Genomic DNA, 72089 nt, shown 5'->3' with positions numbered 1-72089 from the left:
TTCTGTGGAGGGGAGGGGAAGGAGGAGTCAAGATTATTTGGGATTCTAAATTCTATTAAAAATAGACAGATGCTATTATTATTCCAATTTTACAGTTGAGGAAACTGAGGTAGGCAGTGATTGAATTGCACAGCATCACATAGCTACTGAGTGTCTGAGGTGAAATTTGTACTCTGGTCTTTTTTGACTCTGGCCAAGAGCTCTGTCCATTGTGCTATCCTGATGTACCAAGTGAATCTGGAAAAGAAGGAAATGAAGGAGCAGTAAAGAGAGGCAAAATGTTACAGTCAGGAAAAAGTAGAAAATCCAGACGGGCAGGCTGCAGAGGATAATAGGAGGAAGAAGGTGGTTTTCGGTGGACAGTGCCCAGAGTACAGACAGGATTATATGTCTAGAGTAGTCTGGCCAGCAGAAGCCCCAAGGCAGATTCATTCAAACAACCAGCTTTCAATTATTCAGGGACTGCAAATCCTGTTTGTGTATATATATATATATCTCCAGGCTTTTTGCTTTTCCTTATGCCAACTACTGCTTGCCTTGAGGCCATTTCCCTGCTCCTAGGTAACTCTCCCATAGGGAAGAAGAGTTTGGAAACAAAATTTGAGCAGCTTATCTTTATAGGCAGCTGGGAAAAGTTAGGGGTTCTTAGAGGAGGATGAAAATAGTGCTTAAAATGAGGGCTCAAGACAGTTATTCATCTGAATTCATTTGTCTATATAAACTAGGAGAATCAGGAGTTAGTTGTTCTTAGTTCTAGTGAGATCTTTCATAAAGATGGCATAGAGGGGGCAGCTGGGTAGCTCAGTGGATGGATAACTAGGCTTAGAGATGAGTCCTGGGTTCAAATTTGGTCTCAGACACTTTCCAGCTGGGTGACTCTGGGCAAGTCACTTAACCCCATTGCCTAGTCCTTACCAATCTTTTGCCTTGGAACCAATACATAGTATTGATTCTAAGGCAGAAGGTAAGGGTTAAAAAAAATGTCATAGAGACAGACCTGGAGACAGGAGGTCCTCAGTTCAAATATGGCCTCAGACATTTCTTAGTTGTGTGATCCTGGACAAGTCATTTATCCCTAACTGTCTGGTCCTTTCCTATCTTCTTCCCTGGAACCAATACACAATATTAATTCCAAGATAGAAGGTAGGGATGTAAAAAAAAAAAAAGATGGCATTAGTGGATAAAGCATTGGGCTTGGTGTCAAGATGAACCTGAGCTCAAATCCTGCCTCATAAATCTGCAGGTCTTCTGAATTTCTGTTCAAAGTTTTTCCTACCATATCATGCCAGATTGGTAGTTTTCCCACTTCAGAAGGGTAGAAAATTTTTGGAAAACACTCAGAGGAGATTCCTAGAGATAAATGGAGGTTGGAAATCAGGACCCAAATAGAAAGTTATCATTGTAGCTATAGGGTACGAGTAGGACTAAAAAAAATCTAAGCAAGACCTGTGACTGATTCTTACATGTGGAGACTGTATCATAGATGAGGATGGTGAGGTTGGAACTGGAGGACCTGAACTGATCCTATAATAAGCTAGATTAAGGTTAGGCAGATATAAGGAATTCCTATGAGTTATTAAGGATTGGAAAAGGACTTCGATCATTTCCCTTGAAACTTGGGACCAGAGAGAGACCCTCCCATCTAAATATTTCTAGTTATTAATGATTTAGAGCATTTTTCTCACATGCCTATTGATGGGTTTGATTGCTTCCTCTGAAAAATGCCTCTTCATATCCTTTGACCATTAATCAATTGGGGGATGGATATTATTTTGTATACAGTTGACTTAGTTCTCTATATATTTGAGAAATGAGAGAAATTTGCTGCAATTTCCCCCAATTTCCTGATTCTCTTCTTATTTTAATTACTTTGATTTTATGCGGCAAAAACTTTTTTTCCCAGTATCAAAATGTATTTTATTCCAGATCTCTTTCCAATCTGATTCAAAGGACAGTTCCCAGAACAATACAATGCAAAGGGAAACTGCAATAGAAAAATGTGCCTCTGGGGGATGAGGGGTGAACTGGGGGGCAAGCCACTCTAACATAGTATTAAAATATGTCCCAAGTATAATTCGTATGGTCTTAGACAGTACAGAACATTTCTATCAGTCTTCCTTAGACAATACTCTGAATAAAAATCCCTTAACAAGTACAAAAAAATCTGTCATTGGTTGGTTTACATTTTGTCAACAGTTGCAAGTTAACTGGATAATGAAGGAAATAATGCAGATGTTTGAACCCATTGTTATAATTAGGCTCACAGAATTAGACCCAAAAGATTTGTCAAATCAAAATTAAGAGTTGGGTGGCTCAGTGAATTGAGTGTCAGGCACAGAGATGGGAGGTCCTAGGTTCAAATCTGACCTCAGACACTTCCTAGATGTGTGACCCTGGGCAAGTCACTTAACCCCCACTGCCTAATCTTTGCTGCACTTCTGTTTTAGAATTGATACTAAAACAGAAGGTAAGGGTTTAAAAAAATGACAATAACAACAACAAAAAACTATAATGTTAAAATCAGAAGAGGAAAGAAAATGACTTGTGTATTCAAGCATTATGGATTCACAGAACGCAGCCTGAGAAAAGAAAAAGAAATAAATGGATAAGTATACTGGATTAGATATTATATGCAGCATGTTTTCCTGAACTTAACCACAAATTCCACCATAAAAACTAAGATATGGCTTATTAGGAGAAAAAAAAGGCATTATCCTGCTTCAATTCTGTAAACTCAAAGGCAGAAACGCAGAATGTTATATCTCTTCAGACTACGAATCTAAGACACTATATCTTTAAATCAGTTTAGGAAAAAAAACACCTTCAAACCAAAAATATAGCTCGAACTTTTCTTTACTTAAAAAATTCTCTTCCTTACCTTTAATCAGATTCGTGTTTAAGAAAATAACTCTTGATAATAAATATTGTGATATGTCAGAGCTCTCAGTAGAAGAAAAGTGTAAAAAGTTTCAAATTTTCTGTAATCAAAACCATCCATTTTTATCTCCTGTGAACCTTTCTGACTTTTTGGTCATGAATTTTCCCCTTTTCAATGGGTTTGACAGGTAATTTCTTCCATGCTCCACTAATCTGTTTTTGAAATCACTCTTCTTGTCTAAATCATGCACCCATTTTGAGTTTATCTTGGCAGATGGTATGAGATGTTTGTCTATGTGAGTTTCTTCCAGACTACTTTCCAACTTTCCCAGCAGTTTTTGTCAAATGGTGTGTTCTTGCCCCAGTAGTTGGGATCTTTGGGTTTATCAGACACTAGGTAACTGTGCTCATTTCTTTCTGTATATTATATTCCTAATCGGCTCCATTGATCAGCCCATCTGTATCTTATCAAGTATCGAATTATTTTTGATAATTATAGATTCATAGTTTGGGGTCTGTTTTATGAAGAAGCAATTTTCAAAGGAAGAATTTCAGTCAATGATCATATGAAAACATGCCCCAAGTTGCTAAATAATAAAATTGCAAAGAAAAAGAACTCTGAGTTTCCTCTCCCAATTATTCAGTTCAGTGGAGAGCACTGGCTCTGTAGTTAGAGAAACTGTGTTCAAAGCCTGCCTCTGATACTTATTACTACTGTGATGCTAGGCAAGGTAATTAATAATATCTTTTGCCTCAGTTTTATCATGAGTGATGACCTAAATGGCCTTTAAAGCACCTACTAGTTTTAGATCTCTGATTATAGCATAGGCTTCTGAAATTGGCAAAGATAAGAAAAGGTGGAAGTGGTCAATATTAGATAGGCTGCAGGGAGACAGAAACACTAATAAATATATTATTGGTGGAGCAGTGAATTGGGTCTGGAAAAGATATTTGGGATTATGCCCTGAAAGTAGCTTAAACCATTCATTCACTTTGACTCAGAGACCCCACTGTTGGGCAATTTGCATCTAAGGAGATCAAAGACAGGGAGAAATATCTTATATACTGGCCAATCGTGGTCCCGGAGAATACATGAGGAAATGTATTTCTTTCCTTTTGGGGGGAGAGACAGAGGGAGACAGAGAAATAGAGAAAGACAGAGACAGAGAAGTATATCTAGGGAGTGATTTTGCTTTGAGCCTTTCTTTAACTTATATATCATGTTCTTTATAATAAAATAATAAATTATGATAATATATTGATTTAATATTTTGGTGGATTTCTTCATTGGTATGAGCACTCCTCTCAATTGAATGGGTCAAATATATCATCACTTTTTAATATGTGCAACTCATCCATCTGGTAACGTATTTGAGTTCTACCTGACATTCTGGGAATTTCTCTCTAGGGATTTGGACTTTGAATGGATACCAGTGGAAAACACAAATTGTCCTTTATTATTCTCCATTCTCAATACATGCCTGACCTACACCGTTATTTAATCATATGTCTCTCTGATTATAGTCTTTATAACTCTTTCGTAAAGTTCTTTGTGATATTTTATAGCTTACTCATGTCTATCATACATCGCTTATCTGGTGCCTTTTGGGTAACCTAAGATTTTAATTCTTTGGAATTTCCATGATGCAGAACTACACATACACATGTATATGCATTCACACACATGTAGAATAACATTGATGTTAAATGCACACACATAATAACATTAGTGCTATAGCCACATCTATGTTACTGATATTTTAAAAATCAGCTTTTACTTCAGGCCCAGGCCTGATAAAAACAGTGCAAAATTCCTTAAATGCAACTCAATGCACCTCTTTTTATTCAATTCTGGACAAATTGCAATTCAAAATATCATCATGAAGATTGCTCAGTACCTTGAATTGCCTCTCTCCTCTGATTAGAAGCCTGGAAGGCAGAGCAAAAACTCCTTCTATCTCCCTTTATAGTGGACTCAGAATTTCCAGCCAACTCTTCATTTCTCACCAGCTGCTCTGCTTAGTTTTGACTCCGTGATTATCATACCTCTGTACCAAGTTCTCCCAGGAGGCTTCCTCTGTTAGTTTCTCATCTTCCTTATCCTGTATTGCCATATTTGTATTCCCAGTGCTTACTGCCATATTTGTATTCCCAGTGCTTACCACAGGGTCAAGCACAAAGAAAATATTTAAAGAATGATCTCTTAGTTGCCAAAATCAATGGTGTTTTCTCATCTCTTTTCAGTCTTTGTCACTGTTCATCACTCTCTTCTCCTTAATACTCTCCTCTCTCTAGTTTTTTAGGACAGCACTTTCTTCTAGTTCTCATTTTACTTATCTGACCTCTCCTTGGAATCCTTTGTGGGATCATCTTTTAGATCACTTGGTCATAGGTATTCCCTGGGGTTCAGACCTGCACCCTCTTTTCTTTTCCTTCTGGACACTTCACTTGGGGAGTTTCTATGACTTTAATTGCCATCTTTATACTGATAATTATCAAATTTACTTATCCTGCCCCAAATTCTCTGCTGATTTCTATGAGACTTAAAATAGTGAAGCCCATAAACTGTAGTGAGTTAAAATGGTGGAAGATATAAATTGTGATAGATATAAGAGAAGGTGAGTAAATTTGACTGCAGAAAATATGTTTCACTACAGTGTCTTGGTTTTTAAATCAAATATAAGGTGGTCGCCAGGGAAATATTCCCAATTATTCAAATACCCAAGTCAACTCTGGGTTTTATAGAGATTTTAATTAATACTAATGTGGAATTAAAGAAAAGGGAGAAAGAGAGAAAAATGAAAAAAGTATGAAGGGCCTTAAGCCAACATGGCCTAGACCTGAGTCTTAAGAGAGAGAGATCAGTCAGTCAGTCTTTTAACACTCACCACAAGGTCTGCCTAAGCAAGGATTCTAGTGACACCAGGTCAGCATCATCTCAGCTGCTTTCACCAGCTCCCTCCTCCATCTGAATGTTTCAGAATGACCTCCTCAATCTGAATGTTTCAGAATGATCTCTCCTTAATCTGAATGTTTCAGAATCACTTCTTCCTCAATCTGAATGTTTCAGAATGACTCCTCCTCAATCTGAATGTTTCAGAATGACTTCAGCTCTTCTGGTGAGCTCTTATTTTTAAGGGCAAAATCTCCTATGTCACCTCCCCTAAGTTCTTCCATCTACTAATCACTGTAGATGTTTTCCAAAAGACAGCCCATTTTGAATTCACAGCTGAGTAGATTAATCTCTTTAGTAAGTCAGAGAAAATGCTGCTGTGTTGACTAATTTCATTAAGAGAAAACCTCTGAGTAAGTTTTCACCTTTTAGGTCTAAGTAGTTTACAAGTTGCCCCACCTTTTAGGCACCTAGCATCCCATTGTATCAATTCCAAAAACAGCCATGGCTCAAAGAACTCCTTTCCTTTATAAGTATGGTTTTCAAGTACTTTCATTGTTTAGCAAGGAGTTTTCTGCCCTAAAGCATTCTTAAGTACGGGTGGAATAGAGGTCCTCCCTGTAGCAAGGAGTTTTCACATTCAAGTAGAGTTCTCACTATCTGGTAGGGAATTATTTCAAGTAGGGAATTGGAGGATTCCTCAATGTGGAGTAAAATTTTTAATATTCATAAGTCTGTGAAATTTTAAGGTTTACATTTCCAATTGAACACCTTTAAGTGCCTTTCAGATATCTCAAGATGCTCCATTTGGCATTCATAGTCCTTCATAACCTAGCCCCCTCCTACCTTTTTAGTCTTTTTACATCTTATTCCTTGTTATGTACTCTTTGATCCAGTCACAGTGGCCTTTTGACTCTTCCATGAACAAGATGCTTCATTTTGACTCTGGGCATCCTCCTTACGCTATCTCTCATACAGAATGTGTTCCCTCTCTGCTCTGCCTATTGGAATTCTTTGCCTCCTTTAAGTCCTCATTTAAATCCCATATTTTAGTAGATGCTTTCATCAACCTCTCTTAATTTTAGTGCTTTCTCTTTCCTAATTATTTCCTATTTATCCTGTATATAGCTTGCCTTGTACATATTTGTTTGCATGTTGTCTCTTCCATTAAACTGTGAGCTCCTTGAGGATAGAGAATGCCTTTTGTATTTTTTTTTGTATCCTTAGCACTTAGCACAATGTTTTGCATATGGTAGGCATTTAATAAATGTTTACTGATTGATTGATAAGGAATCCATCTTTGTAGCAGCCCACTCCTAACTAGGGGCAAGGGGAACAGTCAGTCTTGGGCATGCTCAGTAGTGCTCATGGCTGGGAAGGCCTATGACCCTTGACCCCAGCTTCTCCCAGGTTAGGCGGGAAAACAGGTTTCTTTGTTCTCACCTGGTTAAGAGAAACCACACCTATGCCTTGTCATTAACCAATGAGAATCATCCCTATGTACTGTGTATATTTGCATATCAAAAACTATATCTAGCCCAGCAGGCTCCGCCTTCTCTCTCTCTGCCCTCTGCTCTCTGCTCTCTTCTCTCTGCGCTCTGCGCTCCTTCTCTTTCAGGCTACCTGATGGCTGTCCTTGCAGGAGCTTGGCCTCTGGCCAAGCTCCATCTTTAATCTTTCTCTATTCACCTCTCTGACCTGCGTGGTATGGATCTCAGGACTGGAAAAGCCTACAGAATTGGTCCTTTGATCAGAGCTTAGCTGTGGCTCATTGACATTCCTCCTACCCTTTTGTCCTCCTAGCCACAGTATATATATACCATGCTTTTGCCTCAATAAACGACTTCTCTTTGCATACCATGTGAGAGCTGTCCGTACCTTCTTTCTCTCTCCCCCTTTCCTTCTCTCTCTCCCCCTTTCCCTCTCAGGGGTCGTAAGGGGCTGGTCCCCGGCATCTGGCAGCCCAACGTGGGGCCCGAGCGACCACCGGACAACTGAGGAAAAGTTCGGCACCGAAATCGAGACTACAGTAACGGGTAGGGATCGAATAGACGATCCTGAGGAAATCGAGACTACAGTAACGGGTAGGGATCGAACAGACGATCCTGAGGAAGGGTAAGTCGTCCCATTCATATCTCCCTCTCAAACCCCATTGTGTGAATGGTCGAATGTATGTGTGTTTTGATGGCAACAGAATAACAGTCCCCTTATATATACGAGTAATAGGGCGCCCCTTCGGGGAACCTGGCCGGGGCTTATACGGCACGCCTACGCTCAAATATAAGGGACCCCTCTTTGACCAAAGGGGAGAGGCCAATTTGTGGAGAGTTGATCTCGCGGTTCGACTGCCGTTGACCTGTTTCTGAGTGTTGACCTGGGATTACTGCGGTTCCGTCCCTGCGCGAGCACGGCGGCCAGGAAACCAGGGAAGCGAGACTTATGTGTGACTGAAAATGGGGAAGAAAAAAAAAATTGACCCAGGGAAACCCTCTCTAGGGGCGATTGAGAACTCGAAAAATCTCAGTCTGAAACAAACAGTTGCTAGAGCCTAGTGAATTTCAAAAGGAGCAACTGGGAAAAGAAAAAGCAGGAGTTAAAATTTCATCAGGAAAGCAAAGTCAAATTTACCGGCTCCTGAGACAAAAGGCTCCGAGAGCCAGGCTGCTATTCATAAGCAAAAGCGGGAAAGGCTAGCGAAGAAGCAAGGCAGAAACTGCTGCAGAATGCTAAGGAGTTCTTTCTTAAGCACTTCTTATTTCAAAAGTTCTGCAAGCTAATCTTTACAAGAAACTCCCTGTGCCTTTTCAGGAGAGGTCGGACTCAGATGCATTTGAAAGGCCTATCAGGAAGTGGTTGCTTTCAGGGCATTTAAAGGATCTTGCAATTACTTGGAAAAAGGGATAAGAAACAAAAATTTTTTTTTAATAAAACCGTAGGTCTCAGCAAAATTAAGGAATCAAGGCAATAATCCTGAATTAGGTTAAATTCGGAACAGCCTAAGTTGTAAAAAGATATTGCCATCCTGCAACCAAAGGCAAAAGATTTTTTTTTAAAAAAAAGCAAGCCTCCAAACTCATTTAGCATTTGAAAAAGGTCCTAGGAACTCTTTTGTTTGAGGTCTGGCCAGGTAAAGGCAGGCTTTACCTGGGTGCTGGGAATTTGAATTTTAATTTAGTTTTAATTTAGGTTGGATATAGGCAAAATTATAAAGGAATGTCTGCTTATATTTTTTGATAAAGGAAGTTAAAAAAGGATAATTAAATATCTTTCTCTGACTTTTGTTATATGCCACAAAATATCAGGACTAGAAATGTTTTATCTGTAAAGAAATTTTGGTATATATCTCAAGGTAGTTAAAGTGCACACAGAAAACTTTTAAGGTTTGGGCTTAGATCTGAAGCAGCTTGAAATGTTTTTTCTCTACCGGCCACGTGGCTTGAGCCACGTGGAAGATAGCATCAGAGCAACTGAGGTTGCAAGTTTTATCACTAAGGCTGTAATTGGCTAGAAGAAAAAATTTAATACTAAGATATAATAAGCATGAATTGGAATATGATTTAAAGGAATTTCTAAGGCTTTCTAATTTTAACTATGGAGGAATTATTAACACTTTTCTAAGCAGGACATAAAGCAACAGGATGAATCTTGAGCAGAGCTTATTCAAACAGCCTGTATGCAGTTCAGAAACTTTTTTACTGGGCATATTACTATACCTGTATCCAGAAAGCAAATGATTTATAACTAGAATAGCTTTTACTATGGAAAACTAAGACACATGCTCAGCAGAGTAAAAGCATGGTTAGAAGGATTTAATCTGTTTACCAGTGGTTAATTATTAAGGTTATCAGGAACTCTGTTACTCAGTACAGTGATTTATTAAGGATTTGAAAGAGATAATACTACCATGTATTGAAATTGCAGATATTGAAGCTGATCATGATATTGAAAAGAGACCTATGATAATAAGGCAAATTCAAAGGTTACTGGCATAATTTGATTTACTTCTGCAGTGAAGATTTGCAGAATTAGCAGATGGAAGTAATGATTTTATTCACAGTATTAAGATCTTTTCAGTTATGAAGCTAAGGGCAGTAGTTCAGAAATAACAACTTCTGTGCAATTGTTTGATAATTCTGTGCACATTTTTCTAGCATAGGACAATGCTATAATTTTAATAACTGCACAAGGTGGAAATTTTTCAAAAAGCAAAAATTGTGTGCAGGCAGACAAAGACTTAAGATCCCAGCACACATGGGTCAATTCATAAGTGATTTATAGAATGATATTTTTATGTTTATGGGTTTGAAAAAGCAAATATTTAAGCATCTATACATGCTGCTTTGCAAAGTCTATTGTACATCTATATCCTGAACAAGCAGGTGATATCGCTTATCAATGCAAACTGCTGTGGATTAATTTCACCCCTGATAGATATCCACTGTATATTTTGGAGCAAAGGTATATTTCAGCATGCTCCTGGCACAAAGGTTGAACTGTGAAAAGTGATGGGAGATACTTACTCTCCTGGTTTATGGGTTCAAGCTCAAATGAAGAAGTGAGCAAAGTGATTGCAGATTTTATAAATATCTGTGCACTACTGTCTATTCCAAACAGCTTGGAATGGCAGGGCTTTTAACAGCAATGCAAAGGCTAAATTGCATAGCTCATGGCTTACATGCAAGCTATGGTACAAAGAGCTCAAAGGAATTCATGAGCCCCAAGGTTCAAAAACTGAAGGTATATATGTTCTGTCACTTTCTAACTTTCTAAGACCCAATGAGGCTTTCATTTGGGGTCGAGGTTTTCTGTCTATTTTCTCAGATACATGGAGTCCATGGAAGATGATTAAGAGCATCTGATGGCAAGAAAATCTGCCCGGAAGAAGGACAGAAGGCAGAGGTGTCTGGCACAGGACACCAGAAATACAGCACATGGACTGTAAAGGCTGCCCTATAGGCAGGTTTAACACACTATGCACACACATGTAATTGTATGAGAAACAATGTACATGCAGAAGAGTATCATTGAGTCACTAAGATATTCTGTTCTAGGAATATCTGGGTATTTGGTAAAAGATCTGACTATTACATGCCTGAAAATTTTGAATGGTATTGGTACAATGTGTAACTTGAAATGATATTATTGGAATTGTTCCATGTTAGCCAAATTTGATCAAATATCAAAAGGGTATAATTGGGAATATTATGACAGTATAAGGAATGCTGTCCACTTGCAGCACAAATGGGTATTACTATCCAAAATGTAATGATGATTATGATCTTAAAGGGTACATTATATTTGCAAACAACATGTCTCTATTAGAATCAGACTTATCTAGAAGTCAATTTTGTTCAGCTGTGACTGTTCCACTTTCATAAGGAAAGAGGTGGATATGATATCACTAATCATCTATCTCTTCTACACCCCAGAAAGAATATAAGTTAAAGCTTTGTAACAATCAATATTGAATTTAATGATAAAGATCACATTGTGTGAGATGCCTGAAGTGGGTTAAAAATCATCAAGATATTAAGACTGTAAGGGACCCAAGGGGATGATAACGTTGGGTCGAGGTCTTGTTTGTATGTTCACAGATAATGAAAACATCTGGTCACCCACGTCATGCTTCATGCCAGCTGATACAGACCAGGAAGAGAAGCAGACGGAAGGTGATGGCATCAGCTACCTGCATGCCAGCCACAATCCAGACTCGCTGGAAGGACACTTCTTTGGTGACTAATATCACTCTAGAACAATGACATTACACTATTAGAGACATTGGCTATTAGGCCACTGATGGACACTTGTCATGCTGACATCCATTGAGATGGGGTACCCAGAGCAACATCAAGTATGCTAACTCAGAAGGACTAAATCACACTTGTGTCTGTACAAGACACCAGATACATCCCACATTCCAAAGACTTTGCGATGGGATTGAGATGAAATAGCTACAAATTGTCTAGCTACTAAAGTATACCTTGTATTTTGTATATGATACTGTCAAAGGGAATTTTGTATGCATTATGAATTGTATGCATTGTAAAGCTACCACTTGTATTGTAAGAAATGCTGTTATCAACAAGGGTATAGACCTTGGTAGGACTCTCCAAAGAGTAGGAGATAGAAAACTCTCATCCATAGGATAGATCTGATATTTCTGACATCAAAAATGAGGTGCTAAGCAGAAAATGCTGCACAGACAGGTTTAATGGACAGATGACACTGATGTTACTCTCAAGAAAGAATGAGAGATCAGGAAAAAGACACTAGGAAATCTTTAATCAGGAACCTGAGTTATTGTAAGAGATCATTGACATCCAGGCAAAGATTATGTTCCTGACATTACATTAAGGGCTGACTACCATAGCAGTAGTTGAGTGTTAATACCATTGTTAACCATTACTCCTGATACCCTGTTTTTGTGGGTAGTATCTTGATAGGAAAAATGTCTTGCTCTCCTCCAACAGTCCCAGAATTCAGACGGCCGCTGGATTCGGGATCTATTGGCTTCCCTTTCATATACTGGAAGACGTTCTGGTATATGGAAGTAAGACCTCATGAAAAACTGAGGGCTCTAGGTTTGACAATTTCTGTGGACGCGCAGTCATTGTCTCTCCTAGGTGGAAAAAATTATTATTGCACAAAAACATGGAGCAAGGGCAAAGTATAATCTAAGTTTTACTGTTTTGGAGTATGGATTGAAAACATGACACAATAGGTACAGATAAGCTTGCAGAAAAAGCACATTGAATATTATTCACTGACGATTAGGAATGAAAAAGCTATGTTCAATGCTGTACGTACAAGAAACTGTAGAAATTGTTTCTACATGGGAAACAACTTAAGCTTCTATTTACCCAAACATTGGTTTGGTGGAATGAATTTTGCAAATATTGGTAATGGTATAGGCTTGGTTATCATATTGATGGGTTTATTTATACAAGCAGAGACTTAAAATAAGGAAGACATAAGGAATATGCAGTTAGAACTTGAACTTTTACTTCATTATCACCATCATGGTTATTTAAGCTACAATTGAGAATGTAAAATGGATGGGAATATTGGTATTTGTTAAAAGTTGCACTGTGATTGATGTATTGATGTTCTTTCAAAGCCTGTAATGGTGCAAAATTATGTTCATATACAAGGCGAATTTTGATCTATTTAGATCAGGAATTAGAAATCATTGGGAACATAAGTTCTGATATTTCACATTGGCTCAGTTTCAAAGATACCACATAGACTGTGAGCCAAGAGCCAAGAGAATCTTGTATTAATTTTGGGATCAGGTTCCCAGGATCAATTTTCTAAGATCATTTGACATGTGATAACATGATCCTCCAGACATGTTTAGAGAGGATGTTTTTCTTTGAAGGGATCTCTCCCAACACACAAACAAAAAGAAAAGGGAGAGGAATCTTATAGAGATCAGTATTTATATTTTTAGAGGACACTTTTTAAAGTCACTCTTGATTGATCAACCTTGATTTTTTCTTTTACACTATTAAGGCCAGAACTTTGAGTATAAAGAAGGTACTGTTAATGCTCTGATCCAGAATTATGAAGGTGCAAAGATTTCTAGAATTACAGTCACCTAACAGTCGGTGAACATGAGAACATGACAGCAATTGTTAATTTTCAGATGACCATATTGGAGAGTGATGTCTGATTGCATGTAAGGGGAATCATAATGAATCTTTCATTATGGACCAGACAGCCTCAGCCACGGTTACATTTTCCATGTGAAATGGATGTTTGAGGTTGGGAAATGCAGAGACATGGCGTACTGACACCCTCAGTCGCTGGATATCCTGGCATCGAGCTACCAACCAGTTTCCTATGTGGCAGGCATCTGGCAGTGAGCACGGAAAGATCCCCAAGATGCAGTATCAGGACGAGAGAAAGGAAGGACTTATCCTTCATCTCCAGGGATAGTATTTTGCTACCTGTTGAAAAGGCTGACAACTTCTGATAGTCCAGACTGTGAATGGTGGCATGTTTGGTTATTGCACCTGTCATGTGAACCATAGAATTCTACCTCATTAGATCAGGATCAGTAGCGTGGAAATTATTTTCTTAACATTTTTATATCTACTAAGACTGTTGCATTGATCTTGAAATGCAGACAGGCAGATAGAAAGATCAGTTTGGGAATTTTTAAGATTGATCACTGAATCAGTTTATGCTGATGTTCATTCTTGATTGGGATATCTAAGTTATACAATCAGGATGGGTTTTTCATCTCTGTATCAGAATATGATTATGCACCAGAGTGTTTGTATTTGTTAATGCTGTAATGTTGCTACATTTTGATATTACACTATTCATTTGTGTGTAAAACAAAAAGGGGGAGATGTAGCAGCCCACTCCTAACTAGGGGCAAGGGGAACAGTCAGTCTTGGGCATGCTCAGTAGTGCTCATGGCTGGGAAGGCCTATGACCCTTGACCCCAGCTTCTCCCAGGTTAGGCGGGAAAACAGGTTTCTTTGTTCTCACCTGGTTAAGAGAAACCACACCTATGCCTTGTCATTAACCAATGAGAATCATCCCTATGTACTGTGTATATTTGCATATCAAAAACTATATCTAGCCCAGCAGGCTCCGCCTTCTCTCTCTCTGCCCTCTGCTCTCTGCTCTCTTCTCTCTGCGCTCTGCGCTCCTTCTCTTTCAGGCTACCTGATGGCTGTCCTTGCAGGAGCTTGGCCTCTGGCCAAGCTCCATCTTTAATCTTTCTCTATTCACCTCTCTGACCTGCGTGGTATGGATCTCAGGACTGGAAAAGCCTACAGAATTGGTCCTTTGATCAGAGCTTAGCTGTGGCTCATTGACATTCCTCCTACCCTTTTGTCCTCCTAGCCACAGTATATATATACCATGCTTTTGCCTCAATAAACGACTTCTCTTTGCATACCATGTGAGAGCTGTCCGTACCTTCTTTCTCTCTCCCCCTTTCCTTCTCTCTCTCCCCCTTTCCCTCTCAGGGGTCGTAAGGGGCTGGTCCCCGGCACATCTTTGATTTTGATGCTGTGCCAGTGGCAAATACCTTTGGTCAGCATATATCTCCTTATTTGATACTTCCCTTGATACTGATGATCAGAGGATTGTTAAACAAAGTTAGCTCTGTTGTCACATCTTTCAATATGAGTTCTATGACTTTTAATGAGTGCATGAGAAATATCTTGTTGGAGGTGAGATTTTAAAGCTGTGTTTTGTTTTACTGAATAAAATGTATTTTTTTAAAAAGTAAGCAAAAAAGCACAATGGGATCTTGTGTTGTCTTTACCAGTGATGGTGAACTTTTTGGGGACCCCGTGCCATCCCCCACCCCCAACTGCATGCCCTACCCCTGACTTCATGCAGTGCCCCACCCACCTCTGGCTGGGAGGTAGGGCTCTGCTGCTATGGTTGTACTCAGACCCTGGGGCCACTGAGGATAACTGCCCTCAGCCTCTGAGTCCAAAGAGGGAGGCTAGAATGACCCAGCTACTGCATTTGGGGTCAGGGCCAGGCTTCTAGCTATGCCCACAGAGAGGTCTCTGCATGCTATCTTTGTCACACATGCCATAGGTTTGCCATCACAGGTCTATACCATTAAGTAAATGTAAAGACATTCTCTGATGTAAACTAACATCATGCCACTCTGCCAGTTCCCTTCATTAGGGATGCCTTTGATACTTTAAAGATAATTTTTCCTGAAGGTTTTGCAGTGACAGCAAAATAAGCATTTGGGTCAGTATTAACAACTACTTTTGTGTGTGTGTGTGTGTGTGTGTGTGTGTGTGTGTGTGTGTTAGAAACTCCATGATTTTCCCAGGTATTTGCTATCTTTCCTTATTTTAGATATACTCCAGGCTTTTACATTCCTCAATGCCATTAAAATGATCAACACTTGACTGCTTCTGTATATAATAGGTCTTGCCTTTGCTTTTCTTATATTTGTTTCTTTTATGCAATTTCTATTTACTTATGCAGAACACCAGGGATTATGATGTTGGGATCAAATGTAGTGAATCTGCTGTCATTGTTGGAGAAGACTTTGTTGTCTGATTTTCTCCCTATTTCCCTTGGTTTCTTTCTTATCCCTGTTCATCCTTAAATGCCCTCAGGTGATCTGGCTTAATTGGGTCTCTCGACAAGCTTTTTTGTAAACTTGTTTCTTCTTTTACAGATTCTCACCATTTTATGAGGCTTTTCTGTTCATAGTTTTTACCACCCTCTGTGTAACATTTTGCAAACATTTATATTCTAAATTATTCTTTATCTTGACAACTATATTTCTCTGTTTGGCCAGGAAACAAAGTAGTTTCTGGTTGAGGCAGTTAGTAGACTTTCCAGTTTCCTTGTGACAATTTATTCATAATAGTTAAACCTTCAAAGTTATGTATGTTCTTTTAACTATTTACCAGTTTCCAGCATTGATACCTTATTATATAGTTCAGGTAAGCATTGACTCAGATGAAAACCATATGTAATTCTCACTTTTCTTTTCATTTAGAATTGATTTTGATCATGATGCTAACAAGTTGGTGGTCTCACCAAACATAGACAACTGAGATTGAAATAATGCCCACATTGGTAAGTAGTTGTTTCTTGTCTTAGAAAATGAGAAATTTCATTTTTTGATGTTATTTGGTACTTACTATGTTCAGTATCTATCCACTCTCTTTTTGAAAAAAGCATTCATGATCTCTAAGTGTGAAGTGAAACTTCTGAATTGTCTATAAGCTTTTAATCTCTCCTCTCTCATTTCTTACTCTTGAATTCTCTTTCTCATATATCTGTGTGTGCATATACATACACACACATCTATGTATGTGTGTATGTAGGAGTATATATACTTGAATTGAAGCTTTTGAATACTAAAATAATGCTGATTTTAAGTTGGGGAGACTTGCTGAGTTTTTCATAGTATTTCTTTTGTCTTCTCATCCTCTGTAAAAGATGTTGTTACAAACAAATCATGTTCTTTCTTTCTTTCTTTCTTTCTTTCTTTCTTTCTTTCTTTCTTTCTTTCTTTCTTTCTTTCTTTCTTTCTTTCTTTCTTTCTTTCTTTCTTTCTTTCTTTCTTTCTTTCTTTCTTTCTTTCTTTCTTTCTTTCTTTCTTTCTTTCTTTCTTTCTTTCTTTCTTTCTTTCTTTCTTTCTTTCTTTCTTTCTTTCTTTCTCCTTTTCCCTTACCTTCTGTCTTAGAATCAATACTATGTACTGTTTCTAAGACAGAAAAGTAGTAGATAAGTGATAAGGGCTAGGGCTAGGTAATGGGGGTTAAGTTACTTGTCCAAGGTCACACAGCTAGGAAGTATCTGATAGCAAATTTGAACCCAGGACCTCCCATCTCTAGGCCTGGCTCTCAATCCACTGAGCCAACTAGCTTGCCCCTATGATGGTCTTTCTTCAATTTGCCATAGTTTCAGCTAGATATGACTTGAAATTTGGCCTTAGACAGTAACTAACTATGTGATCTTGGAGAAGTCATTTAGTCTCTCTGACTCATTGTCCTTAGCTATAAAATGGGATAAAAAAACCTACCAGGGTTGTTTTTAGTATCAAATGAGATATTTGTAAAGTACTTTGTAAACCTTAATATGCTATGTAAACACTAGCTACTTATTATTTTTATTTATTTAAATTTTTATTTTTATTTTTTATTTTATTATTATTTACTACTGCTGCTACTAGCATAAAATGAGATTACTGAGTATTCTTGGAAGTAACATTTCTTATTGCCTTTAGTTGTACAATTAAACCTATGTCAATTATTCCAACATATACTTTATTTGCCTCTCTAAGATTAAAGCATGTCATCCTTCTATTTAGCTATCACTTCCTTTTATTATCTGGTTTCATTTATAGTGAGAAATTTCAAGATTGATATGACTTAGTTTGTCTAGTATATGTCCACTTATTTGTCACTAAGAAAAATTTTACACTAAATAGTACTAGCAGCTAAGTTGTCATTCATGGGCAGCCCACATGTGGTTTTTAGCACCCTCTTTCCTCTTTTCTGCTATTCTTCTACTATTATTACAAAGGTGAAAAAAGACTACATAGGCCTGAAGGATGGTTTCTACTTTTCTTTGATTCATGGGGTACCATAGCTGAAGAATTCTTCATTAAGCGACCAGCCTTTTGGTGATGAGCTTTCCATACTTAGCTATTATGGCCCTTAGAAAGCAGTCATAATGTGTTGCCAGAATTGTCACAAAGCCTTATTATCATGGTAGAACCTGAGCTTGCATTCTCCTTTGATGTTACTCCTAAGTCACAATGAGGCATTGGGATAGGACTTTTGTATAAAGGCAACAAGCATTGTTTCTGTTGAGAATATAGTAATGAGTGGATAATGTCAGTATAGTCAATAGGAATAAGAAACGCTGGGTTGTTATTTTAGGCAAAAAAGCAAATGTAGGCAGGAGCTAACATCCAGTGAGACATAGGTTAGCTCAGGCCAGTGACACAGAACCTGTTAGGACAGACCAGAAAGTTTCAGGCTGGTGACTGGCTTAAGGGTTAGTTGTTAACAGGGCAAGGCTCAATCAAATTAGGACTGGAACAGAGAGGTGCTGTCACTAGTACCCTGGATAGCTCTCAGTGAGCTGAGACTACTGAAAGCTTCTGGGTGAAGGTTAAGGTCTTTGTTCTGAATCCTAGACTTGGTTGGCTTTGGTGTCTACCCAGAATTCAGTTGAAATCAATTCAATAAAGTGTTTTTTTCAGCTTTGGAGCTGGAAACATCTTCATCTACTCTAAGAGCATTTGGTCTCGGAGAGAGATGGGATAGTCATAATTCCTGGCTTGATTAGAAGCTGCATTGTATAATCAGAAGATCCATTCTGCCAAATCTCTAATTTATTACTCTAAAAGCATCTTCCACTACTAATTTGCTAGGATTTTTAAGTGTACCATGGACTAGCAAGCTTCAGGAACCACATATTTTTTCATCAGTCATGCCAGCAGGCTCTTAAGCATCCATAGCTACAAGTCTACTTGTAGGCAGCAGATATTTTCAGGGTTCTGGGCTCTGGCCAAAGTTCTGGTACTAAAAAGTGAAATATAGGGAGGAAGAGTATTTGGAGGATGGACTCCATGATAATGAGGACAATGGGTGAAAACAAAGTCAAGTATGGAGGTAGAATTTACTGTGGTCACTTTAATTTAGATGTCCTCTGTAAGATTTAAAATGGTTGAGGTCTTAAACTGTAGTGATTAAAATAGTGGAATATATAAATTGTGATAGATATAAGAGAGGGTGAGTAAATTTGACTGCAGAAAATATGTTTCACTACAGTGTCTTGGTTTTTAAATCAAATATAAGGTGGTCGCCAGGGAAATATTCCCAATTATTCAAATACCCAAGTCAACTCTGGGTTTTATAGAGAATTTTAATTAATAATACAATGAGTAATCAAAGAAAGAGAGAGAGAGAGTAAGAAAGGAATAAGTATGAAGGGCCTCAAGCCAATATGGCCTAGACCTGAGTCTTAAGAGAGAAATCAGTCAGTTTTTTAACACTCACCACAAGATCTGTCTAAGCAAGGATTCTAGTGACACCAGGCCAGCATCATCTCAGCTGCTTTCACCAGCTCCCTCCTCCATCTGAATGTTTCAGAATCAGTCTTCCTCAAAATGAATCCTCCTCAATCTGAATGTTTCAGAATGACTTCAGCTCTTCTGGCGAGCTCTTATTTTTAAGGGCAAAATCTCCTATGTCACCTCCCCTAAGTTCTTCCATCTACCAATCACTGTAGATGTTTTCCAAAAGACAGCCCATTTTGAATTCACAGCTGAGTAGATTAATCTCTTTAGTAAGTCAGAAAAAATGCTGCTGTGTTGACTAATTTCATTAAGAGAAAACCTCTGAGTAAGTTTTCACCTTTTAGGTCTAAGTAGTTTACAAGTTGCCCCACCTTTTAGGCACCTAGCATCCCATTGTATCAATTCCAAAAACAGCCATGGCTCAAAGAACTCCTTTCCTTTATAAGTATGGTTTTCAAGTACCTTCATTGTTTAGCAAGGAGTTTTCTGCCCTAAAGCAGAATTGAGGTCCTCCCATAGCAAGGAGTTTTCTCCCCTAAAGCAGTCTTAAGTAGGGGTGGAGTAGGGATACTCCCATAGCAAGGAGTTTTCACATTCAAGTAGAGTTCTCACTATCTGGTAGGGAATTATTTCAAGTAGGGAATTGGAGGATTCTTCAATGTGGAGTAAAATTTTTAACATTCATAAGTCTGTGAAATTTTAAGGTTTACACCTCCATATAAACTTTGAAAGGAAGAAAAATTACATTCAGTTAGTAGAGTGTCCAAAGAAAATCCTACTAGGTAGAATGGAAGTCAAGTATTAGAAAGGAAACTAATATATTGCCCAGGGTAGTAAAGCTAGAGATCAGTGGGAATTAAGCAGAGAAGAGGAGAATCATCAAGAATAAGGAGAGGAGTGTAGAGATATGGTGCCTCTGATACCTGGGGTTAGGATTTAGGTTTTCTCATCAGGGAGTCAGTGTTGTTTGTTACAGAATTTGACATTTGTTCAATGAAGGGCAAATATTTGGCTTTTGTGATAACTACTAGAAGTAGGTAATATAGGCAGTACTAATTCATTATTTTGAAAAACAATTAAATACATAAACCAGTGTAGAGTTATAGGGGCAAGACAGAGGGGCTGCTTTAGTGGAGAGGATCACATAGAAAAACAAAATAAGGTAAAATTTGGTATCTAACATATTGGGGTGACCCTTATTGGGGTGTGATGATCTATGTCATAACCCCTTCCTTCTTTTTTTCTTTCACTGTTTTCCCTTCCCTCTTCCCCCAGATGTTGTTTACTATACAATTAACACAGAAAAGAAACAATTTTCATATAATACCCTTATTGGTGGTGGGAAAGGGTGAACTGTTGGTGGCAGATGAGTTTAAATGTATGTTTTAGATTAGGGCTTCTGCTTAGTTAGAGTTCTTGAAGGGTTGAGGGAGTCCAGTTGGACAGTATAGAACAATACAGTTTAGCAGTTGGGAAGAGGTCAGCTCGTCTAAGGGACAACAAAGGGACAAGCATAAAGGATCAGAAAGTGGAGAAGAATCATCAAAAATGCTAGGAAGACTTGAGTGATGATGTAGGCAGAGGAACAGACCAGAGATCGAATAGAAAAATTAGTGAGGAGTTAAAACTCAATAGTAAGGAGTTTAAGAAAGGGCAAAAGTGTATTCAATGTGGGATTGGAGAGTTTTCTTGTAAATACTAAACCCAAGTGAGGGTATAATCACCTCTCTCTCTCTCTCTCTCTCTCTCTCTCTCTCTCTCTCTCTCTCTCTCTCTCTCTCTCTCTCCCTCCTTCCCTCCCTCTATCTCTCCCTTATTCCCTCCCTCCCCCGCCCCCTTTCTCTCTCTCTGTGCATGCATGTATATTTTGGCATTTGGTAGGCATTTCTTCTGTAAGTATATATGTGCATGCAGCTCCCCTTCCCCCCCCTTCTTTTTTCTTGAAGCAGCACATAAAGCTGGGCTCCAATTATGTTTATTGACAGATGTAATAAGAGGCTCAGGATTCTATGTAGGAGTTGAGAGACTTCACTACACAGGCCTGTAGGTGCCATTGTAGTTGAATGGGGAGGCTTTCCAACATCCTTCTATGTTGTCTGAGGTCCAACGCTCAATGTGGTTGGGACCTTTGGCTTGGGACCGTACAATGACAGTCTCTTTGGAAGCCAGAGATGGATCCTCAGAGAAGAAGTTGAAAGGGCGAAGCAGAAAACCCACAGAGTTGCCAGGTGTGGCTGTGTTAGGAATGTCCTCAGAGTGTGGGATGTGGAGGAAGCCCACTGTCACCCAGGCTACTAGATCCTGTGGGAAGAAAGGAGTGGGAATCAATTAGGTGTATAGGGTTGGCTTTGAAGGGAGATCAGGAGAGTGGAATCTGGGAAAAGGACATTTTCTTGGTGAGGATAATTTCAGGAAAAATGCTACCAACACCCAAGGACTTACTATATTGATAACTAGGCTCAACCTTAAACTGAGGGTCAGTCCTTTAGTGACCTCTGGACCTTATCCAAATAGCAGAGCTAAGAGACATCTCTAACACATTTCTTCTTTATCCCAACTGTTTGTTTCAGTTTTTTGGCCTGATAATAAAATTGGAATTCCCAAAGTCCTTCAGAGAGATGTAGGGTTGTATATTTGGGACTGAAAGGAGCCTTGGAGTCCATTTGTATTTTTTTTTAAACAGATGAGGAAATTGAGGCCCATAAAGGCTAACTGACCTTCCCAAGTTCAAAAAACAAGCATCTAAGGAAGGATTTGAGTCAAACTCTTATCAATCCCAAACCAGAGTGCTTATTCTTCCTGTAGAGAGGCCAAATATACTGGTTGGCTGAACTACCTAGAAGGCTTCCCTGAGGAGAAGGCACTGTGTTCAAGTGAAGGGTTTGGGGATACTATATCAAAGTTAAAGTTAGGCCTCAAAGGCAGGACTTCTAAAGAATGGGGAGAGGGTCAGGCTAGGATGGAATTGGATTTGTACCTCATTCTCAATGTTCTCATTATTGCGTAGAAATTCTTCAAATACCACAGGTGGGTCCCAGGGATCATTCTGGTTGTAGATGCTGCTGCTGACCAGCTCAGACTCCCGGTATTTGGTCACTGCCAAAGGGTACCTGCAAGTCAGAGGGGAAGTCAGGAAAATTTGGATGTTGGAGTGACTTCTAAGCCCTTCCCAGTGAGGGAGGCTGCTGTCAGTGAGGTAGGTCCATGCCCTCTCTGAGGCTATTCACCTCCCACCTAATCCCACATCTTTTCCCTCATCTCTATGTAGATGCCTCCCTAATCTTTAACCCTACTTTCTTTTCCAACAACTACTTGATAGAAATCTCAACCTGGATATCTTTTTGTCAGTTCTACATGTCCCCCCCCCCAAAAGAGATCATCACAGTTCATACAGTCATCCAGTTCCCTCATTTAAAGGCACAATCTCCAAGGTTACATCAGATCTTACATAGTTCACACCATGGTGTTATCTTTGACTTCTCTTTTTCTTTCATTTTCCATTTCCAAGCAGTTGCCAAGTCCTAGCTATTCTATTCCAATAACATTCTTAAAATCTGTCCTTTTCTTCTTATTTGTACTGTGAAATTCCTACATTAGGCCTACATTTATCTTAATGGTGTAATTCTTGTCTTGTTATATTTCTTTCATCTAGTATATAGAATTTTCAGAACTCTTTGAAAGATGGAAGAGTCCAGATTTTGTTTTACTTTTCACTTTTTTGTCTTAGTTTAAAAAATACATCTACACCATGTGTGTAGAACTCTTTTTAAAAATTAAAAAGCAAAAACTCTCCCAAACAAGCCAAAACAACAAAACCAAAAATATTTCAATTGCTTTGTTGTTATTTTCTCTGACTTCTGTCTTTATTTACTCCAATTTGTGTTTTATAGTACTGCCAGACTCAAGTCAACAAGCACTTATTAAATGCTTATCATGGGTGAGTTGCTATGAAAAATGCTGCAGATACAAATACAAGCAAAAATAGAGTATCTCTGCCCTCAATGAGCTTATATTTTAATGGGGAAGTGAATACACAAAAATTTAAAAATATGTTCAAAGGTCTCTAAAATTGTGCATACCCCTTGATCCAGCAGTACTACTACTGGGCTGTATCCCAAAGAAATCAAAGACAGAGAAAAAGGACCCATTTGTACAAAAATATTTATTGCAGTGCTTTCTATGGTTGCAAAGAATTAGAAATTAAAGGATTGTCCATCAACTGGGGAATGATTGAAAAAGCTGTGATATATAATTGTAATGGAATTCTATTTTGCTATAAGAAATGATGAACAAGTTGATTTCAGAAAAACCTAGAAAGATTTATATTTCCTTCCTTCCTTCCTTCCTTCCTTCCTTCCTTCCTTCCTTCCTTCCTTCCTTCCTTCCTTCCTTCCTTCCTTCCTCCTTTCCTCCCTTCTTTCCTATTTCCCTCCCTCCCCTTCCCCTCTCTCTTCTTCCTTTTTTTTTTTTGGTTTGAGATCTCTTTCATAAAATTATTAATATGGAAAAATGTTTTACATGATTGTACATGTAAAATCTACAACAGATTGCTCACCATTTGGGGGGGTGGGGAAAAGAATGAAGAAGGAAGAGTGGGAAGGTGGGAGAGAATTCGAAACTCAAAATTAAAAAAACCCCAAATGTTAAAATTGTTTTTACATGTAACTGTTGAAAGATAAAATATTGTTTTTATAAAATGAAACTGAAAAAGGTGAAGTGGGAGAAGAGTGGAGTGTTTGTTAGGGAGTTTTGTAGAGAAAAAGGTTTGGAGAGTCATGAGGAAGAGGAGTAGATGTTGAACATGATTGGCCTGGGAACTTCCTTAAAATGGTAGTTCTAGGCGGAAGAATCATCTTTCTAATGGGAAACTGATCATGTAACTTCCCTGCTATAACCTTTACTTGCTGAGAAACCTTCCTCTGTAGTGCTCAAGACCTTCCACAATCAAGGTTCATATTACTTTCCTACTCATTAAAGTATAGTAGCTTTTTCTTATCTCCAGGAGCAAGTAGAAACTAGCGTTTGAAACCTCTCAAAACCTGAACTCAACTTACCTTTCGGTTCTTATTACAAATTGCTCTTCTCACATTCTGCACTACAGTCAGATTGACTTTTCTACTGATGCTCTTAAGCAACCTCCCATCTTCTGCCTCTGGAATGAGCTCCTTCCTGACTTCTGCCTCTTAGAATCCAAAACTTCCTTCAAAGTTCAGCTCAAATGCCACCTTCTCTATAAACACTTTCCTAATCCCCTCACTGGCTATCTAATAATAGAAATTAACCCCCCCCCATTTCTATAGCCAGATACTTTGCTTTATAAATATGATCTAATTTGATCCTTACAACAACCCTGAGGAGGGAGGGAAAGAGGGAAGAAGGGAGGAAGGATTATCTCCCTTTTACAGTTGAGGAAACTGAGGTAAACAGTAGTTAACTGACATGACAAAGATCATGCAGCTAGTAAATATCTAAGGCTAGGTTTGAACTCCAGGTCTTTCTGACTTTAAGTCCAGCACTCATTCCACTCTGCCACCTAGTTGCCTTCCATCTCATTCATGCCAATAATGTGTCAAGTGAGAAAGCTGGTCTTGAAGCCAAGAGGATCCAAGTTCAAGTCCCAGCTCCGACACACATAGGTTGTGGGATCCTAGGCAATTCACTTAATGTGTTAATACACTAGGTACCCTAAGAACACAAACTGAAGCAATTGTGAGAAAAATCTTCTACACGTAATTGAAAAAAGAATCAAAAGAATGAGTTGTTTAAAAAAAAGAACATAAACTGAACAGAATATACTGACTAGCAGTGGCAGAGGGAGTTCCCTCATGAGGATGTTCCTTACACCAATGAAATCCTATATATATATATGCTCTATTCAAGTTCATGAACCTCCTAAAATCTATCCACAGACCTCAGGATGAGGACCCCAAATTAGAGAAACCCCCTCCCATTACTGACATGCTCTAGGATCCTTCCCTTACCTGGCCCAAGTGACTGTTCGTTCTTCTTGCCAGCCTGGAGGCAGCACTTGGTCAGCCATGGAATGGAGCTGTATCCTGTAGCTACGGGGATGACCCCAGAGGTTCTTTTTGGGGCTGGTGAACAGCAGGAACTTGGGTAGTTTCCGACCGAAGCGGAAAGCTGCGTGGCGCTCCCGGTGACGAGGGTTCCTTTCCAGAACCGGTTGCACCACGTGGTAGTGGGAGTTCCAGGGGTTGGTGATGTTCTCCAGCTTTGTCCCCATCGTCTCAAAGCCATTGTTGGTGCCTGGGGAGTATGACAGCAACATGAGGAGAAAGGTGAGGAGCAGGTGGTCTCCTTAAAGCGAAACACACTACAAAACCTCCCTGTGTAATGTGGGATAGCGAGGCCAGAAAGATCAGAGTTCAGGTACTTCTTTAGACATTGGTTATGTGACCCTGAAGCAAGAAGCCCAACTCCTCCATGACGTAGCTTTCTCATCTGTAGAATGAGAGGGGCTGGACTTGAACACTTTCAAGCAGAGGTCTCCTGGAGCTGGCTTGGATGAGCCCCCTGCTACATTTTCAGGGTGAGCACTTATACTTCAGCTATCAGCAACTCTCTAAATCAGGGTTTGGTTTATTATTGGGTTGATTGTCTAATCTTAAAGTGATGGGGAAAATGCAAACGGAGCAAATTAAACTTAGGAGTATGGCCTCTGCAATTTGTTTTCCCCTCAGAGGGTGGTTAAACATTTACCAGCACACTCCTGCCTTTCCATCTTAATCTATGATCTCATTCCCCACATAGACAACCAGTTTGCCACTAGCCCTGCCTGAGCATTTCCTAGGTCCAGAGGCCACTCTTGGGGATTATGAGATTGGAATATGGAGGGAAGAGAAGCCTGTCTCATTAAACTCACAATTAATGTGCTACAATTGTCCCTCTCCAAGTTGCATTCGATTTCAGACTCTAATTGTGTGACCGTGGTCAAGTCACTTAACCTGCATTTTCTCCAGTTTCCTCTTTTGTAAAGTGGGAATAATACTAGCAGTTACTTGCTAGGGCTGTTGTGAGGATCAAATGAGATACTATTTGTAAAACAGCCCAGTGCTGGCACCCAATAGGTACTGTATAAGGGCTATTTATTTATTAGTCTTATATTCTGCATTCTCCAAGACTGATTTCCACAGAATAGGGGCTTAGATAGGTGGTGCTTAGAACTTGGTATCTATACACTTGTGATTAGGCTTTGCCCCCTTAGCATTTCTGCTCTATTTCAGGCCAGCTTTACCCTAGACCCAATGCTGTCCTCAAGTTTTTAGAACATAATTTGTGTCTGACTCTATCTGCACTGTATCATTGGCATGACCTTAGCCTATTTGACTCTCTTCTACAGGACTAGTGTAAGTACTAAAAGATAGGAATCTGGGTCCAGTTGGCCCAGTTGGCCCAGGTAGGGCAGGGCAGATCTTCAAAGATTCTCAGCTAGAATTATTCTCCTAGTATTCTGACTGACTCCCCCAAATGGTCCACCTGAAGGCATTGAAATTATTGCAAAAGCCAGACTTCCATTGGTGCAATTGTCTGAGATGCTCTGGGATAACAGAGTCAGGTTGACTCCATTTTTCCATTGAGCTTAAGAGGATAAGGTGAGTTGCTTGCTCTAGACCAAAGAGGAGAATAAGAGTAAAGCTGCTCGTAGATGAAGTCCCCACCTGGAAATGGTTCAATATCTATAGTGTATAATTCATCAAGAAATGGAACTTCGAGGCAGGAGACCTGGTTTGAATCCTAGCTGTGATGCTTATGAGCTACGCTACTCTTAGGGGTCACTGAACCTCTGTCTAAAATCAAGATATGTGATTTTGAAAAGTCTGTAGGCTTCACCAGACACCAAAGTGGTCCATCTCTCTCCCTCTGTTCCTCTGTCTCTCTCTGTCTCTCTCTCTTTCTCTCTCTCCCACTGTTCCTCTTTCTCTCCCTCTGTTGCTCTCTCTCTCTCTCTCTCTCTCTCTCTCTCTCTCTCTCTCTCTCTCTCTCTCTCTCTCTCTCTCCTCCCCCTCTCTTTCACACACATACACTCTCTCTCTCTCTCTCTCTCTCTCTCTCTCTCCTCCCCCTCTCTTTCACACACACATACACTCTCTCTCTCTCTCTCTCTCTCTCTCTCTCTCTCTCTCTCTCTCTCTCTCACTCTCCTCCCCCTCTCTTTCACACACATACACACACACCATTAAGAATTCCTGCTCTAATTCAGTTCATTGCAACAAACATTGATAAAATACCTACTGTGTGCAAGACATTTTGCTAAGTTTCTGAGGGAATTACAAAGATGAATAAGACTCAGGATCTGCTCTCAAGGACTCTGCAATTTACTATGGAAGCAGAAACATGCCCTCGTGTCATAATACAAAATGCAATTTGATAACTTCCTGGAAAAAAGGGACAGTGTGTTGTAGGAGAGAGTGAACTAACTTTGGAGATGGGACATCCTGGGTTCAAGCCTGTCTCTGACCCAGGGACTATTTTTGCCTTCCTTTATATTTCTAATGCCTGGCACATACTAAGCACCTAATAAATGCTTATTGACTTGACTTGGTAGGTGGCCAAGGTAGGTAGGACAAGGCACCTAACCTCCCCTTGACCCAGGCAACTCTGTAAACGAAACGAAACGAAACGAAACGAAACGAAACGAAACTAAACTAAACTAAACTAAACTAAACTAAACTAAACTAAACTAAACTAAAGAGAATCTGTTGACTTTTACCATTGGAAGGACCTGCCCTGCTAAGGAACTTCCCACAACCAAAGCATCACCTGTTCAGAGTAAACGGTCCCCTTTCAAGCCTCCAAACTCCCCTCTCACAGAATCATGGTGAGAAAAGCACTTTGTAAACACAGTATGTATGTAAAAGGGGAGCCGCCATAACACCGCTAAGGATGACGATGACTGCGGCAGTGCCTCCCTCTCACACAGTATACACTAAGTTCCATCCTATTTTCTCAGGCTATGGTGTGTAGGACCCAAGAGCGTCCTAGAGAATCACGTAACATATTGTTCTTTCTCCCTAGGTCTGCTATGCAGCACGGATTAGCCGTATGGGTAACTTTTAGCAGCACAAAAACTTCTGATCTTGCCATCTGGATGCTAAACAACTTGCCACATTCAAGGCTATTAAAGAGAGCTTTTTAGGAACATGCACCATTATGCTTTCCCTCTTGCTGAAAAATTGTCAAAAGTTCAAGGAGGCAGGGCAGCCAGGTGGCTCAGTAGATAGAGCCAGGACTGGAAATGAGAGGTCCTGGGTTCACATTTGATCTCAGTCCCTTCCTAGCTGTGAGACCCTGGACACGTCACCTAATTCCAATTGCCTAGCTCTTACCACTCTTCTGCCTCTGAACTGATACTTAGCATTGATTCTAAGACAGATGGTAAGGGTTCAAGGGACCAGCCTGGCTAAAGGAAGAAGGTCTACGTGCCCTTTTGGATTGGAACCCAAAGCCCCACCTGCTACATCCAGGTCAACACGGTAGTGTATTAAGTGAGTGTGGATGTTGCCCAGCAGGTGAGTGTGCAGGCGGGTTCCATGGCGCAGTCCTTCAGGGGTGAAGAAGGTGGCGTGCACATAGCCCGTGGCATGCATCTTGGCCTCCATCACTCCGTTGTGGTGGAAGACGAAGTCCCACAGGTAGTCGTAGTTGTAGACGGTCGAGGTTGTGCGAAGAACCAGCACTTGGCCCTCGAGCCCCGCGTAGAAGTTGAAGCCACCGCTGAAGTCGGAGTCGAAATGACGTCGAAGGGGCACGCCTGTGGGCATCTCAAATAAGCAGAGGGCATTGGGGTAGTGGGTGGGAGCGTTGGCGTCATAGAAGTGGTGGGCATCCAGGAAGGTGGCTGTCTTGGGGCAGTCTATGCCAGGTGCCAGCTCATGAGTGACACTGCCCAGGCCCCAGCCCACATCTATGTACTTGGTCTGCATGCCGGCAGGTGTGTGGCCCCCGTACAGGGCTACTGCCTCTTGCACACTCACCTCATAGGCAATGCGCTCACCCCCAAAACGCAGGTTCAAGATCTGGAGCCCAGAGGAGCTGCGCAGTCGGAAGGCAAAGCTCCAGCCCCCATAGAGAACAGCGTTGCCCTCCAACTTGTAGCGTGGCCCCTGGGGCTCAACCAGATGAGGACCAGGTCTGGCCGTGGGTGTAGGGAAGTCACCTCGGGGCTGGTAGGAGGAAAAGAGGGGCTGTTCCTCTGTACCGGCTCCCATCTTTCCCTTAGGAGGGAGGTCTTCCAGGATCACCACGTTGACTTTTCCTTGCTCATACTTCCTTGCCAAGTCCTCTGGGCTCTCGTAGAACTGGCCATTGTACCAGACTCGTTCAACCCGCCATTCTTGGGGATCTGAACTTTTGTGGTCCACAAGGATCTCCATTCCTGTGGGATGTAAGAAGTAGCCTTCTACAAAGCGCTGCATAATAAACCAAGAGCTTCGCTGGCCAGAGGCCAAACCTCTGGGGGACACATCGGTGAAGGTCAGACAGTGGTCAGTGCAGTTGTGGAGCCAGAAGCCCGTGGTATCTCGAAAGAATCGGTATAGGGGTTCAGTGGCATCTTGCAAGAAATGGTATAGGAGATAATATTCAGTAGACGTGATGGGTCTTGATCCCCAGGAAGGACTGTGGCCAGGCTTGGGGGGCAGCATCCGCATGTAACTGGGCCAAGGCAGGGGTCCCACAGCAAACTCAGTGATGTTGGGATGTTCCTGGGCCCCAAAGAAGATGATAACTCGAGCCTCTCGCACTGGGCGATTTCCCCCTTCATCCAAAAATTTCAGCACCTGGTGCTTCTTGGGCAGCAGCATCTCAATGAGGAATATGGAATTCTTGTTCATAGTACCATCTTTGGAGGGCGCTAGCTTCAGATCTTTTTTGGACAACAGGAAACTCTGAACAACCCTCAGCTCCTCCGGGCTCAGGTCTGCAAATACAGTTGCCTTGCTCCTCAAGTTCCAGGAGGAGTGCTCTGCTATTGCCACTGTCAGCAATAGCAGCAGCCCTCCAAGCAACCAGGCAAAGCCCAGGGTCCTTTGGGCCATTGTTCTGAAACATAATAGGGCAGTCAAAATGAATATATTATGCGAAATAATGAATTCCTATCAGATCAGATCATCTAGGTATCCTATTTTCTGCCCCAGTTCTGCCCCGCAAAGCTGATCCTTTCTTTCCCCTTTCTGAGGATAGCTCCCAATGCGGAACTTCTATTGTATCCTAAGAGTATAAGGGTTGGAAGGGACGTGAGAGAGCTGTCCAACTCTCTTACTTCACAAATGAAGAAATTAAGGCCTAGGTAGGGGAAGTGACTTGCCCAAGGTACCACAAGTAGTCATTAGTAGAGAGGGAATTAGGATTTGTCTCCCTTTCCTAGTATCCTGATCTTTTTACACTACTTGACCATTCTTTGTGATCACACCCTTAATCAGTATCAATTCCCCTTTCCTCCTTTTCCCCTCCAATCAAAGCTTCCATCACTAGGTCCCGATGGTTGTTCTGCAAAGTTTTCCTGGTTCAGCCTCTATTTTCCATCTCTATAGCCTCTCTATCAGTGCAAGATCTCATCTCTCCTTATCAGGATTACTGAACAAGCCTCCCAGCTGACATTGATGCTTCTAGCCTTCCCACAGTACCCTACCATATACTTTTTAAAAATTAAAACAATTTCAATTAATTAATTAATTTAGAAAAATTTTCCATGGTTCCATGACTCACATTTTTTCCCTCCCCTCCTCCCACCCCCTCCCATAGCCAATGAGCAATTCCACTAGGTTTTATATGTATCATTGATCAAGACCTATTTTCATATTATTAATATTTGCACTAGGGTGATCATTTAGAGTCTACATCCCCAATCACATCTCCATTGAACTGTGTGATCAAGCAGTCCATACACTCTATTACAAGAAGAATATCCCTTGAATACCATTCAATCATGCCATTCACATGTAGACAGCTTTGCTGATGGTGGTTCTTTATTGCCCACTGGGCTTGGCCAAAGTCCCATAAGCTCATTTTTTGCATCCTCCATCAATAATTCTTCTCCTCATCTCTTGAAAAAAAAAGTACCCAAATTCGACTTGACACTTACTTTCTCTTAGCCTCAGCTTCCTTATCTCTAAAATGGGGACAATAGCACCTTTAGTGATTGTAGGAGGAGGTTGCAGAGAACAGATTTAGGTTCCATATAAGGAGAAATCTCCCTCCCCCTCAACTTCCTAATATTAAGAGGTATCCAAAAGAGGGTTAAGAGGCTTCAGGAGGTAGCAGCTGAGACCTCATTGGGATGGTCTTCAACTAAACACTGGATGCCATCTGTCAGGAATGTTGTAGAGAGGATTCCGGTTCTGGTACAAGTTGGATGAACTGGTCTCCCTTACAAAGCTGAGATGATTCCATGATAGGCCTCGTTGGATTCTTGTGAGGATTGAGTGAGAGAAGATATATAAAGGGCTTTCTAAATCTAAAAGGCTTCCATATATGCCAGCTATTAGGGATAGGAATAGGGAAGGATTAGAGGGATCAAGTATTTCTAGAGTGTCTACTGTGCCAGTCACTGCACTCAGCACTTAAAAACATTATCTTTTTTGATCCTCACAACAACCCAGGGAGGTGGTACATATTATTGTACTCACTAAAAAACAGCAAAAACCCAAACCCTTCCCTTCTGTCTTAGAATCAATACTGCATATTGGTTCCAAGGCAGAAGAGCAGTAAGGGCTAGGAAATTGGGGTTAAGAGACTTGCCCAGGGTCACACAGTGAGGAAGTATCCATGGCCAGATTTGAACCAAGGTCCTCCTGACTCCATGACTGCCTGTCTGAGCTACTGAGCCTCCTGGCAGCCCCTTATTGTCTTCATTTTATAGATGAGGAAACTGAGGCAGAGAGCACTTAGATGACTTGCCCTGTGTGACACAGTTACTAATGCCAGAGGGTGCATTTAAACTCAGGACTTCTTGGCTCCAGGTTAAGGATGCTATCCATTGGCACCAGTTGCCTCTAATAGGGAATAGAGACTGGAACTGTGATTTCTCACTAGTATAGGGAACTCCTGGCTGCAGAAACTCCCTCTACATGTATAGGTTGGTGCTTGCTCAGTAACCCAACATATAGTTTTGTTTTGTTTTTAAACCCTTACCTTCTGTGTTTTGGTTCTAAGGCAGAAGAGTGGTAAGGGCTAGGCAATGGGGATCAAATGACTTGCTCAAGGTCACATAGCTAGAAAATGTCTGAGGGCAGATTTAAACTCATCTCTGTGCCTGGCTCTCAATCTACTGAGCCACCCAGCTGCCCCTGCAACATCTAATCTTAAGGATTTGCATAGAGAATTGAGAGGTTAAGGCAGCTGTGGCAGAGTAGAGTGAGATTCACAGTTAGGAAGATCTGAGTTGAAGTCCTGTGGATGGCCCATATTGGTTGTGGAACTCTGGGTATGTCACTTTACCATGCAGCGCCCCAGCCAACTAATGCTCCAAAGACTCAACAATCTCCCACATAGTCATTGCTCCCTGACCCGTGCCATACACAGAGCAGTGCCTTCCATGCACCTCTGAGAGGTGTGACAGGAGAAGGGATGGCGTGAGTTCAGGTCCCCTTCTCCATGCCTCCCACATCAAGGAGAAACATGGAAGATTCTCTGAGAATCCCACCAAGTATGTAGAGGGGTTTAAATCAGCGGGACTGCAGTTTGACTTGTCCTGGGCAGATTTACAGCTAGTTATTTCCTCCTGCTTCACCCAACATGAAAAGTGGAGGATTTAGGAACTAATCCAGAAGGTGGGGGATGACATAGCTGAAACTAATGCAGGAGACAGATTTCCCATGGTGGTTGTTGCTGTGCCAGTGGCTGACTCCTGTTGGGCTTATCAATCAGACTGAGTCAGGGAGAAAAGAGACTGTGAGATAAGGAGCTTGATTGAAGGCATGTAACAGGGAGTGAGGAAGCAGGTTCATTATGAGAAACTTAAGGAAGTTATCCAGGGCGAGGAAGAAAATCCAGCCCTGTTTCAGAGCAGGCTTGTAGAAGCCATGAAAAAACACACCAACCTTGAGCCTGAAAGCCCACAAGGTGTAACTATCCTTAATATGCACTTTGTTGGACAGTCAGCCCCAGATATCTGCAGGAAACTGCCAAGGTTAGACATGAGACCTCAGACACTCCTACCGCCTTCAAAGTTGTTAACAACAGGGATCTGGCAGAAGCCTAGGAGAAGGATCATAAGGCTGGAGGTTGTAACAAGGAACAGGCTCAGATGAAAGCAACTGCCATCTCTACTTACCACCCCATCCCCAGGAGACTGGCTCAAAGGTGGAAAGGAGGACCACTGGTCCAGAGACTGCCACTGAAGTGGAAACCACCCAGGGCTCTCTCCCAATTGTGGAAAAGGACTGCCCAGGATGTCAAGCCACAAAACAACTCCCTGCCCTCCACTATCCAAAGGACTGAGAGTGCTGGGACCCATGGTTCAGTTTGGCTCCCTCCCTCTCCATCACCATAGCCAAATCCAGTGGTGTGATAGATGTGGCAGGTCCGTGTATCATCTTTCTTATAGATATGGAAGCCACTTACTCTGTCTTGCCTCTGTTCTTAGGTCCCATTAGATTCTCCAAGCATCACATAGTTGGGATTGAGGGGTACCAGAAGAGGTATTTAGAAACTCACCCACTCCCCTGCCAGTCGGAGGATCTTCTATTCCCCCTACAGCTTTTTTTTTTTTAAACCCTTACCTTCTGTCTTAGAATCAATATGATGCAGTGGTTCCAAGGCAGAAGAGTGGTAAGGGCTAGGCAATGGGGGTTAAGTAACTTGTCCAGGGTCACCCTCCCACAACAATAAACTTGGATAATCAGTACTTCCCCACGGATTCAGGGATAGCTCCCATCTATATGAGAACATCCTTAACAATGATCTAAGGGATTTATACCTCAACAAGTGTGGACATCTAAAATATAGATGACAACCTTAACTACAGCCCTGACTTTAAGCCCTCACATACAGACATGGTCAGGACCCTAAACTTTCTGGGAGAAAGGGGATACAAAGTCTCTGTAAAAAAGGTTCCGATTTCCCAACAGAAGGTCCAATACCTAGGGCATGAATTAATCCCACATCTCTCAATCTCTGATATATGAAAGAAAGAAGGTTATTCTTTTTATTCCTTCCCCAGTGACCAAGAAACAACTTAGGACCTTCTTAGGTATGACAGGCTTCTGCAGGATCTGGATCCCTGACCTTGGCTTAATTGCCAAGCCACTGTAGGAAGCAACTACAGGCTCCAATTCCTTAGCCCCTGCATTGGGGACCTGATCAACAGACTGTCTACAATACCTTAAAGGCCAAGCTCACATCTATCCCACCATTAGCTTTCTCCAACCTTGACAAACCTCAATTTGTTGATGAGAGAAGGGGACATGCGTTAGGGGTCCATACTTAAACATTGGGACCAACCACAGATCTACTGACTACTTTTTAAAGCAATTAGACACAGTAACTCAGGAGTAATCTGCCTGTTTGTGAGTACTCGCAGCTACTTTCATGATGATGGAGGAGGCTACAAACTGACTCTTGGGCAGCCCCTTGAGGTTCAGACGCCCATCAGGTCCAGAGTGTCCTTGAAACAAAAGGTCATAGGTGGCTGACCAGTGGCAGACTGACAGTACCAAGCCTTGCTCTTAGACACACCTGACAACCTTGAAAGTATGCCAATATCTTGTCTCCTTTTTAGATTAACTGTCTTCTTTCCTAGGTTAAGTATGAAGTGCCCCTGATTCCCCTTCTCTTATTTGTATTTCTCCAGACTACTGGAAGACTGCAGTGGACCCAAAATGCCTTTCAGACTCTCTTAAGACTTTCCTCTCCTTGGATACCTGGTGGCATTCCCTCATACCCCCTTTGCTTTCACTATTGCTTTTTTTTTTTTTGCTATTTGACACTTGTTTGTTTAATTGATTTGTTAAATTTGTGGCATCTTGGCTTTCCCAGTTCCAGTTCTAGATGGTGGCTATTGAACAACAAGTATACCTCCAACCACTGGACACTATTGCTGTTGCCTTCCATTCCCAGAAGCCTTGTGATCACTCCTGCCCCACCGAGTAATACTGTATCCTTGTGCTCATCCCTGATCCTGTAGCCCTATTCAGTAGGAAGTAGTTCCAGAAGGCTGACCTTCATCCCTATCCTGGTTCTGGACCCTGTATTATTTGGAGTGGGGAATGATGTGGGCTGAAACATCCCCCAAACTCTGCCAAGTAGCTGAACACAATCAAAAGAAAATAGAAACAATAACCAGTTGATTCGAATGGGGCTACCTTTCAGATAAGACATACCAGCCAGAGTTGCTGAGGTTCACAATTATGAGAAAACTCTTCACATTGAACTTTAAACATAACCAAGGTCATTGGGGGTCTCTGAAGAGCAAACACAGGTGGTTTAGTTCCTCAGTCACACAGGACTAGGGTCAAACAATGCTCAACTTCCTCACCCACTGCCTTCCTTAGAGTCTGTGCAAAAAAAGAGCACAATTTGACCCAAAGTTGCCCCAGGATATTTAGCATATCATTAGTATCCTATTTACATTGCAGATTGCTCCCCTTGAGTGGACAAACAGAGTGAACCATTGATAAAGCCATGCAGAACAAAGTGGACCATGGGTAAAGTGACATCAGTTCCTTGGAGATACAAATGACCCCTTCCTTTGTCACTGATCAAGATAAAAAGCATTTCTAAGAACCGCTACTCACCTTTTACTCTTACCTTTTACTCTCACACTCTCCCTTTACTTACTGTGTACTTACAATTACTTACTATATACTAGCTACTCTGTTACTATATTTTCTTATAATAAAGCTAGTTTCCTTGAAATAGAGTCAATTTAAGCCCTCAATCAATTCCTTGGATGAGACCCCAATTAGACTTAACCCCAATCAATACCAAGACAGAAGGTAAGGATTTAAAAATATAAAGTATATCAATCCTTATTTTGGGGTTTTTCTCATATTTATTTTCATGTTCCCTGTCTCCTGGGCTGGCAGTTATCTTATTTCCTCATGCTATCCCATTCTTATGCTCCTAATCATAGCTGAGGGGCAACTAGGTAGTGCAGTGAATAGAAGGTTCTGGGACCAAAGTCAGGAAGACTCATCTTTGTGAGTTCAAATCTGGAGTTATTAGCTATGTGACTCTTGGCAAATCTCTTAACCCTATTTGCCTTAGTTTTCTCATCTGTAAAATGAGTTGGAGAAGCAAATGACAAATTACTCCATTATTTTTGTCAAGAAAATCCCAAATGGGATCATGAAGAGTCAGAAATGACTGAAAGAAATGAACAACAACAAATAGAGGGATACCTCTGTGTTTTGCTTAACCTCTTGTTTTCCCAATTCTCTCTACTTCTTCTGATTACCCTTTCTAACTCTGGTTCCTCAGCTCCCCTCACTCTATCCCCTATTCCCTTGATCCTTCTTCCCACCTTCAACCCCATTAGTTCCTTCTCAGTGATGACCCCGGTATCCCACCAAGACATACCTAGGTACTCTGCTCAGGTACTCTGCTTTTGAACTTGCTGCTGTTAGGGATATTCTTTGTCCTGGAGTACTTTATCTCTGCCCGTACCACACCCCTAGACTGAGGAATATAACTTTCCAGGACTCCGCCCAGGGAGGGAAGGACAGGGTGAGGCATGGGGTCAAGTAGGGTACATATGACCCAAGAGGTAGCAAGGTCTACAAAGGTTGCAGGGTGAGGAAGTTAGAGGGAGTATTGCCTATTCTAGGCTTGGGGGGCCTTGGCACATATTTCTCCCTACCCCTGAAAAATTTCTCTCCCCCCACATTATTTTATTTATTTCTTTTAGAATATTTTTCCATGGTTACATGATTTATGTTCTCTCCCTCCCCTCCTTCCCCTGTCTTGGTGCTGTCAAGCAATTCTACTGGGTTATACATGTGTTATTACTCAAAACCCATTTCATATTTCATATTTCAAAACCCATATATGCTCATATTTGTAATAGAGGAATCTTTAAAAACCACAATCCTCAATCATATACCCACATATACAAGTGATAAATTGTATGTTTTTCTTCCGTGTTTCTGCTCCCATAGTTCTTTCTCTTGATGTGGATAGCATTCTTTCTCATAAATCCCTCAGGATTGTCCTGGATTATATTGATACTAATAGCAAAGTAAATTACATTTAATCATCCCACAATGTTTCATTTTTTGTGTACAATGTTCTCCTGGTTCTTTTATTTCACTCCACATCAGTTCATAGAGGTCTTTCCAGTTCATATAGAAATCAAGCAGTTCATCATTCCTCCTAGCACAACAGTATTCCATCACTATCATACACCAGAAGTTGTTCAGTCATTCCCCAACTGAGGGACATCCCCTCATTTCCAATTTTTTGCCACAACAAAAAGCATAGCTATAAATATTTTTGTACAAACATTTAAAAAAAATTCTTTACCCCTGGAAAATTTCTACCCAGCCTTTGGGGACCCTTCTTCTTTCAATATTTCCAATAGCTGTCCCTTTCTCTCTAACAGGCATATTCCTACTAATATTCCTACTAATCTTTTTTTTTTTTTGTGGTTGCTGCCCTATCTAATAGGTCTTTGTCATTTAATTTTCTACAGTTGTAGCCTCAGTCCCAAAAAGCATTCTTGCCTTTCTCTGGTTCTGAATTATGCCATAGAGTTGTACTGGAGCAGTTGGAGACTTTTAGAGACTAGAATAACTGTAGACATTTTTTGAGCAATCTTGACTAAAGTGGACAAATCATTATCATCATCTTCATCATCATCATCAGCATCGTTAAAAATTATCTCAGAATTTCAGTATATCAGCAGAAGAAAGGAGATCATAGGCCTTCTAATCTAAATTATGCCTCAAGAAGAATGCACTCTGAAACCTACTTGCCCAGTGGTTATCCAGCCTTTGCTTTATGACCTTTAAATGAGGGGAATCCCATTACTCTTTGAGGCAATCCAGTCTCCTTTTGGATCACCCCACTTATGAAAGATTTCTCTTATATCAAGGCAACGAGGTGGTGCAACAGACAGAAATAGGCCTGAATTGAGAAAAACTTGAGTTCAAATGCAGCCTCAGATACTTCCTAGCAGTGTCTTTGGGAAAAGTTAAATCATCTCTGTCTGATTTAGTTTTCTCAGTGTAAAATGGAGATTGCCATGTCCCAATTGTCATGAGGATTACATGTAATATTTGCAAACCACTTGGCACAGTGTCTAGAACATAGTAGGCATCTAACAAATGTTTGTTCTCTTCTGATTGTGTCTAATTTTTCCTTCTGCCTCTATGCCAGAAAAAAAATACTAGTTCTCTTCTGATAGATGATAGTCTTTCAGACACTATAAAGCAAGCTGTAGTTTAAATCACTTTTTCTTCACAAATCACAAATCACAAAATCACAAGCTTTTTCTTTATAATAAACTTGGGAGTAGGGAATGAAGTCTTATCCCCCTTTTAGAGATGAAGAAATGAAGACTAAGAGAAATTAATGCTGCTGCTGCTTCTACTAGCTAGGATTTATGTATAGTGCCTTATACGAAGGATAAAGTGAAAAGAGGAGAGAGAGAGAGAGAGAGAGGAAATAGTAATTTTTAGGTGCGTCTACCAGACTCAGCTGTTTGTAGTATTGGTTGGTTTTCTACCTCAAACTCTTTTGACCCTCCTAATTGGACTCCTTAACTCCTCCTGTCCACCAGAAGATCATAGAGTTTAAATAATAGAATTTCCTGATTGAAAGGGACCTTAGAGATTATCTAGACCTTCCTTATTTTACAGACGGGAAAATTGTTTTGGCTCTACCCCAGGTATTCATTTAGGCAGGGCTGAAAGGGATCATTGATCAAACAACCCAACATCAAGTAGGCTTTTGTTTCATTCTTTCATTCCTCTCTCCTTCTTTGTTGTGAACAAGCCCTTGTCTTGTATCCCAGTTTCAGTATCTATCACGGAATTCAGTCTGGTTTAAGATTTTGATAAGGTTTATTGCTAAACTAGCTCAGAGCTCTGAGAGAAATGAATAGCACCTGAAACAGTTACTTTTTGACCCAGAGTTCTGAGACAGTTCTTGCTAGTTTTGAATGTGACAAATTGCATTATTCAGGGGAGAGAGTGATACTAGAATTGGTGTGTGATTCTGGGAAAAACCTAATTTATCTGATTATAGACAGAAGATGAAAAATTTGATTCCTAACCCTAGGCTAAGGTGGGTTGATGCAGAAAGGATCCAGAATTTGAACTCAGAAAGCCAAGAGGGAGCAAGACAAAAGGACATGTATCAGAAGTGTCATTGAAGTGACATTTGGAAGTGACAGGTATCATGTTTGCTGTTGGGCAGTAAGTCCAAATGCAAAGAGGTATAGATTTGAAGCAGAAAATCAGATGAGTTGCTTACTGGGTCAACTAGTTTGTCTGAGATTTCAGGTCCAGGCAGGTGTGTGTTAGATAAAGTATGGATCAATTCAGCTTAGCGGTAGAAGCATTTGTTCCACAGAGAAACTGTTCATTGAGCTCCTTTTATGGAAAGTGTCAGGGTTAGAAAAAAGTTACCGAAATTCACAGTTTCGGAATTCTGAGTAACCTCGAGAACATGGATTTTTGACATTAAATTAATAGCAGGTTTTAGTGTGTGTCCACTCTTCGCAACAGATATTGAGAAGTCTGACCTGGATTTATATGATGATTATGGAGATGTATTTAGGCATTTGCTTTAATATATGATTACCCACTTTTTTGTTTTATTGCCAAGCAAATGCTTATTTTCAAGGAATAAAAGTATTATTATGAGTGATGGGTTGCATAAATAGAAATGTATTGATGAATCTTCAAGAGTTACATTAGTGAGCAGAAGAAGAGCATTTCTTCTAAACATGATTAATTGGGGCCTTGAGAGAATCTGAATGCGACTGTGTAATGGTATTTGTTCTCCTGGACTTGCTAGCATAGGAGTGGGTTAGGACGAGCAAGTCAGCGGAGAGAGTGAGTGGGTTTCCATGAAATGTGAGGTAGAGGTGTGAGGTGCTACATAGTGTGAATGGGTCATCCAATTCATCTTTTTTATACTAGTATCCTGGACGATCTAGGAATAATCTAGAAAATATCTAGAAATAGAGCTTTCATCCCTGCTACTACTGATGCTATTCACTGATTCTTACTTATATGCCTAGACTTTCTTTCTAAGACTGGGTGTTTTTGATGCTACAGTTTGCCTAGAACTTGATGACCAATTGCCCAAATTTCCCAATTCTTCACTCCATTTTATATCCTTTCTAGTGCTCACTGATGAAATCTTCCTTGATTATAGAGGTATCTAGTTTTGGGGTTCTGATCACTGTTTTGTCCAGTTTCCAATTGGGCAGCTTTAGTTTCTGACACATACAAAGGATTATGCAGGTGAACAAAGGAGAAAGAATGGAATTTGAAACAATATGACCTGCAGAAGTACTTTTAAATTTTTTTTGTATTTATTTATTCATTCATTCATTCATTCATTCATTCATTCATTCATTCATTCATTCATTCATTCATTTATTTATTATTAAAACCCTTACCTTCCATCTTAGAATCAATACTGTGTATTGGTTCCAAGGCAGAAGAGTGGTAAGGGCTAGGCAATGGGTGACTTGCCCAGGGTTACACAGCTGGGAAGTGTCTGAGATCAAATTTGAACCTAGGTCCTCCTGTCTCTAGGTCTGGCTCTTAATCCACTAAGCTACCCAGATGCCCCCTGGAAGTACGTTTTTAAATGAATTCTCTTGCTTACTATGAACTTAAGGGCAATAAACATGACTATTTCAATATACAAAGAAAAGAAGAGAATTTTATAAGAATTCCTGAATTTCTGTTGCTATTTTTTTGAACAAGCATAGTAAATGTAACACAATAACAGAGCTCTTCTACCTAGCTTCTGAATTTCCTTCTGTTTTCTTCTGTGTATTTTTCAAGATTTCAATGTTGTCTTTTTCTTTGTTTTCTTTTTAAAATAGCTTTCCTCCGACCTCCAATATTCCCTTCCCCTAAAGAGAAGCTTTCCCTTGTGTAGTACACCCTCTAGAATACTACCCTCACTTCTACTTGTTCTCCTGGATTGGGTCCTTAAGAAGAGACTGCTACCTCAGCTTTTAGGGGTAATCTCTGTAGATCTTCATTCCCAGCACTAAAGTTAATGATCCCTAGCTGCTATGTTCCAAATAATGGTCAACCAGGAGATACAATTAACTCTTTGAAAAGGCTTTTATTAAGATGGTATAAAAATGAAAGACATTTCTTCCATTAACCTGTTGAGCACACTACTTTGAATACATGTATGTATGTATATATCTATGTATGTATGTGTGTGCATATATACATACACTATCCATGAGAGAAGTGTGCTCAAACTTAGAGTACCATGTGTAGGATACATGGGTGGCAAAGCAACACACATCTCTTTGAACTGTAGGGCTTGAAAGTCTATAACTTCCTTGAAGTGTTATCACGTAGGTCTCCTTGAGTGCAATTTCAATGTTGACTAGGTTGTTTAGATAATTTACCAAAGTTTATTCTTCTCCTGAGTTGACTCTCATTTTTGCTACTATGATGCTATTTCTTTTCTTTTTAAATTTAAATTTATATTAATTTTAATTTAAAAAATTCATCCCCTCTCTCCTTTTTCCAGACCATAGAAGCATCATCCAGCAAAATATCTAGATTATGCTTTTTGTGGTTTTACTTCTCAGTTCATTCTTTGGAATGAACATTCATAAGTTAGTCTTCAAATGACAAATCTATAGCTGTATATAATGTTCTTTTGATTCTACTCATTTCACTCTTCATTATTTCATGTAGTTCTTAACAAGTTAAAAAATTAATCTGCTTATTGTTTCTTATGGTGGAGTAGTATTCTGTCACAATGATATACCACTTGTTTAGCCATTCCCCTCAATTTCCAGTTCTTTACTACCACAAAGAGAGCTGCTACAAATAGTTTGGAGCATATGTGTTCTTCTTTTCCCCTGATCTCTTTTAGGAAATGGAAAATAATATTGCTGGGTCTAAGGATATGCATAGTTTTATGATTTTCTGGGCATGATTGCAAATTGCTTTTTAAAATGGTTGGAAAAGTTCACAATTCCAACAGTGTGTTAATATCTCTACTTTCCCACATCCCCTTTGACATATGTCATTTTGCCTTTTTCTGATTTTAACCAATTTGATGGGTGTGAGATGATAGCTTAGAATTGTTTTGGTTTGCATTTTCCTAATTAGTAGTGATTTAGAGCATTGTTTCATGTATCTATATATGGCTTTGATTTCCTCATCTGAAAATTGTTCACATCTTTTACCCATTTATCAGTTGGAGATGGGTTTTATTTCCGTAAGTTTGACAAAGTTCTTTATATATTTCAATATGAGATCTCTATTTGAGAGACTGTTTATGAAAAATCCCACCCCATTTTCTGCTTTCCTTATTATCTTGGCAACATTTATTTTATTTGTACAAAAGTCTTTCAATTTAATTCACTCAAAATTACCCATCTTATGTCTCACAATGCTCTCCATCTCTTGCAGACTCAAATTCCTCTCCTCTCCATAAATCTGATAGGTAGTATGTTCTCTGATTTAATTTGCTAATGTAAGGATGGCAAAGAGACCCTGGATAAGATCCTGTTGTTGATGGACAGTTAACTTGGTGACCATTGAAAGTCAGCTGAGGATTCTGGGAGAGAACTGTGAGCTGAGGAGATTTCAGACCAGCTCAGTCACTTCCAGCCTAAGAAGGAAAACAGAGAGGAGCTTTTCCTATGTGGCTGAGGAGATCTGAAGCCACAAAATCGAGAAGAGCCTGACTTTCCTACTCCATCAAGAAATCCTTCCACAACCCCTCTTTCACTTGACTACAACTACTCAAGACTCAGAAGAAGTTTGGTTGGGCTCTTCGGCCAGAGCCAATCTACCCACTTCCCTTTGGCGCTCTCTCTCTCTCTCTCTCTCTCTCTCTCTCTCTCTCTCTCTCTCTCTCTCTCTCTCTCTCTCTCTCTCTCTCTCTTCCTTCAACTGATTATAGAGTTTAGGTTAAGTTATAATAGTGCAGAGATTATGAGAAGCAGTCAGTTAGGAAGGAGGCTCAGAAGCCTCAAGCCTGAGCTCTTGAAGTCCAACTGCTGTGGAAATAGTTTTGCAGGGCATCCTCTCCCACCATCCTTCTCCCTTATTCCTCAAACCCTACCATTCCCTTTCCCTTCAATAAAATCTTTAGTGTAAGTCAGAGCTGGGCCTGTCTTTATAATAAGGGAAAGGATTAGATGAATTGGAGACAGGATTCAGCTCACATTTGTGGCAAACCAGACCTGGATTGTCACAGCACTCCATAGAAAAGGGTTTGGTTACAGAATTGCTCAGAACTGCTGGCAAGGAAACCTGACATCTTTCCTTCCAGTTTGTGCCAGTACAGTGCTCAAAGGAAACAGCCAGTTAAATTATCCTTTGGGAAGAGAGTTAGAGAAGTTCTTCCTGCCTCTCAGCTTGCCTCAAGCCCTGGTGTCAACTATCTTGAGGAGGGAGAGATATCGCCATCTTTTCCTCAACCTTTCTGTTTCTCCACATTTCCCTTCAACCTCTCACTGGAGTTCACATCCTTCTAGTGGAACAAACCCTATTCACCCTTCTCTATTTTAAAGAGAGAAGAGTCTCCCCCCTTCTTCTCCTTTACACTAATGATATCTCTTTTTATGTCTAGATCATGCCTGTTTTGATTTTATCTTAGTGAATAGTATAAAATACTGATCTCTACCTAGTTTCTGCCAAACTATTTTTCAGTTGTTCCAAAAATTTTTGTCAGAGTGTTTTCTTATCCCAATAGCCTCATATGCTTCTGTCATATAGAAATGCAAATCTTTTACTATTGTTTGTTGTATGTCTATTCTGTTCCACTGATCTAATTATTTCTTAGCTAGTATTAGATAGTTTTAATAATTACTACTTTATAATGCAGTTTAAAATTTGATACTGTTAAACCTACTTCTTTTACATTTTTAATTTATTCTTTTGCCATTCTTGTTCTTTTATTTTTCCAAATGAATTTTGTTATCATTTTTCTAAGTCAATAAAATATTTTTTGGCATTTTAATTGGGGTGGTATTGAATAAGTAGATTAGTTAGGACAGTCATTTTAATTATATTGGCTCTGCCCATCCAAGAACAATGATTATTTCTCCAATTATTTAGATTTGACTTTATTTATGTAAAAATGTCTGTAATTATATTCATGTAGTTCCTGGATTTCTTTTGGTGGATATACTTTCAGGTATTTTATTCTAACTGGGGTTATTTTAAATGGAGTATCACTTTCTATCTCTTCTTGTAATTTTTTAGCAATGTATAAAAAAGCTGATTATTTATGTGGATATATTTTATATCCTGCTACTTTGCTAAAATTATTGAGAGATTTGAGTAACTTTTTAGTTGAATCTCTAGAATTTTCCACATATACCATCATATCATCTTCAAAAGAGATAGTTTTATTACCCCTTTGCCCATTTTGATTCCTTAAATTTCTTTTTCTTCTCTTATTGTTATTGTTAGCATTTCTAATGCTATGTTAATTATATTGTTGGTAATGGGGATCCTTGTTTTACTCCTGATTTTATTGGGAAGATTTTTTTTTAAATATATTTTATTTGATCATTTCCAAGCATTATTCGTTAAAGACATAGATCATTTTCTTTTCCTCCCACCCCCCACCCCCCATAGCCGACGCCTAAGTCCACTGGGCATTAGATGTTTTCTTGATTTGAACCCATTGCTTTGTTGATAGTATTTGCATTAGAGTGTTCATTTAGAGTCTCTCCTCTGTCATGTCCCCTCAACCTCTGTATTCAGGCAGTTGCTTTTTCTCGGTGTTTCCACTCCCATAGTTTATCCTTTGCTTATGAATGGTGTTTTTTTCTCCTGGATCCCTGTAAGTTGTTCAGGGACATTACACTGCCACTAATGGAGAAGTCCATTACGTTCGATTATACCACAGTGTATTAGTCTCTGTGTACAATGTTCTCCTGGTTCTGCTCCTCTCGCTCTGCATCACTTCCTGGAGGTTGTTCCAGTCTCCATGGAACTTCTTATTGGGAAGATTTTTATAATATCCCCATTATAAATAAAACCTGCTGATGGTTTTAGGTAGTTTTCTTGTATCATTTTAGGAAAGATTCCATTTATACTGATGTTTTCCAGTGTTTTTAATACTAATGAATGTTTTATTTTATCAAAGGCTTTTCCTTCATCTGTTAGTATAATCATGATTTTTTTGTTGTTCTTGTTATTAATATGGTCAATTTTGTTGATAATTTTTCTTATATCAAGCCATCCCTGCATTCCTGGAATAATTAATTACAATGTTGAATTTTTATGATGTGTTACCATAGTGTCCTAGCTAGAATTTTATTTAGGATTTTAACATCCATATTTATTAATGATATTAGCCTATAATTTTCTTTGTTTTTGCTCTGCCTGGTTTTTTCATACCATATTTGTTTCATAAAAGGAATTTGGTAAAATTCCTTTTTAACCTATTATTTCATATACTTTATTTAATTTTAGAATTAGTTGGTCTTTAAATATTTGATAAAATTCACTTATGAATTCATCTGGTCCTGATGCTTTTTTAGAAAGGAAGTTAATTTATGGCCTGTTCATTTTCTTTTTCTAAAGTAGGTTTATTTAGATGTCCTATTTCCTTCTCTGACACATGGTACTTTCTTGAAGATGCTTCCTTCTCTAAGTGACTACCTTCCTGTTGTGTCTACTTGCAGTGTATACCTCTGTCCCCAGCTAAATTCAGTGTCTTCTACTGGCTGAGTAGCCCTACTTCTAAGTGATTTAGCTGCCTGGGGGATGTGGTTGGGTCACTGAGAAGGAAAAAATCCTCTTCTTCCTACCTCTCTCAGGGGTGTGGTTTTCCCTCATTTTCTGATTTCTAGCTTGGAACTTCCTCAAACTGGCTAGCTATTCCTAGGGCTTAGTTTTTTTAAGCCCTACAAAAGTTTGCATATTATTTCTTCATCCATTGAGGTTGCTCCCTTTGAAAGGTATTCATATTTCATAAAGGGATCACAGGCTGTTAAATCCATCTTGTTAATCCATTAAAGACTTATCATGTATGAATTTATTTTGTGACTACATCAACTGAAGTGGTTGGTGGAGGAGAGAGAAACTGCCTTCCTTATACGTGTAACAAAAAAGTCCAGTCAAGCAAAACAAATCAATGTATGGGCCATATCTGAAAACATGTCTCATTCTCTGTTTCTAGTCCTTCACCTCTCAGTCAAGAGAGCAGTGGAATGCTTCATTAGCTATCTCCCACTGTCTTGATAAGAGTTCTAAAGTTTTTCAAAGTTGGTTTCCTTTATATTGTTGTGATCATTGTGTAAATCATTCTCAGTTCTGTTTACTTCACACGACCAGTTCACCATCTCCCCAGGTTTTTCCAAATGTTTGTTGACCAAGTAGGTCAAGACTGTTTTCTGTGCTCAAATCTCGATGATTAAAACAATTATCCTTTTCATTGAGTGTCTATACTCTTTATTTTTTATTTTACTTCTTTTACTTTTATTTTACTTAATTTGCTTTTTATATTTACTTCTTGATATTTATTTGTGTGTCATACTATTTAATAAAATCACGAAAAACTAGAGCCTTAAGAAGAAAGGGGAGAAAATGAAGGGATTGAGAAGTACAAATGGCTAAAAATAAGACTTGGGATATTACTAAATGATAGAATGTGAACTCTTTTATTTTGGTAACCCTTATTTTCTATCTTAGTAGTAACTCTAAGACAGAAGGGCAAAGATGAGGCAAATGAGGTTAAGTGACTTGCTCAGGGTCACACAAGTAGGAAGTATCTGAGCCCAGATTTGGACCCATGTCCTCCTGACTCCAGGTCTGGTGTTCAGCTAGGCAGCACAGTGGATACTTATTATCAACAAAATCAATCATGTCAATAATAAAACATTCACTAGTATTAAAAACACTGGAAAACACCAGTATAAATGGAATCTGTTTTGGAAAGGAATTGTTTAATCTTTTATTTGTATCTTGTATGCTTAGCCACAAAGGAACATTTATTGATTGATTACTGGTCTGGGCTTCCACATGTCTAAAAAAATTGAGAAGAGGCAATTCTTGGATGACCTTTACTTGAGTTCTGTGTACATTTTGGGAACCCTAATTTTGATAGATTCAGCTCAGAGCAATTTCTCAGAGATAACTGGAAGATGAAAACTAGGTTTTAAAAAGAAAGATGAAATGAACAAGGATGATTAAATCTGGAGAGGAAATGTCTATGGGAGCAATAAAGGAATAATCTCTGGAGGAGTATCTTATGGATTAAAGTGAACATCCAGAGTAAAGGGCTATTCTTTGTGCAGGTAAGGATATTAGTGAAATGACTGATAATTAAGCCCATCAATCTTCATAAACATAACTGAGAACTAGATTAGACTGTGTGGATTAAATAGAATATAAAATATGGTCTTTTGCACAAATTTTGAGCCAAGACACAGATAATATAACATTTAAAAATAGCAAATTAATCAAATATGTAGATGATCTACTCTTGGCTTCAACAGACGCAGAAGCATGTCAGGAAGATAGCAAGCACCTTCTTTTGGAATTGCACAAAAGAGGACAAAAGATCTCGAATGAAAAAGTTCAGTGGTGCCTCCCTAAAGTAGAATATTTGGGGTTCATCCTGACTGCAGGTTCCCGCTCTATTTCTCCCAAACGAATTGAAAATATTCAAAATTTAAGTGCTCCTACCATTAAGAAACAGTTAAGAGCAATTTTAGGAGCAACAGGTAGACATAGACAATGAATTCCTTGCTATGGGGAAATTACTAAACCCTTTATAGCACTAACAAGGGATTCGGTCTCTGAACACCTCAAATTAGAACTAGAACACCTGTCAGCTCTATCAGATCTAAAATAGGCTATCCTGTCTGCCTCTGCTTTAGGCATCCCAGATTACAACAAGTCATTTACTTTGTATGTACATGAGTGAAGAGGGGTAGCTTCAGGTGTTTTAACTCAGACTTTGGGGCCTTCTCAGCACCCAATTGTTCTGCCCAACTGGACCCAGTAGCATCAGGAGCACCACCATGTCTTAGAGGAGTAGCTGCTATAGCCTTACTAGTGACAAAAACTGTTGATCTAGTATTGGGATGCCCATTAACAATTGTGTGCCCACATGAGGTAGAAGCATTGTTGCTAAGGCATAGAACACAGGCATTCTCTGATCAGCGAATTACATGGTATGAAATAACTTTGTTAAATAGTGAAAACATTACCTTGAAACACTGTTCAACCCTTAACCCTGCCACCTTGCTTCCAGATTTACCAACTTCAGGAGAACCATTACACAATTGTGAAACACTAGTGTCCATGGCAGAAAAGCCTCGAGATGATCTCTTGGACACTCCCTTAGACAATCCAGATCTGGTCTTATTTACTGATGGTTCTTCTTTATGAGAGATGGCACATGCTACACTGGAGCTGCTGTAGTCTCAGAATTTGCCACTGAGTGGTCAGCTTCACTGCCCTCTAATATTAGTGCTCAAGGTACAAAACTCATTGCTCTAAAACATGCCTATATACTTGTCAAGGATAAAAAGGCAACACTTTATACAGATTCTAGATATGCTTTTGGCTTTTGTCACTCAGTCAGGATGCTATGGCTCCAGAGAGGATTTTTAACCTCAGTTGGAAAATATATAGCTAATGCAGAAATTATTAATGAAGTTCTTTCTGCTCTCAAACTGCCTGAAGCCCTAGCTGTAGTTCATTGCTCTGCCCATACAGGTGGCACTGACCTTGTCTCTAAGGGAAATGATTGAGTAGATGCCACTGCAAAGTTAACATTAACAACCACTAATGACTTAAATTTATCACTTTCCTATAATGAAAAGGAAGTGGAAAAATGGAAGCAAAAATTCAAAGCAAAACAGATTAATGGAGTATGGATGTCATTTGAAGGAACACCCCTGCTCCCTAGAAGTTTCTATCACCAAATTTGCCAATCTATTCATAAAAATGGTCACTTTGGCAACCAGGGCATCATGGACTCTGTTAAGACAGTATGGATAGCCCCTGGTATAACTACTATAGCCTCTAAAGTGTATACAGCCTGCTCTACCTGCCAAGCATATAACCAACATGCCTTTCATGGCAAAGCCTTTGGTGGGCATCCTCTGGCTTACACACCTTTTGAGCATCTACAGGTAGATTTCATAACAATGCCAAAGGCTATTGACCCAGCCATAGCACTGCTGGGTCTGTACCCCAAAGAGATAATGGACACAAAGACTTGTACAAAAATATTCATAGCTGCGCTCTTTGTGGTGGCCCAAAACTGGAAAACGAGGGGATGCCCATCAATTGGGGAATGGCTGAACAAACTGTGGTATATGTTGGTGATGGAATACTATTGTGCTCAAAGGAATAATAAAGTGGAGAAGTTCCATGGAGACTGGAACAACCTCCAGGAAGTGATGCAGAGCGAGAGGAGCAGAACCAGGAGAACATTGTACACAGAGACTAATACACTGTGGTATAATCGAACGTAATGGACTTCTCCATTAGGGGCGGTGTAATGTCCCTGAACAACTTTCAGGGATCCAGGAGAAAAAAACACCATTCATAAGCAAAGGATAAACTATGGGAGTGGAAACACCAAGGAAAAGCAACTGCCTGAATACAGAGGTTGAGGGGACATGACAGAGGAGAGACTCTAAATGAACACTCTAATGCAAATACTATCAACAAAGCAATGGGTTCAAATCAAGAAAACATCTAATGCCCAGTGGACTTACGCGTCGGCTATGGGGGGTGGGGGGGAGGAAAAGAAAATGATCTATGTCTTTAACGAATAATGCTTGGAAATGATCAAATAAAATATATTTAAAAAAAAAAAAACAATGCCAAAGGCTAGACATTATAAATTTTGTCTAGTCATAGTAGATCAATTGACCAGATGGCCGGAAGCATTTCCTGAGACCCAAACCACAGTGGCTTTTGTTGCTAAGGTGCTTTTAAAAGAAATTATTCCTCTCTTTGGCCTGCCAGCACATATTGATTCAGATAGAGGAAGTCATTTTACTGATTCTGTCCTAAATCAGATATATTCTTGCTTGGGGATAACTCCCAAATTTCATGTACCATATCATCCCTAGAGCTCAGGCTAAGTTGAAAGAATGAACAAAGAACTTAAAACTATGATGGGCAAATTATGCACTGAGACACATTTAAAATGGCCAGAAATTCTCCCTCTGGCCCTATGTTATCTTAGAAGCAGGTCTAGAGGAGATCTACACATCTCACCATTTGAGATGCTTTTTGGACTTCCACCTATACAGGCTAAGCCTTTCTCCCCTGCATATACATCACTATTAGGGGGAGATACTGCTATTGCTTCCTATATATAGGAATTACAACACAAACTGTGTGAATTCCATGAATCCAGAGCTACAGTACAAGCTGGACCACTAGACTTTTCTCTTCATGACCTGAACCCAGGAGACAAGGTGTATGTTAAGAATTTTAAGCATACTGGAGCAATTCAGCCTTCTTGGGAAGGGTCATTCCAAATATTGTTGACTACTCCAACATCTATAAAGATTGGAGAAAAGAACTCTTGGATTCATTGCTCACATATAAAGAGAGCTTCTTCTGTTGAGACTGATTGACTGTACCCTATCACATGCATTGGAGATAATCCTGATTGACTGTACCCTATCACATGCATTGGAGATAATACATTGACAAGTGGATGCTGTTTTTCGAGAACACTTTGAATTAATTCCTGAATTTCTTTTCCCCCTTATTTTTATTATTGCTTTATTTTATTTTGATATTTGATTTCCCCCTTTTTTTCTCATTTCTTGTACAAAAGGTACATACAATTATTTTTTCTGCAGTAATATAAGATTAATATATGTATATGTATGTATACACACACACACACACACACACACACACACACACACACACACACACACACACATACTTGCTATAATATTAATGCATACCCAAAAAGTTTTAAACCGTGGGAACCTGCCATTTATTGATAAAATGTTATGGGACTGTGATTAATGTTTGTGTCTGATTCTAGGAAATGGGATAAAAACAAGGAGCACAGACTTAACCTGAATAGTGCCAAAAAGAGCACACAGGAAAAACTAGTGTGAGACTTGAGGTTGCGAAGCTTGATATATGTTAAGTCATAGGACTTCCTTATATCTACACTCTTTGTGATGTACTCAGACAAGTACCAAAGTTTGACTATCATCCTGTCTCCCCATATCCCTGAGAATGACAAAAAAATCAGACGAGGGAATGACGTTTCCCTATCAAAATAAAATTCTAGTTCTTTTTCTTCTTATAGTATGGCAACTTCCTGTAGTCTTGGCTGCAAATGGGTAAGTGAAATATTACTGCGTTCTATCCTTCAGACTTGTGGTTTTAGAAATTACTTTAATTGGACCCTAATACAAGGGCCTACTAGAAATATATTAAACCCAAATAGGCGTCTATTTTGAAATTTTTTTTTCTTTATCCCAAAAGTTTAACTTTCTTCAATTTTTTTCTTTATAGTTTTTTTTTTATCTTCTTTTGATAATTGACTCATACACCCCCATAACTCAACATTGCATCCTGAGCTGAACTGGATGTTTTTTTTAACACCTATTTCTGGGTGGGGGACTGTATTTTAATAAAAATCCAAGATTTTGAAATTTTGTTTGAGAAAAGATCTTCAAGGAAGAAGCTTGCTAACTCCTAAATCCAGAGAATGAACTGTTGCAGAAAGATGCCAGAAAACCTACACTACATTAAGAAGATCCAGAAAAAACTTGGGTGTGGTTGATTGAACTGAAGTTTGAGTGAACATTTATTTGAATGTATACTCTTATGCCAAAAGGGGACTTCCCCCTAATTGGTTTTTGTCAACGCACCCAGCAAACATTGGTTTTGTTGTCTTTCTTCTATTTCCCTCTTCTATCTAACTATTGTAATTATTATAACTATGTAACTATTGTAATTATTGTAATTTCCTCTTAGAAATTGAATATTGTATACATCTGTAGTTAGAAATGCTTTAGGACTACAAGATGATTATGTAAATGATCAATGGGGAGACTAGTCTCCCAATGATCATCAGGGGGGATTGTGAAGCTTGGATTTAGCTATCTCCTGATTGTAACAATGAAGATACTTAGCCTAACAAAATCAGGAATGTCTACACCCATACTTAAGGATTAAGTATCTAGGAGGATGGCCTTTGATAGACATATACAGAAACAGCTGACAGATCCGTGGGCTGTCCTAATGTGAATCTTAAAACTGCTCAGACTTTACCTTAGAAGATTTGGTTAAGCTATTCCCTATTTTAAACAATGGAGGTACTTAGTTAGGAATGTATTGAGAACTTTAAAATTACTCCATCCTGCTCAGACAGTGCTTTAGGGGAAGATAAAGTTGTAAAATTCCTTACTGAACAATGAAAAGTCCCCAACTCATACTTATAGTGAAGCAAAAACCCTAAGCTAGGTCTATTTTTAGATCTAATACAAAAGGGTGCTAAGTACCTATAAAGGTTAAATTAATCACTAAAAAGGTCAAGAAACTTACAAAAGGCAAGAGGTGTGAAGTTTTAGTCTACTCATAGAAGGTGATAATAAAAAGAAGATGTGAACTAAGAATGGTCAGTCCTGGGGAAAACATCTACTGTGATTGTTAGATGTGAAAATTTAGGGGAGGTGACATAAGAGAAATTTCTCTTTAAAAGGAGCTGGCTCTCTGAACTTAGTTGGAGTTTGGAGTTAGTTGGAGGAGCTGGGTCTCTGAACTCAGTTCAAGAGTTGAGGATTTCAGTGAAGGACTGGAGTTTTGCTTGGGACAAATCTTATGGTGAGTGATTAAAGACTGACTAGTCTCTCTTAAGGCTCATACTATTTTCTCTTATTCTCTTTCTCTCCCTTTCCTTAATTCCTTCATTTGTATTAATTAAAATCTCCATAAAATGCAGCTGACTTGGGTATTTTTCATATTTAGGAATTTTTCCCATGGTGACCACTTATTTTTTATTTAAATCAATACACTAAAAATTATCTTTACAGTTTTGGCACTTCACAGTCTTGAAACCCACATTTTTCACGGTTACACTAAGTCAAGCTTAAGCTACCATTGGTTCAGATGAGAAGCAGGAAAGTGATGTAAAACCGTCTATATATTTGGTGTCACTTCCTCTCCTTGGGCTCTTTCCCCGGAGAGGTGGCTCTGTCTGGTCACTTCCTGTTAGCAGGTCTGGGCGCCTGTTCGATCCTAGAACTTGAGCCTGGAGGAGCTCCCTCAGATAGCTTCCTTGAGATGGTGACGTGATGCGTTATAAGACTGACTCCCTTTTCCCTTGACTCTAAGGGGAGACACCTTGGCCAAGGCATTAAACTCCTGCCTGACTCAGTCTGAGCTGGAGCAGTTTAAATTAACTCTCCCCCTCCCCCCCCCTCTTCCTTTCCTCTGTATTAGTAAAAATCACCATAAACTTCCAGCTGACTTGGGTATTTTATTATGGGATTTCCTTGGTGACCAAATTAATTTAGATTTTAAGTCACAACCCTAAAAATATCTTAACATTTCTAATTGAGCCTAGTTGGGGATCCAAGACCACATTCACCAAAAACATTTCATGTTAGCTTTTAAATACTAAGTAAGCCAAATACTCAGAGCCAAAAGGTACTTCTCAGAGGTCCTCAAATCCAGTAAAACATGGTCCTGTATCTCCTTGACAACATTCCTGACAAGTAATTGTCTAGGATCCACTTGATGGATCAAATCTACATTGATGGGGAAATCACTACCTATTCTAGGAAGCTATTTCCATTTTCAGACAGTCTTAATTTTTAGAACATTTTCCTTCATATTAAAACCAGCCATCTTCATGTTGCCATGCTCTTGTGCTCCAGCCTCTACTTAAAAAAAAAAGCAAACCCTTATCCTTCATCTTAGAAACAATAGTTTTAAGACAGAATAGAAATAAGGACTAAGCTATGGGTATATGTGACTTGCCCAGGGTCACACAACTAGGAAGTATCTGAGGTCATATTTGAACCCAGGACCTCCCATCTCCAGGCCCGGCTCTCAGTCTACTGAGTCATCTAGCTACCCCCTCCAGCCTCCACTTTTGATCAGACATATCAGCTCCTATCTTGGGATTGTTTTTGATGATTTAGCATTTACCATAAGTAGATCCTCCATACTACTTTACAGCCATCTTCCCATCATGCCTCTGTATACATACTCTATTCTCTGACCCCCTTCTAATTGCACATCTGTCCTTGGCCACTACTTCCATATATAAATATATATGTCGAATGTAAACTCCTTGAACCCAGGGTTCTTCTTTCTTGCTTGTATCTGTATCCCCACATTTAGCATGCCTATAACATAGTAATCACTTAATAAAAGTTTTGCATTCATTTGTAGCCCTTAAAAATTCTGGGGATCCTAATCCCAACTCATTGATAGTGAAGAATTGATTCTGAGAGCAAGACTAGACACTGCTCCCATTTAGGGTTCTTAGAGGGGTTAGAATCAGCAAGAGACCTGATTCTGGTCTTCAGGCAAGGAAAGGAAGTATCCTAGACCATTTAATGGTTAAGGAAAACTTCAGAGATGGTAGTGAGATGAGCTGAAAGCTAAAGATTAGATAGGACCAGGTTAAAGAGATAGACCAAGAGACTCAATTGTAAGAACAAATATTTAGGGATCAGAATGATGTGTTTTGGGTGCACAATGAGTAGAGCAGATTGATTGGAGAAAAAAATTTGTATAGGAAAGAAGCAAGAGATTCTGTGTTGATCATGGCTTGTAGTTCATATGTTGTTAAGGATGGTAGTATGGTCTTTAGAAGAAGATTTTCTGTGACAGGGAAAGAGATGGGACAGGACTCATCAAGAAGGAGAGAGATCTAGAACATCCTTCTGTTAGGAATACAGGTGATTACTGCAAGAACTTTGGATTGACAGGAAATAAACAAAGACTTGGTTATACAGCTCAGGAAAATGAGGAAAAACTTGTTCAAATCCATCAATCCTTCGAAGTATTATGATTTTATGTATGTGGGGCTACTTAATTGACCAACACTGCTTGCAACCTTTCCAAAATCCAACAATTCATCATGTTCTAACTCCTTCAAACTATCTTATCACCTGGCATCTAATCTTTTGGTTACAAACTTATTTGCATTTAGCAAGGCTATTTCTCAGAAGACAAGTACATTATCCATTGCTGGACTTGCATTCAAAATCTTTCTTGCTTGGAAGAATCTACCAGCAGTTGAGCCTATACTTCAAGATTTGAGGGTCCCCTCTACACCCTGATTAAACAATGAAAGAAGACTTAATGGTGAGGTGATGATGATGGTAGAATCCCAGAGCTGGAAGAGACATAGAATTTACTCTATGGTAAATCTGAAAAGTGGTCATCCAGAATTTGCTTGAAAACCTCCAGTAAGAGAGAATTCCTTAATGCATAAGGTAGCTCAGGCCATTTGACTCTGGCAACACTTTGCTCATTAGGAAGATTTCTTTTCTTGACATTGTACCTATATTTGGCCTTTTACATTTTCTATCCTCTTGGGTTAAACAGAACATGGATAATCCCCTTAAGAAAGCCCTTCAAATACAGACACTGCATCCTCCCTAAATTTGTATTTTCCAGACTCTGCATCCCCACTATTTCAACTAATAGCTCCATGAATTTGATTTTCTTTACAGTCTTGATTATCCTTCTTTGGATAATTTCCAACTCATCAATATCTTTCCTACAATGCAGTTTCACAATGCAATACGGTAGAATACAGAGATACTAATATCTTCCCATCCTGGGCATAATGTTTCTCGTAAATTGACCTAAGATTGCATTAGCTTTCTTAAGAAACACATATCACACTGTTGACTCATACTGAGGTTGCAGCCCACTAAAGTACATAAATATTTTTCCGATAAACTTTTGTTTAGCCAACCACACCTCTCTCATATCTTGGGAAGGGGATTATTTTGAATGCAAGTGTAGACTAATCCAATCCAGGCCAACATGCATTTGCTAAGGGAAAGACCAAGAATTTTTAACATTTTGACCTCCATTTTAAGGGAGGATATCCAGATAGGTCATTTCCCAATCATCCCAGTAAACATCTTTTTCAGAATTACCAAAAATTTAAGGAAACAATGGAACACAAATAGCATAGGTTAATAGGGTATTTGAGTTAAAATAATTTCCAACAAAACCTGATATCCTTCCTTCCTTCCTTCCTTCCTTCCTTCCTTCCTTCCTTCCTTCCTTCCTTCCTTCCTTCCTTCCTTCCTTCCTTCCTTCCTTCCTTCCTTCCTTCCTTCCTTCCTTCCTTCCTTCCTTCTTTCCTTCTTCCTTTCTTCTTCCTCTTCCTCCTTCCAGATGCTGCTGAAGTTTTGCTAATCTCAAGTAATATTTATATAGTAATAATGGAAGATGCTGCAAAATGTTTAATAACTGAGATCCCTAGAGTAAAACACATGCACATAAACTTTTAGGTTTAATCTACATTCTTAGCACTTTCTTAAGTCTAAAAATTGATATAATGTAAATTAAGTCCTGATTTGCAGCACTTGCTGATTTTTAAGGAGTAAATGCTCACACCAAAAATTTAACAATGGGTTCCAAATTTTAGAGCTCACTCTAGCGCACCCCTGGTTGTGCCAGTCTTTTTTCTTCTTTCACTCTTTTCCTCTTGCTAGTTGATTGCCTCTTTTCTTATTACAAGACCAGATAACTTTGATATTTGAGGAATAGTTCTGTGGGGCTAGTGATAAAGGATAGTTATTGACAATGTCAGGCAAAAGTTTTTCCCTATCATATCCCATACTTGTCATTCTTAAGAAGGCAGTGTTGTTAGCTGTGTGGACTGGTATTAACTGTTGATAAATGGAAAGAGGCAGGAGGTGAACTGGAAAGGGATGATAGGGATTTAGAATGATGGGTTCCTGTGTTACTAAGGTCTGGGGACACCAGAGAAAAGAGAAACTTTTCTCTTTACTTGAATCTTTCATTGCACTGCTAATATGCACTATGCATTTATCTTATTCTAATTTGTACTAATTAGTTAAGTATTATATCTAAGTTCCTTCTGTATAAGAATGTCACCTATGGATGGTGTAGTGCTGACTGGTTGAGGGCCTCTGTTTTCTTTGTGTTGATTGTCAGGCCAAAATTAGTACAAGTGGCAGAGAATCAATTCATTCCCTGTTACATCTCATCCTCAGGCACTACACTGTGTGTACAAGAAACACATTTAAAAATTAGACATATATAGAGTAAAAATAAAAGGATGGAGCAAAATATACTATACTTCAACTGACTAAAAGAACAAGACTAGCAATCATAATCTCAGACAAAATTGAATCTAAAATAGATCTAATTAAAAGAGATAAACAGAGCAACTACATTATGTTGAAGGTATCATACATAATGGAACATTATCCATATTAAACCTATATGTACAAAATATTATAGCATGCAATTTTCAAAAGAAAAAGTTAATAGTTACAGGTAGAAATGGATAAAAAACTGTAATAGTTCAGGACTTTAACCTTTCCCTCTCAGAACTAGCCATATCTAACAACAGCAACAACAACAAAAGTATGAAAGAAGTCAAAGGGATAATAAAATCTTTTTTTTTTTTAAACCCTTACCTTCTGTCTTGGAGTGTGTATTGACTCCAAGGCAGAAGAGTGGTAAGGGCTAGGCAATGGGGGTCAAGTGATTTGCCCAGGGTCACACAGCTGGGAAGTGTCTGAGGCCAGATTTGAACCTAGGACCTCTGGTCTCTAGGCCTGACTCTCAATCCACTGAGCCACCCAGCTGCCCCCTGGATAATAAAATCTTAAATAAGTTAGATATGACAGATTTCTGGAGAGGAATGACCAGGAATATAAAGGAATAAACATTTTTCTCAGTGACACACAGTGCCTTTCCAAAAGAAAAATTTTTAAGAGACAAAATTCTTTGTAATTAAATATAGAAAAGCAGAAATATTAAGTGCATACTTTTCAAATCATAATGCAATAAAATTATATTTAACAAAAGATCAAGAAAAAAAGAATAAAAATTAATTGGAGACTAAATAACTTAATCTTAAAAAATTAGTGGGTTAAAGAACAAGTTGTAGAAATAATAATTTTATAAAGAAAATGACTTTAATGAGGCAACATACCAAGCTCTGTGAGATACAGCAAAAGCAGTAATGAGAGGAAAATTTCTCTCTCTAAATGCTTATATCAGTAAAACTTGGAAAGAACAGATCAGTGAATTGGGTATCCAATTTTAAAATAACTAAAAAAAAGAATAACTTAAAAATCCCTAATTAAATACTAAACTGTAAATCCTAAAAAATAAAGGTGAGATTAACAAAACTAAATGTAAGAAAACTATTGAATTAATAAATAAAACTGAGTTGTTTTTATGTAAAAATACAAAATAGAGAAACCATTGTTTAATATGATTTAAAAAGAAGAAAACCAAATCACTAGCATCAAAAATGAAAAGGGTAAATTTTTCCGCTAATGAAGATAAAATAAAAGTAATTATAAACTTTCCCCTGCCCCTGTCATTTGGCAACAAATTTAACCATTTAAATGAAATGGAAGAATACTTACAAAAATATCAATTGGCTAGACTAACAGAGGAGGAAATAAAATATCTAAATAAACCTATTTTAGAAAAAAGAAATTGGATAGACTATAAATGAATTTCCTATGAAAAAAGCACCAGGACTGGATGGATTTATAAATGAATTTTACCAAACATTTAAAGATCATCCAATTCCAATATTAAATAAATTATTTAGATTTGGCCAAAAAAGAATCCTTCCAAACTCCTTTCATGAAACAAATATGGTGCTTATACTCAAAACAGGAAGAGCAAATGCAAAGAAAGAAAAATATAGGCCAATTTCATTAATGAATATGGATGTAAAAATACTAAATACTAAATACTAATAGTTAGAATAAAATGCCTGGGAGTATACCTGCCAAACAAATCCCCAAACTACACAAACATAATTATAAAACACTGTTTATGCAAATAAAGTAAGATTTAAATAATTGGAATAATGTTAATTAGGTTTAAATAATTGGAATAATATTAATTGTTCATAGGCAAGGAGAGCCAATATAATTAAAATGACAATCCTACTTAAACTGATTTACTTATTCAGTGCCATCTCAAATAATTTACCAAACATTATTTTATTGAAGTAGAAGGAATACTAACAAAATTCATTTGGAAGAAGAAAAGATCAAGTATATCAAAGGAATTAATGAAAAAAATATAAAAGAAGGAAGTCTAGCAGCACCAGATTTTAAACTATTAGTAAACAGTAAAACTATCTATTTGGTACTGCTTATGAAATAGAAAAATAGATCAGTGGAACTGAACAGACATACAACAAAGAATTGTGAAAGATTATAGTAATGTGTTTGACAGAAGTAAGGATGCAAATTTTTGGAATAAGAATTCACTATTTGGCAAAAATTATTGGGAAAACTGATAAACAGTCTGGCAGAAACTAAATATTGACTAGTATCTTATACCATTTATCAAGATAAAATAAAAATGGATATGTGCCTTGGGCATAAAGGGAGATATAAGCAAATTAGAAAAATGGGGAACATATTACCTATCAGATTTATGGATAAAAGAACAATTTGTATATAAACAGGAGATAGAAAATGCTATGATGGAATACTACTGTACTATAAGAAATGATGAGCAAGTTAATTAAAAAATATATGGAAAGATCTGCCTGAAATTATGAAGAGTGAAATGAGCAGAACCAAGAGAACATTATATACAGTGACAGACTTATTGTTTGAAGAATGACTTGTTTATGCCTACTTCCAGAGAAAGAACCAATAAATAGAAATAAGGAAGACATAGTTTTACATATACACATTTATCTTTTTGTCAAACTATGCCTTCTCTTATGGGGCAGGGAGAGAAAGAGCTACTTGGGAATTTTAATGTAACAAACAAATAAATAAAATATTTAAAAAGTTGAGCACCAACTCTCCCTCTAGCTTAGTCTTGGCTTACAGTCTTTTCACTTTAAATAGTATACCAACATTGTGGTAAAAGTCATTTATGATGTCATTTTTCATCCTCTTTGAAGTTAATTTGACATTTCAGAAAATGGCATTTTGTCATCTATATGTGGAACCATTGTACAGTAAATGGGGAAATTTTGAATAGTATGGATAATTTCATTTACCTTGGCAGTATGCTTTCTAGGGATGTCCACCTAGATGATGAGGTTGATGTACACATTGCCGGAGCTAGCTCAACATACATGGGCGCTGAAAGAAAGTATGGGAAAGAATAAGTATTAAGCTGCATACCAAACTGAGGTTCTACAAAGTCATTGTGCTGACATCTCTGTTATATGACTGTGAAACGTGGGCAATCTATCAGTGCTATGCCAGAAAACGGAACCACTTCCGTTTGAATTATTTTAATAAAATTTAGATGATTACCTGGCAAGATAAGATACCAGACACATAGCTTCTTTCTTGAGTTGAACTGCCAAGCATTCAATTTCTATTGCAGAGTTGGTCACCTAGTCTAAGTGTCAAACACACACTTACTTACCCAACAATATTTTGTGGAGAATCATACCAGGCATGGTGATCAGAAGAAGCAGTACAAAGACATTCTCAAGGTCTTTTACTTTTCATCCTGCTTATTTTTTAAAATTTTATTTAGTTGATTCATTAAGAAAATTTTTCTATGGTTACATGATTCATGTTCTTTCCCTCCCTTCCTCCCACCCTGCTCCTGTAGCCAATGAGCAACTCCACTGGGTTTTACATGTGTCATTGATCAAGACCTATTTCCATATTATTGATCTTTGCACTAGGATGATCATTTAGAGTTTACATCCCAATCATATCCCCATCAACCCAGGTAATCAAGCAGTTCTTTTTCTTCTGTGTTTCTATTCTCACAGTTCTTCCTCTGAATGTGGATAGCGTTCTTTCTCATAATTCCCTCAGAAATATCCTGGAACATTGCATTGCTGTGAGTAGAGAAGTCCATTACATTCGATTGTACCACAGTGTATCAGTCTCTGAGTATAATGTTCTCCTGGTTCTGCTCCTTCCACTCTGCCTCACTTCCTGGAGGTTGTTCCAGTTCACATGAAATTCCTCCAGTTCATTATTCCTTTGAGCACAATAGTATTCCATCACCAACAGATACCACAATTTGTTCAGCCATTCCCCAATGGAAGGGCATCCCCTCATTTTCCAATTTTTTGCCACCACAGAGTGCAGCTATGAATATTCTTGTACAAGTCTTTTTCCTTATCATCTCTTTCTCAAGGTCTTTCTGAAGTACTTCAGTATCAGTTATGAGGCATTGAAGACACTGGCACATGACTTAAAGAAGCTGAGATTTGAAGGAAGCTAAGTGAATAAGCAAAAGTGAGGAAAGGGCATACTCCAGGCATGGCTGGGGAAGCTCTATGAATACACAGAGATGGAAGCTGGAGGGTGGGAGAATGGATAAGGATCTAGTTTAGTTCTAACATACAGTATATGAAAGGAATCATATGAACCAAAGATAAAAAGATAGAGTTGAGATGGAAATAGATATCAAATGATAACATTTGTATAACCCAGCAGAATTGCTTATTGGCTCTGGGAGGGGAGAGGGAGAGAAAATGAGTCATATAAACATGGAAAAATATTTTAAAAAACAAAATTAAAAAAGATAGATTTGAACCAGATTATAAAGGGTCTTAAAAGCCAGCAGAAGAGTGTGCATTTGGCCCTCGATGAAACAGGTAAATATCAAAAGTTCTTAGCATGGGAATCACATGGTTAATCTTAGAAAGATGGCTTTAGCAGCTATGTGGAAAGTGGATTGGAGAGGGCGGAGAGTAGCAACAGGGACCCTATTAGGAAACTATTACAATAGTTCAGGTTAGACATGAAGAAGTTTGAATGGAGAGAAGGGAGGATTACAGAAAATGTTGTAGAGATAGGATTAATAAGATTTGGCAACTAATTAATAATAATTAATTATGGCAACTAATAATAAAGCAACTAATTAGATATAAGAGGTAAAGGAGAGGAAATAGCCAAGGATGACTCAGAGGTTATGAGTTTGCATCACTGGGGAAGACAGTAGAAAACTCAACCGAAATAAAGAGGCTTATCTTTTTATGTATTCATTCTCCTATTTTTTTTCTTCCTTTTTCCTTTCCAAAAAAAAAGCTTGTGGTTCAAAATTTTCCACTCTAAACTTCCACCCTTTCCAAATAGTTAAAGTAGCCTTCTTGCATTTTTTTTATCCCCAAGAGGTATTTTTATTTACTTTGTCTCTTTATTTCTATTTCCTTTTTTCTAATTGGGATTCTATCCTCCAATTCATGGGCTTTACACTCAAATGTTCCTTATTTATTTTCTCTGTTTCCTTCATGGAAGATAGCACTTCTGAAGTACAATTCATTTTCGCTTCTTATGATTTTTTTTCTGGGAAGACTTCTGTGCCTCACATCATGAGAAAAGGTCTCATGCCTTTGTCATGGCCACATTCCCTTCCTAATGACAGTATATTCTACCTCTGCAAAATAATGCCGAAAGGCAGCAGGAAGGCTTAAAAAAAAGCAAGACCAAGTGCCTTAAGAACAAACAAGTCTTGCTGCTTTGAATAGGAAGCATGAAAATAAGTTATGAAAGAGGGGAAGCAAAACAACTCAACTGTCTCATACAGAATGATCTTTAGTCTGAATATAAGAGGGCACAAATGATAAAGAGGAGATTGGAACTCTAGATAAATAAAATGATGGTAAGAAAGAGTTTAGATATACTAAACAAATATATGTCACCTAATCCATATGAATTGTGTGTAGTAGGCTAATGATAGGTTTTGGAGATATGATTACTGAACTTCTGACAGTGTATTTTTGGGGAGTCCTTGAGGAGTGGTCTTGTAGGAATGAAGAGAGGCAAATGTTGTTAGTGCAAAAAAGGAGGAAATTGGTAGATTCTGTAAACTATAAGCTAGTTGAATTTGACATCATCTTAAAGCAAAATTCTAATGCAAATGATTAAATGGATGGCTTGTGAGAATGTAGAAAGTAAAATACTAGCTACTACAAACAAGCAAGAGCTCATTAGGACCGTATTATACCAACCTAATTTCATTTTTTTGACAGTTACTAGACTTGCAACATACAAAAAGCAATGAATATGTGCACAACGGGCATGCAAACATTGTGACATATTACTAATAAAGAATTGTACAGGAAAAGAGGTGTATAGGATACCATTTCTATGCGACCCTGGGCAAGTCAGCTAACCTTGTTTCCCTCAGTTTACTCATATGTAAACAGATGGAGAAGGAAATGGCAAACCAGTCCAATATCTTTGCCAAGAAAATTCCAAATGGGGTAACAAAGAGTTGGACATGATTGAAATGACTAAACAACAACAAAATGACCAAAAAGGAGATGGAATGCTTAATTGTTAAGAGCCACTGATGGACAATTCATGTGCTCAGTTGTTATCCATTATATCTTAAGAAATTTGGATAATGTTCCCCACAATACTGAATGGACCTTTCACTATATATTTATGAAAGGACATGGACAAAAAGTGCACAGGATGAGAAGGTATGTTTGGGTTGTAATATGCACCATTGAAGAGAGTATTCAATTGATGAGATCATAGAATTATTGAAGAAGTCAACTAGTATGTGAAGATAATACGAAGACTTAAAATGATGTTGTATATGAGTTGGTAAAAGGAAAGGAGAATGTTTCATTGGCAGTAAAGAAGGTTTAGGGAGGGAACATGATCACTGACTTTAAATATCTGAGGACATATGCGGAAAAGAGATAATTCTCTTTTTCTTAAGTAGGAGAAAACAAAGCTAAGATCAATGGGCAGAAATTACAGATGGTGATTCATCTTAATAAAAGGAAGAGCATTCCAACAATTAGAATTGTCAAAAAATTGAATGGGTTGTATAATTAAGTTGTGAATTCCATATTATTAAAGATATACAAGCAGAGGCTAGATGACAACTTGTTGGAAGTATTGTAAAGACTATTTATGATTCAATCCAGTGAGGGGGTTGGGTGTGAATCAGATAGTCTCTAAGGTCTTTTAAAACTAAAAGATTTTTATGATTATAAGGTTTTAGGGACCATATTAATAGTCTTTTCCCTCTCACAAGGCAAATCAGGCCATCTAGATCCAAAATGATGTTTATAAAATTTTATTTATTTTCTATTCTACTTTGAAATATGATATTATTTTACAACATAACGTAATCTTCTTTATTTCACTAATACAAATCTTCCAATCTTACTACACACAGTACTAAACATAGTTCCAATATTTTCTGCTATTTACTCTAAATGGTTTAAAGTTTTTCTTATCTTTTTTTAAAGATGGGACTGTAACTCTGGGATTTCCTCCTTCATTCACCTCTATTTTCATTGCCTTGCTCTTTTTTTTCTTTTCACCCACGACAACTACCAATCAAATTATTTTCTTTCTTCCTATCAAGTCATTTATTTTGACAGTTGGTTGTAACTCAAAAGCATAGTGGCTTTGTTTCATTATTCATCTCTGACTAGCGCATTGAGATCATAATAGTCAAGTTGTGTTTTTCATGACTTGATAATGCTTTTTGTTCTTAAAGATCTTGCATTTCAAAAAGTATTAGCTTGTCCATTACCATTACAAAAATTACTGAAATACATGTGGACATTCAAATGAGCATCTTTAGAATTTAAAAAATGCTTAGCTTAGTTGGAAAATTGATTTTGGGACGAAGTGCTCTATTTCCTAATTTTTTACATAATATTCTATATTCTGCCATTTCTTGTGTTTTTAGAAAAAAATATCATGCAATTAGAATTTCCGTTTTTAACATGATACTTTTTTTGGACTGATTACAAAATATTTCATCACCTAATCATTTTATTCTTGAATTTTAACAATAATGTATCTGAGTGATTTGAAATTAGACGGTACCTAGGAAGTCTACTGATTTGCAATTTTTAGTTTGATTTCTAGGAAATTTTCTAGTATTATTTACCAAACATAGGAGCCACGTAAGAGACAAAATGGCATAGATAGAGATCTAGTCTTAAAGTCAGGAAGACTGGTTGAATTCCTAACTTGGATACAGAGAGGCTATATGACCCTGGTAAGCTGCTTAGGTTCTCAATACTCCAGGCAATTCTCTAAGGCTATAAATTTTAGAGAAGGTGCTATCTTGCATTGGTATAGAGAGTTTCTGTGTGCTTGGGAGTTCCTTATACCAATGAATTCAGAAGTCCAATTTTTGTCCTCTATCACATTCACTCTTTTCTTCTGATTACAGTTTCTAGAAAGCAAAGCAACCTTAAAATTTTCCCCCTTGGGGGCAGCTGGGTGGCTTAGTAAATTCAGAACCAGGCCCAGAGATGGGATGTTCTGGTTTCAAATGTGACCTTCCTAGCTGCGTGACCCTGGGCTAGTCACTTAACCCTCATTGCCTAGCTCTTACCACTCTTCTGCCTTAGAACCAATACTATTGGTTCTAAAACAGAAGGTAAGGGTTTAAAAAAATTTCCCCCTCTTGCTTTATCTCAGATAGGTCATTTCTTATTTTCATAAATTTCAAGTATTTTTCTAACTGTATAGATTTCTGGATATGTTTATATGTTTCACCTGATAGTTCTACTATTTAATCTGTCAGTGGAATCTGATTTTTTTATTGCCTATTATTTTGTTTTTTTTTCATATATATTTCCACATTTAATTTCCATATTGAGATTTCTCAATCACACTCAATTGCTTCTTGATTTCATTTCATGATATTTTTGCTATTTTCATCATTTCCTTTATTTCCTTCAGTGTATTCATTTTATTTTGAACTAGGGAAATTCTAGTTTAATTTTTGGTGCTTTGGGGGAGACAATCATATTTTTTCCTGATATTTTTGTTTGTTAACCCTTTAATTCATTATGTATTCTTTACTGTGTTTGAATTCTTTTCTTTGCATTCATTCTTAAGAGTGCTTCTTTTTTCCCCTAAATTTTTTTCTTTAGGGATTTCTGATAAGTTATACTTGTCTTGTGGGTCAGAATGCTAGTGGAACTGGGATGATGTGCATTAACTCTCATAGTTTCATACCACCAACCAGAGCTATTAGCATGACTTTATGGAGGAGACCTGGGACACTTTGAGTTAACTTTGCTCTTAGGTGGATAGACATTGGACACAACTGTGGACCCTTTTGCAAGGGAATATATATTAAGAGAGCCCAAGACTCTGGCGGTAGGTAGCAAGAGAGTTCAATGAAGTCCTAAGTACCTTCCTTGATGACTGCTTTTATTTCTTTATGGATGGTTCATATCTTTTTTTCTCCCTTGCCTTGAACTGCTTTTATACTTTATGGATTATGTTTTCCTAGTGGCGATGAATAAATATTATGTATAATATATATATATATATATATGCTACTAAAGGAATTGTTTATCCAATCTCTGAAGTTCTGAGTGATGATATAGCAGATGTGTAACTAAGACCTGAACAGCTGTATCTGCTGTTTTTGTGTGCTGCCTTTGAGAGAGACATTGAGGATTTAGGCTTTTGGTGACCTCTAGCTCTTCCATCTTCCTGGAAATCAATTCCATCCCAGATCCTGGGTCAGTTCCAAGAAATAGTATTATTTATTAATGCTGTTATTAAGCCGTGACCATGTTTACCACCACATCAGGAAGTATACTAGGCACTGATGATACCAATAAAAGTAAAACACAAAGATCTGACAGCATTATACACACACACACACACACACATATATATATATATATACATATATATATATATATATATAGAGAGAGAGAGAGAGAGAGAGAGAGAGAGAGAGAGAGAAAGAGAGAGAGAGATGAACAGGAATTCTGCTCACTCTGATACCTCTCAGCACTTATACTGAATTTAGTTTGTAGTGCCTGAATGTTGATATGCCAATACAGATTAATCCCATCTATTTCAAATTTTTTTCAGTGACTTCATGCTGAACTCTTGTTTTCCCTAAGTCTTTCTCAGGTAACTTCTTCTTGGTGGGTATAGATCCTAAGTAAAGCATTTATGAATATATATATAATATAATATAAAATATATTATTATATATAATATATTATATATATATATATATATATATATATATAATTATGTACCAGGTACTGTGCTAAGCAGCAAAGATTCAAATACAAGCAAGCAGGGAAGTCATTGCTCCTTTTAAAAAAATCCTTACCTTCTGTCTTAGAATCAATATTTAGTATTGGTTCCATAGCAGAAGAGTGGCAAGGGCTAGGCAATGGGGGTTAAACAACATGCCCAGGGTCACATAGATAGGACGTGTCTGAAGTTAGATTTGAACTCAGAACTTCTCATCTTTAGACCTGGTTCTCAATTCAATGGGCCACCCAGCTGCCTCCTGCCCCTACTTTTAAGGAGGTTACACTCTAGTAGAGGAAGACAACATATCAAAGTGAGATGGAAAATGGAGAAGGAGATTTAGAGATGGTCAGGAAGTGAGGTGGCAGCCTGGGTCTGGACAATCAAAGATGAGAGTTCATCTATCAAAACCCAGGATGGAGACCAAATTACCAGCATGGTGAAGGTGAGCTTGATGACTAGGGGACTGATGACATGACTTGGCTGAGTAGTGAGTTAGAAACTGGATCTAGGTAAGAGAAGTTATTGATTCTAAATCAGTACCATATAGAGGTTTGCCTTATCAACTGAATGCAACTAGGCAGAGAAGATGGATGCTGGCACTCATGTGCCTTTTGAATTCTCACCAAGCTCAGCAGCCCATCAGAAGCCATGTTCTTCACCAAAGAAAGCAGAGGGGCAACAATATAAAGAATATCTGCCTGTGTTCTGAAGTCCATGTAGGAGAGCACAAGTAGGCTCAGTGAACATGCTGCAGATGCCCAGAAGATCTGAACTCTCATTGTCCAAGCTCTCACTACAAAGGGAAAAAAGGACTGGCACCATGAAAGCCACAAAGCACAAGCCAAATCACACTTCTAATTCTTTTGAATGAAAGATGGATGTTTGTTTTGAATGAGGGTAAAAGTGGAGTTGAGTTACCCTAGCAGACAGGAATGACTATGCTTATGCCAAGATAGTGTTTGGTTGATTGGATAAGGATGTAGCATTGAACATGTAAACTCCCTTGAGGGCTAGCCTTTGATTGAAAACAACTGTGGGATGATAAAAGGACAGATGGGCAAAGGTTATTCACTATCTTTTCACATTTTAGAAAAGCTCAGTTTTTCTCCTGTCTTCTTTGGACCATGTCTAATGGTGACTTTCTCTCTTCTCTATTTATTTCATATTCTGATTTATGTATGTTGTTTCCTCCATTAGAATGCAAGATCTCTGAGGGCAAGGACTCAGCCTTTTTTGTATAATTAGTGGTTAGCATAGTAGCTGGTACATAGTAAGTGCTTAATATATAATTGCTTATTGATTGATCACCTTTACTGACTGCTTGGATCTCTCTAATATGCCCCTTTAAAAGGAGAAACACATGACACCAAGTCAGATGAATCAGGTTAACTTTGGAGAGACAGCAAAATGGCGCCCAATTTACAAACACCTACAATAGCACAGGGTTTGTCTAGTAACAATAGCACAGGGTTTGTCTAGTAACAAATATGACTTTCTGAAGAGCAAATATTAATGGTCAGAGACTGATCAAGCCTTGGTTGTATTTCATGAATGTTGTCTTATGTGAACAAAAGTGAAGCCACTGGCCCATTGACAGCAGGGAAGATTCTTTGAGCTATTTTTCCAGTTGATAAACCTGCCATAATTGAGCTCTGTGCTCTTACTCATCACAAGAATGTTTTTATTTTTGAGAAAACTGACTTGTAGGCATTCTAATAGAAGGCAAGCGAGAATGACTTGGTTTAGATCAGGTCACTTACTGTAAAGCAGTTCTCCTGCTGGTTGCAGGGATATCCAAAGGATATTCGGCAATCATGACATGTTTCAGTCTGAAGGGCTTTCATCCTTTTGCCCCCTTGCAGCCTTGTGTGAAATATTAGTACAGGACACATTACAAGACTGTCAGAGGTATATGACCTCAGGAGGGCAGGCAATATAGCTGAGAGAGGATGGAGGGTAGCCAAGCAAGGAGGGTGATGTGGGAGGAAGGGCAGAAGTTGAAAGAGAAGATAAGCCAGTGGCCAAGGTGAAGTTGGATTGGATGGTAAAGAGATAGAGATAAAAGGAGGGACAAGGCCAGATAACAAAGGGGGCAGAAGTCCCAGAGGAAACTGGAATGTCAGTGGCATAAACCATAGTTAACTAAGACCAAAGTCCTAGACAGTTAGCATATACATTGTTTTCCTAGCTTCAGCTCCCTCCCTTCCACTTCCTCCTGCTCATGGCCTCTTTCTTTAGCTTTATTTCTCCTTTTGGTTTCCAAATTTGCTGATATATTAACCATCTTCTCTACACCAGTGGGAGGCAGTTGGAGGACTTGGAGGAGAAAGTTTCAAAATTTCAGCCAGTCTTGGCTACTTCCACATACTGCCTTTGTATTCATGGAGGTATACAAAAGAGATATAATGAGGAATCCTAAACCGAAAACAAACCTTCCCTTGTCTCCACCCTGGCAGGAGTCTGGGGACAACGGTATACTCATCCCAATACTTTTAATAATATCCAGAGATCTCTGTGGGCACACCTTCTTCAAGCCAGGCTGGGCTTGGACTTTGTCCCCCCCCCCCTTTTTTTTTTTTTGCTATACACCTTGTTGTTAACCAAAGCTAAACAGGAAAATCAAAATTACCCAATTTACTAGGGCTGGGGATGTTAGGTGCTGCTGGTGCTGAACTCAGTTAAGTACTATACTTCAAACACAAAATTCTTTACTAGTTTTTTTATGGTCACATCATAAATGTAGTATTAGGCATAATTCTAGCTGTTATATTTTAAAATGGAGCTGACAAACTAGTGAAAACAGGGCAATTGGAGTTGTTGGGGGACCTAAAATCATGTTCCCTGAGGAATGATGGAAGAAACTGGATATTTTAGCCTGCATTAGGCTTAAAGTGGACATGATGATTGTCTTTAAATAGCTGAAGAGCTCCTGTCTGGAAGAAGCTTATATTTTTTTTCTGTATTGCTTCAGGGGGTAGGATGGAAGCAACTATATGGAGGAAAACTATATGGAGGAAAGGTGAGTTTATGGTGGATATGCAGAAGGGTGGCATAGGATGGCCAGGAATAGATGAATTGTCATCTGATCCATGGAAAGAATAGCTCCATTGGTAAGATCATACATAGATCCACTGGATTATTATAGTGTTAAGTTTTGGCTGAACATAAAATGGAAACTTCTTAAAATAGTTGTGGGGAAAGGGAATGAGTTGGCTCATGAGAGAGTATGTTCTGTCATTTGAAGCATTTAGGCACTTGTCTAGTGCTAGCTTGATGGCTACTTATGAAAAAGGGAGATAGCATAAATATGTCAATTATGTTGATATGCCACTGCTGTGGGTTTGGGACCACTTATACCAGCTTTGAATCTGTCTTTAACTTAATAGATATAACTCAGGAGAGGCTCTGAGAAAATGAGTGACTTGTGGACTTTACCTCTGGAAATCTGGAAGATGTATCTGCTAAAAAACATAGCTAATGAAAGCAGCTAGGTGATGGAGTGGATAGAACACAGGACCTGGAGTTAGGAAAACTTGAGTACAAATGTAGGCTCAGACACTTACTAGATGTGGGATGGTGGGCAAGTCATTTAATCCTGTTTGCTTCAGTTTTCTCATCTATAAAATGAGCTAGAGAAGGAAATGGTAAACAGTTTGGATACTGTTGTCAAGAAAACTATAAATTGGGTCAAAAAGAGTAAGGCATGACATAGATAATAAGTGTTATAAGTAGACTTGGAACACCCAACCCCCTTCATTCAGTGAGTACACTGTGGTATGTAACTTGACAGAAATCTAGTAGATGGGCAGTTTTCTTCCCCAATCTCCTTGGTTTGAAGCCTTTTGTAAAAAAATTAGATTTGCAAGATACAAGGTTCATCTTTACTATCTTTGTTAAATATACTCCATCTCTTATTTGGAGTCTGCCATTCCTGTATTTAAAGGGACGGTCCAGAAATCAAAATTTTATTCTCAGATACCAACTTTTTAGCCTGCTATTTACTTCCCAAACCTTTCCTTCAATCTTTTCTTTCTATTGGTAACAGTGAGGAAAACACAGATGACCCTATTTTTTTCTTTTTCTTTATTCTTTTGTTTCTATCCCAAGACTTCGTAATTTTTCGATGAGTGGCTGTTATCCTTCACACTTGAAGAAGACCAAAATGACATCACTGATGATGCCTTTTGATCTGAGCATAAATTGGATTTAAGTGAGACACAGATGCACAAAGTCATTGACTTTAATCTCTTTCCCAGAGTCATTGAAATCCAAGACAAAAGTCAAGACAACTGGTGATGCCCTTTGCTTCTTTGATGTCTAAACATGCTTTAGGGATTCCATAGCACCTGCTTCCACTGTCTTCATGTCTGTTAAAACAAATTATTCTCATCCACCCCTCCTACTGGGGGAAGTCTTCACATGCTTGGGCAGACACTCCC

At 38.7% G+C, this 72089-nt stretch overlaps 1 protein-coding gene across 2 annotated transcripts; it reads right to left on the bottom strand.

Moving 5' to 3' along the window:
• Positions 1-21267: 21267 nt before the first annotated feature.
• On the bottom strand, positions 21268-60800 carry AOC1 (amine oxidase copper containing 1). 2 transcript variants are annotated; one of them, XM_007504611.3, is made up of 5 exons: positions 60675-60800; positions 28780-30368; positions 25289-25574; positions 22285-22417; positions 21268-21608 (listed from the first exon to the last, which is right to left on the bottom strand). In XM_007504611.3, exons 1-5 carry the CDS (start codon positions 60797-60799, stop codon positions 21339-21341), a joined length of 2403 nt encoding a protein of 800 aa, XP_007504673.2. In that variant the 5' UTR covers position 60800; the 3' UTR covers positions 21268-21338. The 2 variants fall into 2 exon arrangements, with proteins under 2 accessions (XP_007504673.2, XP_001371316.1); XM_001371279.3 differs by lacking the exon at positions 60675-60800 and adding an exon at positions 36846-36932.
• Between the last annotated feature and the right edge of the window lie 11289 nt (positions 60801-72089).

The sequence above is a fragment of the Monodelphis domestica genome, chromosome 5 (assembly GCF_027887165.1).
Source record: "Monodelphis domestica isolate mMonDom1 chromosome 5, mMonDom1.pri, whole genome shotgun sequence".
Classification (NCBI taxonomy): domain Eukaryota; kingdom Metazoa; phylum Chordata; class Mammalia; order Didelphimorphia; family Didelphidae; genus Monodelphis; species Monodelphis domestica.
The sequence above is the reverse complement of the archived record's forward strand: the minus strand, read 5'-3'. Positions and strand labels throughout refer to the sequence as shown.

Bases quoted from the DNA above. Each gene is read 5' to 3' on its own strand.
- AOC1 (XM_007504611.3), bottom strand. From the start codon at position 60,799: ATGCAGCTTAATACTTATTCTTTCCCATACTTTCTTTCAGCGCCCATG. The intron at 25,575-28,779 runs GTGGGGCTTTGG...CATACTCCCCAG, and splicing joins TGTTGACCTGGATGTAGCAG to GCACCAACAATGGCTTTGAG. The intron at 21,609-22,284 runs GTACAAATCCAA...TTCTTCCCACAG, and splicing joins ATGAGAACATTGAGAATGAG to GATCTAGTAGCCTGGGTGAC.